This window comes from Stegostoma tigrinum, chromosome 6, assembly GCF_030684315.1.
Source record: "Stegostoma tigrinum isolate sSteTig4 chromosome 6, sSteTig4.hap1, whole genome shotgun sequence".
Taxonomy (NCBI): Eukaryota; Metazoa; Chordata; class Chondrichthyes; order Orectolobiformes; family Stegostomatidae; genus Stegostoma; species Stegostoma tigrinum.
Genome location: NC_081359.1, coordinates 6,298,303 through 6,370,391, shown reverse-complemented (window position 1 = coordinate 6,370,391; position 72,089 = coordinate 6,298,303).

Below are 72,089 nucleotides of genomic sequence, written 5' to 3'. Positions count from 1 at the left end.
AATTGCCTCTAACAAATCCAAATTCATTTTGATTAATCCTACAAATTTATGTAGTTCAGTAAAGACTTTAATCCTGTTCAGGCACAGATGTTGTGCCATTTATAAATGGAAAATTTTCAGTCGTCCAATTGATGGGCTTTGTAGCTGATTGAAATAACTTCTGATAATAATGGATTTGCTGCCATTTGTTCTAATGAAAAGTTCAATGTTAATATTCCATTCTTTGGCTCATTACTTGTGATAAAGTACCATATTAGTGGGACTCTTCAGTTATAATCTCTGTTTGGTGATTGCTTTATATAGTTAAAGGTTTAATTCAGTCTGAATCAGCATTATTCACTTGTGCCAGTGCCTTGAATGTAACAAAAGGCATCAGAGATACTAGAAGGATGGTTTATGTATGAAAATTGCGCAGAAGTGCAGTAGAGGGTGCTCTTCAGAAGCTGGTGACAAGGCAAATTTAGATTGAAAATGGGCTGCAGGGTTTTAATATTGAATAAGCTAACTTATCGGTTAAAACAGCACACAACATAATTTCATACATTAATCCATTGACCAAAACAGAGAAACAAAGCCAGTGTGTTTAACACTTACGTTTGACAAGGAGGAGCAGCTTAGAAGTACTTCCTCTGGGCAGTTTCCATCTCTACGTATTCACTTTAGTTGCAAGAAGAAATGTGCAGAGTATTTTTTAAATAGTGAGAGGTTGGAATATGTACACGTACGAAGGTACTTGGGTGTCCTTGTCAATAAGTCGCTGAAGGCTAACATGCACGTGCAGCAAGCTATAAGGAAGGCGAATGGAACGTTAGCCTCTTTCACAAGGTGATTTAAGCACAGGAATTGTGTCATGCTATTTCAATTGTATAGGGGTTTAATTAGACTGTACCTGGAGCATTGCATGCAGCTTTGGTCTCCTTGTGTCAGGAAATCTTCATGCGCTATGAAAAGAGATTGGGCAAGCTGGGCCTATACGCCTCAGAGTTTTGAAGAATGAGGGATAATTGAATTGAAACCTGTGAAACATATAAAGATGTATACAGGTAAGAAGTTTCCACTGATTAGGGAGTCTAGAGCCAGGAGGCACAATATAAATAGAAGAGGGCTGCAAATTAAGATCACGATTCGGAGGAATTTTACTCTGCGGATTGTGAACTTTGTAATTCTCTGCTCTCAAAGGCTCAGTCTTTGAATATATTTAAAGTAGAGGTTGATTTACAATTTTGATTTCCCATGGCATAAAGGATATTGGGGATAATGTGGGTAAAGGGCAATGAAAAGTTCAATCAGTCATATTATGATAGCTTTTTGAGTGCTGAAAAATGTAGGTGCCAAGAATCAGGATTTGGCTACTCAGGCCTATCGAACCTGCTATCCCATTTAATATGGCTAATTGAACTTTTCAATGCCTTTTACCCACATAAACATTACAGCCCTGTTCAATGTATCCTATTTGTATTAACATAATGTTTGTTCAGAATGTGTTGAAGTTGACCACTATAAATATGTGCTAATGAGATATTTTAACTGTAGAGTTATAATTTGATCTTTTTCACTAAGGGGACTGTGCTAATGTATTCCATTTGTCTGAGTAGAAACCAGCCCTTTGTTAGACACTTGTTCAAATTAATATAATCCTTTGAAACATTTGTATCATCTGGAAGAGTATTTTATGTTACACTGTATTGCAGCGAGTTACTCAAATGATTAGGACTGTTTAACAATTTGCTGGTATGTCATCTGTTGGAAATATAAGGTTTGTTAATGACATCATCAGGCAAATCTAAGGCAATATAAACTAGTCAGGCCTTCAAAAATAATAAAATCTCTCTCCTTGAATTCGCTATCACTTGTTGAAAATCTGAACTAACAAAAACAGATTATATTTTCTATTGACTGTTTCCAAAATCTTGATTTTGTGTAAATCAAACTCAATATTTTTAGCTTTGTTCACTTTACAGTTTAACAGATTGAATGCCATTCTATGATTCTGTGAATTTAGCTTAGTGCTGTCATAGTGTAAAATTCAACTCAACTATTCGATTCTTCAGTTAATTACTGTGCAGCGCATTACTGGAAAATTTCAGTCATAATCTCAGTTCACTGTCAGATCACAGATCCTATCTTTGATTCATCATGTTATCCAAATCTCTAACTATCATCAAAAGGCTTTGGGGTTTTATGATATGACTATCCTAATTTATATGTCCAACTCTCTGTACCTCTACAATCTCATTGACATACAAGAATATCAGCACTTCTGATTTTATCCTCCAATATACAGCCAATCCCTTTGACCTTTTTTTGGTAACATAGCCTTAAATGCTGCAATGTTTCTTTTTTCCCTCCTTCAAAAGACATTTCAGAACATATCTTATTGATTTTGCTCCTTGTATTGCCCCAAGACCTTCCATTTCTGTCATATAGGCTTTCTGAACATTGTTAGAAATGCTGAACTTTGTAAAATGATGATTTTTAACTGTCTCCTTTAATTAGATGCCAAATTATCGTAATTTGTATGGCCTGGCACAGTAGCTCAGTGGCTAGTGCTGCTGCCCTTATGCCACCAGAGACCTGAGTTCAATTCTAGCCACAGGTGACTGTCTGTATGGAATTTGCACATTCTCCTTGTGTCTATGCAGGTTTTCTTTAGTTACTCTGTAGCTTCCTCCTGCAGGTTAGGTGGATTGGTTGCAATAAATTGCCCATGGTGTAATGGATGGGAAGCAGCTGTTCTGTTCGGTAAAGGGTTAATAAGGAGGAGCATAATTTTAAGGTGATGAGCAGATGATTTAGAGGGGAACAGCTTGTTCAGTGGGCTATTTGATTGTAGCATGAAGTTCACATGATACAAAGGGAGAGTAATAAACACTTCCTCTCTCCTTTGTTACAAAGCTACTGTATTTGTAGTTTGCAGAATGTGAGAACGATGAGATGTGAATTTACTACAGGACAAATCAGCCTGCGTGATTGGCATTTCATCCATAAGCATCCGTGACCACCACCACTGAAGCTCAGTAGCAGAAGTGTGCATTAGCTATAAGATGTGCTGCAGCAATTCATCAAAGATCACCAGACAGCACCTTCCAAACCCACGACCACTTCCATCTAGGAGAGCAAGGGCAGCATGGGAACACTTTCAACTTCTCCGTGTGTCAACCCACAGCAGATGGATTACAGCGGCTCAAGGAGGCAGCTCAATGCCACCTTCTCAAGGGCAACTAGGGACAGATAATAAATGCTGGCCAGCCAGCAATGTCCACATCCCACAAATGAATAAATAATAAATAAAACACCAATCACCATTGAGAAAGTGGCGGTGAGGTGACTTATTAAACCATCATAATCCTTGGAGGTAGGTACAGTCATAGACTGGTTAATAATAGAGTCCCAAGATTTCAACACAGTGAGTGTGACGCATTGTCGACATAGTTCCATATCAGGATTGCATGTACCTTTTATGGTCCTTACAGGTGGTGATGTTCTTGTGTATCTGCTGTCCATGAATTTCAAGGTAGTTGAGTCATATATTTAGAAGGCGCTGTTGAAGGAACTATTTTGAGTTGCTGCAGTTCATCTTGCAGATGGCAGTGGTGAGTGGAGTTAATGTTTAAGGTGAGAAACAGGGTTCCAATCAAGCAGACTGCTTTGTCCTGGTTTCAAACTCCTTGATTGTTACTGGAGCTGAACCTATCCAGATAAGTAGACAGCATTCCATCGTAATCCTGATCCTAATTTTGCCTTAGGTAAATGGTGAACAGGTTTTGACAGGTCAAGAGGTGGGTTACTCTCCATAGAATTCCAAGCCTCTGTCTTGTTCCCATAGTGACAGTATTTTATGTCTGGTTTATACTGGTTAGCTTTGATCAATAGTATTCTCCTAAAATGTTAGTAGTGAGGAATGAGCAATAATATAGTCATTGAAGTAGATTATCTCTTGTTGGAGGAGGTCATTGCCTGACATGTGTGGGAAAACAAAGTTTATTTGCCACTTATCAGCCCATGCCTCCATGTTGTCTAAACCTTGCTGTTTATGGACAAAGATTGTTTCAATATCTGAGGAGTCGCAAATTGTGTTGAACATTATGCATTCATCAGTGACATTTTGTGGAAGGAACTTCATTGATAAAACAGCTGAAGACGGTCAGGACTAGGACAGTAACCTGATAAATCCATGTTCTGATTTTCTGTGACTGAGATGCTTGACATTGAACTACCATCAGCCTTTGTGCTAAGCATGACACCAAGCAGCAGAGAGTTCCCTTTCCTACTGCCCTGATTCCCATTGACTGTGGCTTTGCTAAAGCTCCTTGATGTACTGCTCAGTCGACTACTTCCTTGATGTTAAGGGCAGTCACTCTCCCTTGAGTTCAGCTTTTTAGGCATGTTTGAACCAAACTTAATCAGGAGCTTCGTGGTACTTGCTGATCCCAAGTAGCATCAGTGAGAGCAGGTGATTGATGAATATGTGCCACTTGTTAGCACTAGTAATGACGCCTTCATTGAATTTACTGAAAATCCATTGTTGACTAGGGGGACAGTAAATTACTAGATTGCACAGATCATATCTGGGTAATTTTTCACATTACCAGATGGATGCCAATGCTGTAGTTGGACTAGAACTCAATACAATTCGTAGCACAAGTCTTCAGTGCCACTATCAGAATGTCAAAAGGGCTCATAGCCTTTGCAGCATCTAGTGCCTTCAGCTGCTTCTTGATTTCATGCGAAGTGGAGTGCATTGAATTGGTTGAAGGCAATCTATGATGCTGAGAAACTCAGGAGAAAGTTGCTTCTCAAATTTGTTTGTTTTTGACAGAATAACAATTCCACTACTGGAGCACATCAAGACTCCCTTCAAGGTGTATATTTCAGCACCTTTGTAGCACAATGCCCTCCTGATTTCTGACTGTTAAGGACACATATTTTAACTTGTTTCTAAGCTTTTGTAAATCAGAGAAGGCATTCATTATTGCAATAATGATTTTCACACAACTATAAACTGCTCTTGAACTACAGTAATATAGCTTCATAGTTCTGGATTGGCTGCTGTGTTTCATCTCAAATGTATACTTTACTGTGAGATAACTTTCAAAGTTTACTAAGCTTGCAGCAATATATTTGGTTTTTAAAAGCAATGCTTAACCTTGGAGTTCGGGAGTAGAACTACCTAACCTCATAAATGCTGCATGATATGTGTATTAATGGCAGAATTTCAACTGGTAATCAATTTCGCCTTACTTGTCCTAATACATTATTGCCTGTGTTGATCATATTTTGTTGTTTGAGCATTATTTTCCCAGATCCTTGTTCAGGTGAGCTGGTTTCAACTGCTCTCTGCTGAAATGTTATTGGATTGAATTAGTCAATCAAATATTATTCAGTTGGTAACAAATGAATATTAAGCTAACAACTTTTATGTAAGAAACACTCCAAGGGCACAAAATAGGGCACATTAAAATGATTTTAACCATTGCAAAGAAATACTTTCAGAATAGAAAAATGAGACATTCTTGGGAATGAATTCATTGGAATGATCTTGGAATGTTTCATTAAAGTCAATTTAGCTTAATGTTCATTTCTTACTGAGTAATATTTGATTGACAAATTCACTGGCACACAAGGCTGTGGAGGTCAGATCATTGAGTGTATGGTGCTAGATAGGTTCTTGATTGTCAAGGGGATCAAGGATTATGGGGAGAAAGGAGGGGAATGGGGTTGAGAAACTTATCAGCCACGAATGGTAGACCAGAGTCGATGGGCTGAGTGGCCTAATTTCTGCTCCTATGTCTTATGGAATGAGTTGGGCAATGGAGATAAAGTATTAGGAGGGACCAGAGAAAGTGATTATTGTATCATAAGGCTTAGGTTGGGTACAGAAAAAGATGATTCTGAGTAAGAATAACTAATCAGATAAAAGTCAATTGCAATGGTTAAAATAGATCTGGCCCTGATAAATTGGTATCAAAGGACAGCAGGCAAAACTGTAAGTGAACTGCTTTAAATGGGCTGCCTTAAAGAAGAGGAAATCTATGTATCTTCTGACAAAGGCAAAAGCTAGGATAACAAACAAATCCAGACCTTATGATCAGCCAGAAGAGATAGAAACTAAGATAAAGCAGAAAAATTTTGTTTTCAATGAATATTGGGTGATTAATGCAATTGAGGACCAAGTTAAATGTGTAAGGTCCATTGTGAAATTCAAAATTTAACTAAGAAAAACAAAGAGAGAGTGTGTGACGAAACCTGCAGCTGACAGGAAGCAGAATCTAAATGACGTCTATATGCGTGTAAATAGTGGGACTGTGGTAAAAGGATGCTCAGGGTTTGTAAGAAATCAGAAAATAAATTTGTACATTGAAACAGGGTCCATGATTGAGCTAATATATTAATGCTTTGCTTCTGTTTTTCACAAGGAGGAGTTTAGTGCCCTGATTGTGGTGAAAGGGAGGGTAGTTTAGGCTCGAAGAGGTTAAAATAGACAAGAAGATGGTACTGGATAGACTATCTGTGCTTAATGTTGAATCAAATGAGATACATCCAAGGAAATTGAGATAGCTGAAAGTGGAAATTGCAGAAGCATCGGCTATGATTTTCTAACCTTCCTCAGATCCAGTTAATGCTGGAAGAACTGAAGAATAACAAGTGTCACTTCCTTTTTCCAGAAGTGGTGCAAAGATAAACCTAGGAACGACAGGCAAGTTAGTTTCAATTTGATGGTACAGAAGCTTTTGGAAACAATTGTTCTGTATAATTTTAATCGTGACTTGGAAAAATGTAGTTCAATAGAAAGAAATCCAGCACTGATTTGCTCAACGCATTATATGCAACTCATTTGCTTCAAATTGCCAAGGTAATAGAGAAGTTTGATGAGGGTAATTTTGTTGACACAATTTTACATGGACTCCTGAAAGTCATTCGTTAATTGTAGTATAAACTTGTCTTCTAAACAAAATTAGAGTTTGTGGAATAAAAAGGAAAGTGGCAACTTGGATACAAAATTGGCAAATTGTTGGAAACCACAGGAAACTAATTAGGATAATGACGTTTGGTTATTTCTTGAACTGGTAAAGATTTATAACAAATTTATAATGACCCCATGGGTCATTCTTAGGGTCCCTGCTCTTCCTAATACATGTTAATTATGAAGACCTCATGTACAAGGCATAATTTCAAAGTTTGAGAGCTTAAAATGTTGTGAACTATATTTTGAACAAACTTCAAAAGGACATAAACAGGGTGGTAGAATGGGCAGGCAGGGGCAAATGAAATTTAACACTGGCTGTCCACCAGACAGAAGTGCGTAGAGGGCAAAGTTCCTCAGTTGCACTGGAAATCAGTCCTTGAACTTGGTTCTGCTCTTCTCCCCGATAACATTTAACAGGAATTGATGTTTGGAGAAGGATGTACACTTATGGTGTTCTCATTGACTAATTAACCAAATTATATTGGAATAGCATTAATATAGACCTTAATTAGTGTTAGATTTCTGCAACAGTATAATCTTGTTTTAGGATTTACTAATATGTAATTTTTAACAACAAATAATACACACACAATGAATTTCCATATGGAATATTCTCATGCATCAAACGGTTAGAATCTGGAAGATGGAAGCAGGTTCAATTAAAGCATTTAAAAGGGATTTGGATTATTATCTGAAAAGGTAACAATTCAGGAGCTTGGTACCAGGTGAATTGTTCCTGGAGAGAGTGAACATAAGCACAACTGCCAAAGAGGTTTCCTTTTGTGCTGTAGCCATTTGATCATTCTTTTATTTTTGGAAGCAGGTGTTGAAATGTGGTTTTGGTCAGGAATATATGTGGAATATAAGTTGAACTGAAAGAGGGTAGAACCACCTGGACAAAAATAACTCTGTTTAAATTATGAGAGCTTTAGATAGAGTGGATCAAGGGCTGGTCAAATTGAGGGCAATTGGCAAAAGCATCTCAGGGCAGGCAGGGATCTTTCTTCCATGTGGTGAGTTGATCATATCTGAAATGCTCTGTCAGAAATCATGTCAGAAGCAGATTCAATTACATCTTTCAAAAAGAATTGGATAGGTGTTTGAGAGAGCAGCAACTCCAGGACTATTGATAGAGATGAGGTGATTGGGACCATTAAATGGATCTTTCGTAGAACTGGTACGATTGATGAATAGCTCCTTCTGTGCTGCATGATTCAATGGGATTCTCTCAAATCCAGCTTTCTGATAGTCAATAATAATCAGGCAAAAATCAGAAGGTTGAACCGACAATCAGTGGAAATAAAGAGGAGCTGAATGACCAGAGGAACAGGGAACTGAAAAATCATCAGTGGAAGGATTTACCAATCAAATAACTTTTCAAATACTGATTACTGGTGTGAGTTATGAGATCAGAATATCAAAGCTTGCAAACAGCACCATAGAGTCTTATATCTATCAAAACTGCTCTTTGAAATTGTTTGAATTACAGAAAAGAAATCTCAAGATTGACGTGTTTCCTTAATTTCTAGAATTCTGCATGTGGTTCCAGTGATATCAGGCACAGCTGGCCTGAACACAGTCACACCAGGAGTTCTTTTGGCTAAAATGGACAATAGCGAATAAGCTCTGGCTTTACATCTCTCCCAATTTTAGTTCCATTTGCTGCATCATGAAGAAGAACCAGCAAAACTAGAAGCCATTAATAAAATATTGTTAGAAAGAAGTTAAAGTAGGAAACTCAGAGGAAATTTATTTGCCTGGAGAATTGTAAGAATGTGGAGATGTGTATTTCAGTGTCCATCGCCAAAGGTGACTTTTTGATGCCGCTCCTAACTATGATCGCCTAGCCCTGAAGGATGTACCTGTCAGAATGGGCTAGCAGCAGGTTGGTGACTAAACCAACATAAAGGAAAACTTTAGGTGACCTCATCCTTGCCATCAACCTATGCAGATATAGTGGTATTGACAATGTTGTTAGGGGAGACCACAGCAGAGGTATTATTGAGATAAAGTCTTATAGTCACATGAGGACACTCTCCATTGTATTAAGTGGAATAGACTGGACATCCATCAAATGCTAATCTGTGTGCCACCAGCAGCAGAGGGATCACATTCCACCATCATCTGAAGCACATGGCCTTGCATTGCCCTCACTTTAAAATCAAGTCAGACGTTCAAGTCTGATTCAATGGGGAACGTAGGAGAACCCATTAAGAGGACCACCTAAAAGGTGTCAGCCTGGTGAAACTGCAAGGTGGGAGTCCATACATGCTAAAGACAGAATTAAGTGATCCTTCAACCAGTAAGTGAGAACAAATTTCTGCAGTCCTATCACATCCAGGTGTAAATGGTGATGAGTATTTAAAACAACTAACTGGAGGAGCACAGTCCATGAGCATCACTATCCTCAATGATACCACACCTAGCCTTCAATACATGGAAATCGTGAGGCTGAAGCCTGGGTTTTGAGTTGATGCTCCATTTTGGCATCATCTCGAAAATCTCAGCATCATAGATGCCAGTTCTCAGGCAATCCAATTCACTTCCTGTGATTAAAGGCATGATTGAGTGCATGAGAAACAGCACAGATCATGAACATTGATAATATCCTAGCTATCATCCTGAAGGCTTGTATTACAGAAGTAGCTAAGCTTCTAGCCAATTTGTTCCACTACAGCTACAGCACTGGCACCTACCTGGCAATGTGTAAAACTACTCATGTAGTTCCTTCCTGGGAAAAGAAGATCAACCCAATCTGGACAATCAATGCTTTCACCCATCAGCAAAGCAATAGATGTTGCCATTTCTCATGTTTTCCAGCATCAAGTACTCACTTATAGCTTCTCACTAATGTTCAGTTTTGGCTCTGGTATGACCATTCAGCTCTCAATTTCAAAACAAGCTGTAATGGAAATATGGACAAAAGAGTTGAATTCAGAGTTGAGCTTGCATTTGGCTTTGTGGTACATCTTACCCAGTGTGACATCAATGTCCTCCAGTAAAATCACACTGGACTCATATCAGCATAAAAGAAGATGCCTGTGATTACTGGAGGCCAGTCTTCTGGGTCTGAAAACATCGCTATGTGGGCTCCCAATGTCCTAGGCCTAACCATCTTCAACTGTTTCACTATTGATATTCTCTCTTCCATAATTTCAAAAGCGGTTTTTCTTTTTCAGTTCTTTCAATGCCACAGATTATAGGGCAGACATGATCCATCTACAGTAAAATATAGGCAAAATTCAGGCTGAAGCCTACAAGTGGAATGTCATATTGGCACCATGCAATTGCAAGCCAATGACCGTCTCTACTAGGGACCATCTCCTCTTGATGTTCAACTGCATTGCTATCACTGAACTCTACCATCAACATCCTGAGATTGACCTGAAACTGAGCTGGGCCAGTCACTAATGCTACAAGAGTAGATCAAAGCCTGCCAAAACATGTTTCATCTCAGTAGATATGGTCATCAGCATTCCCCTGTCCCTCATTGTAATTATCCTAGGCCAATGCAACAAATTTATTCTGAAATTGTGCTCACTGATGGGCTAGAAGATTAACTGGACTTTCTCCCTGTAGGTTTACAGTCCGCTCACATATAGTGAGTTACAATGTGTTGGTGCAAAGTTTGCATGACCTTCTACATCAGTGTCTAAACTGTTGGCAGTGAATGACAGATCAATTATTGCTGCAGTGGCCTGGTTTAGCTGATGTTCAGGGTGCAGTGACTGTCTGGATATGGTTCTTGAGTTTTGGAAAGCATAAATGCAGAAGGAGTGTGTTGAAGTGAGGGCAGGGATTTGTGTTTGAAATCAAGAGGTCCATGTTTCCATGCTTTTCTGTCTCTGTAGTCACGTCATTTTCAGCTTTCACTTCATGTCAGACAGCAGAATGAGAATCAGGCGAGTGTTGAGAAAAGATGATACTGTCATTCTGAATGTATTTGTTGATGCAAGATGCAAAAACCTGAATAACAACTCACTTATGATTTGAAGTACTGTTGCCTCTACAATTTACAGTCAATGCAGGAGTGCCAATGCCTCAGCAAATTCTCTGTTGCTCTTTATTGTTATGATCCACCTTTCCCTGCAAAAGGGAGGGAATAATTTCAGTGAGGGTGTTACAATGAGTTTGCTTGATGTGCCTCCCATAGTCGATCAGCTTGGGGCGTGTAGACTCAGCAAGAGGTGAATGAAAAGATCATAAGATAAAGGAACATATGATATCAGAGCTGAATTAAGCCATTCGGCCCATTGTGTCTGCTCCACTCCTTTATCATGGGTGATATGTTTTTCAACTTCATTCACCTGGCTTCCCCCAAAGCCGGCAGTATAGGCACCAATAGGACAATGAGGTGCAGTATCTGAGCATTAGTTATCAGCACTGATTTGCCAACATGAGACTACAAGTCGCAGGAAAAATGAGATGTGAGTAGAATGGTGCCTAGGAGCTGCCTTGCAAAGATCTATTTGCTTGAAAGCCCATGTGAGGGGAAAGATCACCATGCCTTAGTACACCTCGGTCTTCAGGGCCAGGATTGACTTCCATGCAACTTGGTCCTATTCTCTTCTCAGGGTTTACATTAGATTTACGGGGACATTATTCTTCCTTCCAGTCCACCTCTATCATTCATGCTGCAAGGTTACAGCAGTACAGCTAGAATCTCTGTCCCCAGTTCCAATTACTGGGATAGTGTAGGGTGATGGGCTTAGATTAGTCTACAGGTTGGCACAACATCGAGGGCCGAAGGTCCTGTTCTGTGCTGTATTGTTCTACACATTGTTTTTTCCCGCTCAACTAAAGCCTCTGTAAACAGTCAACAGCAGTTTGTGTTGTATGAGTGCAGTTCCTCTTTAAGAGGCCAGGTCAGCTGTGTATCATGTTTAACATGCACTTTGCTGACCCTTTGATAAGCCTGCAGGTGGTCAACATTTTCTGTGCTGGCTTGTTTGCTGAAATAATTTAGATAAGGATGCCGCATGAACTTTGCATTGCTTTCTTCTTCAATTGGTTAAGGTGTGCGACTTAATCATGCGTTGCAATTGCACAGCCTGTAAACAATACTTATCGAAATTCTGCCCCGACCAATTCAGGTCAAAGCTTCAGGAATTTTGGTTAAATCTGAGGAATGGATAAGTAAATATGACTAGATAGAAATTGATGGTTACTGACTGGAGCAGTAATGTTAGGATGACAGGAGTGGGGTGCTGCAGGACCTGCTGTTGAGAATATAAGAAACAGTAATTTTCAGAATGTTCTACAAATCTTATAGAACTAGCAGACACAGAATGGGGCCATATGACAAAAGTGTTCCTCTTCTTTCTCTGTAAGACACATAAACAGTCTGTAGCAGTCAGGGGCTGATGCAAAATAAAGATATTCACCAAGGAGAATGGTGCTTTCAGAGATTTCTGTAGCACTTTGTGGACCCTCTCATTTATACAAGTGTCTGGCAGGAGTTAACAAATGACACCGAGTGTTAAATAAACTAAAAACTAACCGCAGCCTAGGTGACAGGCAGAGAGAGGAGTTGATACACATCCGCTCCCCATCCTTTAACTATTGAGAACAAACTGTTGAACACTGATTGACATAGAATAAAACTGGCCCCAAGAAATAAAGCATATCAATATGTACTTTTGGTTAAGGGGCATTTTTGATAAAACAGCTGTCTTCGTCAAACAGAAGAGGGTTAGGGAAAAACAAAACAAACACATAAAGTGTTCTATTAACATTTTGACTAGACTTTAGAAGGCTGACACCATAAACTGTGGAAATTAACACTCATATTCTGTTGATCCATTTGTTCTCTGGGCCCAGTTAACAGTTCTTACCCGTGTTGGGCTATACACTGGTGTGAAAAACGGAAAGGTAGAATACAATTGTAATGATGATACATTGGGAAGTGTGGGTTTACGAAGAGTTCTGGGTGTCCTTGTACACCTATCAATGAAAATAAACAGATAAGAGCAGCAAGCAATTAGAAAGGCAAATGGTATATTGACCTTCGTCGCAAGAGGATTTAAGTTCAGAAGGAGGGATGACTTATTGCAGTTACACAAGATCCTGATATGACCACATCTGAAGTATTGCAAGCAGCTTTGGCCTCCCTGCGTAAGAAAAGATGTACTTGTCATGGAGGGAGTGCAATAGATGTTCACTGGGCTAATATCTGTGATGGCAGATCTGTGCAATGTTGAGAGATTGGTTCAACTAAGCCTATTTTCACTCAGATTCAGAAGGATGAGAGGTGATCTGATTGAAATGTATACAATTTTAATAGGGCCAGACATACTGGATGCGCATATTGAGAGACTTTATTTCATGGGGGCAGTTTTACTCTGTGTCAATATTTTTCTCAAAATTTAAAGGAAGATATATTCTGTGTTTGGTGAGTGTCAAACTAGGATCATTCCTCTCAAAACCCCTCTGGGCAACTAAACCCAATCCTGGAGATGACATAGACCAAGCATTATTGGTAAAGTACATTTTGCTGAGCGTATATTCTACCAATGCGATGGGTAATATTTATTTTCTGTAAAATTATCTCTCGCTATAAGAATTAATTCTACTCCTTGTTGTTGATGGTGATGGCAATTCTCCTGGTGATAATTTTATTGATAAAATTATATAGGATATCCAGGGAACTTGGTCCAATCAGTCCATGTTGGGGTTTCTGCCCTAATTGATTTGTACAAGATTTTCCACAGTGTCACAATGACATTTTCGGTAGGTATCACCAACAATCTGTCGTGGTCCATCTGTGTCAATGCTATAGTCAACAAAGTGTACCAATGCCTCTACTTCCTCAGAAGGCCAAGGAAATTTGGCATGTCCACAATGACTCTGACCAATTTTTATAGATACACAATAGAAAGCATCCTATCTGGATGCATCACAGCTTGGTAGGCCAAACAAGGCCACAAGAAATGCAGTCCAGTCCATCACGCAAACCAGCCTTCCATCCATTGACTCCGTCTACACTGCACGCTGCTATGTGAAAGCTGCCAGCATAATCAAAGGCAACCCCTGCCTCTTCCCCACCACCTGGGTTTACTCTCTTCCACCCGATTCCATTGGGAAGAAGAGACAAATGTTTGAAAACATGTTCCATCATTCAAGAGCAGCTCCTTCCTGACTGTTATCAGACTTTATCAACGGACCTCTGACCTGTTAGAGTTGATCTTTCTCTGTGCCATCTCTTTAGTTGTAACACTACATTCCACATTCTGTTCTATTACCCTGATGTACTTATGTATGGTATGATTCGTTTAGTTATCAGGAAGAACAATGTTTTTCACGGTATCTCACTACAAGTGACAAGAATGAATCAAATCAAAACTTGCAAATAGGATCTATTTAACTTCCATGTTGTGATTCATGACGGGAACTTCATTTCTAGGATCTCTCTAATCAATATTTTCAAAGACAAAAGGGGTGACTAGGACCCAGTGACAAATGATCAGACTTTTAGGATAAAGAGACCATTAACATTGCAGCCAGCTATTGAAACAGTTCCATGTTTTAGCAGATTAGGAAGTCTTCTTCCCATCATATTTCTCTGTGCTGCAAAACCTTTTCACCAACTTTTTTATTATGATCAATTGTCACTAAATTACTAAAATTCATTATCTTCCAAAGGCAGTTGTAAGGATAACCTTGCTCCACATTAATAATCAGTGTACTTATCCTATTCAGAATTTGAAATATGTTGTGCTCCTGACCTGGACTGATTTAATCACAGGAATGATAACCCACTTAGCCACAATCAGAGGCGATCAACATTGTAATCTGTTAATGCTTCACGTTGGTTTTGGTTTGCTGCTCTTGTTTTGTTGAAAAGATATTTTTCTTCATTATCACGCTTACCTTGTTAAATGGGGCCAATAGCTTGTGAAAAATAACATGATCATAAACATGTTTCTTTAGCCCTCTGTCAATGCTACTAAAGTGCCTTGTTAATATCCTAGGTGCAATATCTCACTCCATTTTGTAAAGAATTGAAATATAATAAATTTATTCAAGTCTTCAGGGGATGTTTAATGGATTTTTTTATGTTCTTGGTTTGTGCTCAGGAAGCCAATAATTAGTTTTATGCCTCGTGTTGTTTTTTCTTGGCTGCTTTCTGTTGTGAAATTCTGCAAATTGTATATGTCTCTCGTCAGCGATGAGGCCTAATGGGATAGAAGGGTAAAAACGCATAAGCTTGTTTATATTGCCAGTTTCTGCTTTTCTGCATCCAGTTCAACTATTCCTTCTCTCCGTCTCTTGTCACGATATTCAATCATTTCAGGAGTGGGGTCTGTTTAAAGAGTCATTGGGTTTGTTTGCACATAATTGATGCTATTATTTCTCATCCACTGGACTGCTGTTGGACTTACCGACTTACCTGAGCCTTTAATTTTATGTAAAATGTAACAAATATACCTTTAAAAATTCTTATATAATTTCAGGCACTCAATCAAGCTATGTTTATTTGTGTCACGCTGACAACATCTGTTGCATTTGCCAAAGTAATGAAACTGAGATGTGATTTTAGTGACATTTTGATTTTAGATTGCAATTAAATTATCAAATCCATTTAAAATAATGAGAATGACATATTATAAATAGACTTGATATTAGCACCGTTAAATATGCATGTTAAATATACATATATATTTCTTGTCAGATTCTGAGAATAAAGTCTGGTATGTATTTTAATTGAGAAGGAGAGACACCTGGGCAAATCAAACCTCCTTCTTCCATGTTTGATGTAGACTTCCATTCGAATCCTAAAGTAAAGGAGATAAATGATAATAACATCCACTTTAGTTGAGGTAAGTGACCTTACAATGCTTCTACCAGACTGTCTGTATCCATGGAAATAAGGCAGCAATATAACATCTAGTGTTAGACATTAAAATTGTTGCAATATTACAAGCAAGCCCAGACCTTGTACCTAAGGAACTTGTCACGACAAACTGCCTTCATCTTTATTTGTACTCCATTCCTAACATATTTAAAGCTCACTGGCAAATACGCAAAATGATTACCTGAAATGCATGTAAAAATGTAACTTTCTTTTTATTCTAAATAAATCACAAGTACAGACAGTCAATTTGCTTAGCATTAGCTGCTAAAGTGTCCTGATTGCCTTTTTTCCATCCACAGTGCTTATTTAAATGAATATAGCGACTCACTGAGTTACCTAATGTGGTATTTTACTTCTACGGTGACAGCATTTAACTGCTGCCTCTGTTAGCAAGTCCCTTGCATTAGTAACTGTAACCATAGAAACAAGCTCAAAATATAACCCTTTCATCCATTACATAAATCGACTGAAGCTTTTTTAAGGAAAATCAGAGACCAATGCTAACAGACGAAGAAACCTCTCTTTATTGTCATGTTGGAATTAAGAATCAATGCTCTGCAATCCTGTCAATAAAACCATACATATTTCAGTTAATTTGGACTGACTCAATACATGCTCATTATGTAAGCAATGGCTAGTTTGACACCTAAATGTGTGTGTGTGTGTGTGTGTGTGTGTGTGTGTGTGTGTGTGTGTGTGTGTGTGTGTGTGTGTGTGTGTGTCTAATGTGTGCACCCAGCCGTGCAGAACTTCAACTGAATGCAACCGCTCATCAATCTCATTTGATTAAATACAAATAATTGAACTGAAATGATTTGATGCTGGCTTCCAAACTGCAGCTCACAGGTGAACATAAGCCTGTGGTGAAGGCTTGTTCCTTTTCAATAATTAGATATCTACAATTCTCGTTTTGGCTTCTAAAGTAGCGTAGATGAGGTAAATCCCAGTTTCAGTTAGCAGTGACAGTTATAAGGATGGGTAAGTGATAGAAAATTTTGAAAGAGAATTCTTTTGCAATGGTAACAGAAAAATTGCACCATATATTGTAATAGCAAACCCCTTAATACATGAATGTTTGCAATTCCATTCTGTTCTAATTTAGTCTCCCATTAGCAGATCATGAACTGGAGAGAGTCCTACAGTTTGGCCTTGGGATTATTGGGCAATAGTGGGAAAAGTGGGACAGTATTCTTGCTCCTGACTGATATATAGAGACTCCTGGGAATGCACATATTGATACTGGCTGAGGATAGAATTAAAAGTGAACTGAGTAGTCTGCCAAGAGCTCACAATCTCTGTTTGTACATGGAGAATAGTCACTTGGCTGAGATTTAAGGAAAAGAGAGAAAAAGGGAAATTATGAATGCAAGTTAGATAGGAAGCTGCATTTATGTATTGCTACTCATGACCTTAAGGCATCATGAGTGCTTTGGATTAACTAAATATTTTTCTTAGAGAAACATCAAACGTATGTCCTGATCATGAAACACATAACAATCTTTCATCATCAGCTGGGTCAAAGTCCTGGAATTTGTTGGCGTTCTTTCACAGTCAGATGGTTTTTTTTGACAAGACGGCTCCCAATAATTCCCCAGGTTAATGGGGAAATGCAGTAAAAGTTAGCCTTTGGGGCTAGTTGAAGTTTTTTGAAGGTTCACTTTACCATGTTCTGTTTCATTAGGAGTTAGCTGCAGTATAGCATTAATATGAACTCGACATTATCAACACTGTGGCTATGAGTGGGCATAGTGCTCTTATGAAATTTCACTGTCCTAGGTTGCAGGTGTTGCATGAATCAGTGATTTATGATTTCTGAAGTGTAATGATTCGGATCATGGAATCAAACCAGAGTTGAGAGGCTCAGAGGTGCATGTAGGGACAGATTTGTTAGGATATTTGTTAGGCAAAGAGGTGTGAAATCACACAGATATAAAAGTAAGATCAAGCATATTTCACATGTGCTACTGGAGACACTGAGATTACAAAGGATAATGGTATGGGGCTGCAGACCTTACAGCTACTTGGAATGTTGGTCACTGCAGCAAATGCATCAAATTTCTCTATGTTGCAGTTGGATTGCCAGCAAGGAGATTTCTCAAATTTGGACCATAAATGATGATGACATTTATTACGGCATCAGAAGCAGTGGGAAAGGAGGTGAGATTGCAGGGGAAGAAGATAAATGACTTTGAAGGAAAGCACATGTGGAGAAAATCTTAATTAATAATAATTTTTGGTCTAAGATTATTGTTCTATTTTCTAGTGCATATCATGGATACAGAAAGCAGGAGGTAGAATGAAAATTGCTTCAGAAGTAATGAAGCCAAAGGAAATTTTAAATGACAATGAATACCTCATTAAAATTATTGGCACAGATTAAAGGGTAAAATATACAAGGCAGCATTTCCCATGCTAACCCTGATTATGTTTGGAAGGATTCCTGCATCATTTGTACATCCTGCTGGGAGTGTGGATTCTTTCTATAGGGAGCCACTTGGTTGATACCAACGATATCAATTTCAGACAAATTCCTGCATACGCTAATTTGTCAACAAGACTGGAGTGATCCGAAAATACAGCACAGTGAAAAAAGAAGCTATACACAACATATTTCAAACAATGTGCGTGAAGAGGCAAATACTTTCTTTAAAAAATTATTTTTCCTTGTTACCTTTCACTTTAGCTCTACAATAAAAGGTTTTTTCCCCCATGAAGAACCCCAATTCTCTTCCTTTGTGAGAATTGCTACATGTTTCAAACCTGACTCTAAGTAGACTGGGACATCATTGTTTCCAGCTTTGGTCAACTTGGATAAAAAAAAATCACAATTTATCAGCCCGAGTGTAATACTAATATTTACCTCACCATCTTTAATGTTTAATTGCTTCTCTCTTTCCTTACTGGTAAAATGCCTTTTGTTCTTCACTGCAATGACCAGACATTTCTCTCCATCTTTATACATTAGTGATCCAATTATTTGCTGTTAGCATTTTGTGTTTTGCCTCTCTTAATGCAGATTAATCCTGGAAGTTACATGAGAGCATGGGAACAAATGAGGCTGAGAATTGTATATGAGGCAGGAAGACCTGAATGAGGAGAGAGCAAAAGAGGCACAAAGCATCTAGAAAGAAAAAAAAGAGAAGACAACAGGAACACGACATGGAGAGGGAATGCCTCGGAGACCAGGAATGTGCCGTTTTCCATGAGAGTTATTAAAATTTATTCATAATAGGTGAGCATCACTGGCTGCACCAAAATTTATTGACATTGCTAATTGCATTTAAGGATAGTGATGGCTTGACTTCTTAACTCCAGTCGTTCGTGACTCTGGATGGGATGGGCGTTGGGGACCAGTGGTGTTTAGATACAGACACATTGCGTTTAGGATGGGGATTTCAGGGTGCCAACTCGGTGCCAGTAAAGGAACGACAATATGATTTCAAGTCAGCATGGTTGTGTGGGTGGTGGTGGCCTCGTGCATATGCTGCATTAGTCCTTCTTGGTGGTAGAATTTGTGTGTTTGGAAAGTAGCATTGAAGGAGCCTGTGTGAGTTGTTGCATTTTGTAAACTGTATGCACCGCTGCCATTGCCCATTGGTGGTGGATGGGTGCCAGTCAAGTCAAGCTGCCTGAGTGTAGTTAGAACTGAGTTCATCAGGCAAATAGAAATTATTCTGTCACATTCCCTGACTTGTGCCTTGTAGATTTTGGGAGTCAGGAGTTGAATTACTCCACACAGAATTCCTAGCCTCTGATCTTCTCTAGTAGCCATATACTTGGTGAGCTTACTTCAGGTTCAATTGTAACCCCCAGGATGTTAATAGGATGGATTTCAGTGATGGAAATGACTTTGAATATCAAGGAGGATTTTTACATTCTTGCTAGTTGGAGATGGTCTTTGCCATGTGTGATGGAATTGTTACTCATCTCTTATCAACCAAATCTTGGATGTTGTCCAGTTTCATCTGTATGCAGACATAGACTGCCTCAGTAGCTGAGGAGAAACAAATGGTGCTGAACATCAGCGAACATCCTACTTCTGACCTTCATGGTGGAGGGAAGGGCATTAAAACCACTGAAGATGGTTCGGCCTAGAACTCTGCCTTGAAGAAATCCTTTGGTGATGTCTTGTACTGAGATGATTGACCTCCAACTACAATTATCTTTATTGGATGAGGTATGACTCCAATCAGTAAAGAGTCCTCCATTGACTCCAGTTTTGTTTGGCCCCCAATGCCATTCTTGGTTAAAAGTGGCCATAGTATCAAGGTCAGTGACTTTCACCAATGCTGTGATACAGTTAGGAACTAAGTGTTGTACGATGGTGCACAGTTCTGAATGAGTTAATGCTGAAGAATGCCTTAAGAACTGCCAAATATGATGCCATAGTGTCATGCTGGGAAAACAGTTTAGAGTTTTGAAAGAGCACGACTTACCATCTGGGTCTACCACATAGTCGCTAATGTAGCTTGTGCATAATCGTTGGCATGCCATAAACTATATTTTGACAAAGAAGAGAGTGTGCTGTCATTAGAATACCCAGTGGTTTTTGCCTATCATCTCAAGCTGAGCAGAGGCCTACCAGGAAAGAGGCTTGGTGACAGCAATGTGCCAACTAGCTCATACAGCAAGGAGAGTGGTGCTAAGGATTTATTTTCTAACACAGTCTTTGGCCAAGGGAAAAATCTCATCTGTGCGCAGGTTATTGCTAAACCAGTGTTGCTTGATAGCCCTGTTGTTAACCCTTTCCACCACATGTGGGGGATCATGAGGACACTGTACGTTTGCTTTGATTTGTCCTGCTTTTCATGCACATTGCATACTGGGAATTTTTCCACACTTACAGGTAGATGCCAGCATTCTAAATGTGCTGGAATGTCTTGACTAGTGGTGTGCCTAATTCCGAAGCATGTATTCAGTACAATTGCTGGAATGTTGTCAGGACCCACAGCCTTTTCCATTAGCCAGTAGTTTCAGATTTTTCTTCATATCACAAAGATTGAAACAGAATCAGCTGAAGACTGGCATCTGGGATGACAAGGGCCTCAAAGAAGCTGAGATGGATCACCCACTTGGCAGTTCTTACTTGCAAGACCTCAATTTGACCTTCCATTGTAGCACTCTGACTTTGAGATGAAACTGCTTCGTGAATGCTCAGAATTCTCTAATTTGAAATGAGACCTTTAGAAGGTTTCGGTCATAAATGAATTGCCAAGTTGAATCTTCAATTTCTTGGTCAATTTCTGTGGAACCCCCTACGATGGGATTTCCACGGGGTTCCCTCACATGCTTCTCATCTATGTGGGAAATACAACTGCACTGGCCATTGAAACAATCAAATTTTAGTGAGTAGATAAACTACAAACATTAAACGATTCCTCAATGCTCTTGATCTGAAATGATTCCTAGTTATAAAATAAGATTGTTGTCTCTAAATTTTCCAAGCTATTGATCCTCATTTAGGCCTGTGTTGTGGAAAAATACAAACCTCAAGACCCTCCACTAATACCTCGTACTGATAACTTCAAATAAAAACTGGATAGGACATAGGCTTTCTCCTTTCTCTTTCAGGCAGGAAGAACCTGCTGCTTTATAGTCGGGGATAAATCTTAACATTTATATGAGTTCTTGGAGAAGTTGATGCCTATTTGCACTTCAAAAAAGAGCATTTTCCCTTTCACTTCTTGCACCATGTCAGTATTTAATTCTTTCCCATCAAACTGCAGTGCAGGCAACTGCCACATTTAGCTCTCCATATCCATAAATACCAAGGCAGATTGTAAAATAAAACTTAGCGGAAGGGACCAGCAGGTAGTTTATGGAATTCAGATAAAATAACTTTCATTTATGAAGCATATTTTATGACCTGGGGTGTCCCAGTGCGCTTGACAGTGCAAGAAGTAATTTTTAAAGTGTTGTCACTGATTTAATGTAAGGAATGGAACAGTCAGTGTGTGTACATCAAAGTCAGAAAGATAAGGACGTGTTTCCTTTAAGTTGGCGAATATTAGCCATCATGAAAATTCCTCTTGGTCTTCTTCAAATGGCTGCATGGGATCAGAGAGAGAAAGCATTCAGGTTTATTGCTTTATTTGAAAGACCACTCCACTATGGTACAAGTGTATTCTAGATTATACTTAGATTTTATATTTACATTTAAGATTTATTGTCACATGTACTCAAGTAGAGGAGAGCAGTGAAAAATGTACAATGTCGCTATACTTGGCACCATCTTAGGTACAAGTCGTAACAGAGAAACAAGTTAAAAGTAGAGCATTACTGTTGTTCTTCGTAAAAGTTGAATAATAAAGAAATAAAGTTAACAGTATAGCCCTTCTTTGTATTAAGTGGAAAAATAAAAGAATAAAAATAAAAGTTCAAATCTCAGGACTAGGATTTGAAACTTCAGTTTCTAAGAGCTAGCAGCACAGCAGTAGAGTCACCTCTGGTGTGCTGCGTTAACATGATCTTTGATTATGTAAAGAGGAGACGCAGGACTGGAAGCATAAAATAGTGGAAAGAAGCTGAAAGAACATCAAGAGCCTCAAAACATAATTCCTTGGAAAGAGGAGACTGTTTTAAAGTTTAGATTTGTGCTGGATTTTGTCTCAGCCTCAGCGTTATCAGCTTCTGTGCACACTAATTACGTATGCCTTACAACCAAGACCTTATTGCTTTAGCTCAATTATGACATTGGCAGTAATAGAGGCATGTGGCTATAACCATGAAGAATCTGGTTGTCTGAACTGAATGCTTCATACGAGCATGTAAGAATATAGAACACAGAACATAGAACATAGAAAAGTACAGCACAGCACAGGCCCTTTGGCCCACGATGTCGTGCCGTGGAATAATCCTAATCCAAAAATAAAATAACCTAACCTACATTTCCCTCAATTCACTGCTGTCTATGTACATGTCTGGCAGTCGCTTCAATGTCACTAATGACTCCACTTCCACGACTACCACAGGTAAACTATTCCATGCGCTCACAACTCTCTGGGTGAAGAACCTCCCTCTGACGTCTCCTCTATACCTTCCTCCTAACACCTTAGCTTCCCTAGTCTTCTGAAAAGAGATATGATGGACTCTTAAGTGAGACAAGATTAGATCATATGAGTACACAAAATAGGAACGAGATTAGATGACTTCCTCTTGAGCCTGCTGTGCTATTCAATAAAATCATGGCTGGTTAATTTCTGCACATTCCTGCCTACTCCGATAACCTTTCAATTTCTTGTTTGTGAAGAATATGCTTCTATGTATTCTTCCCTCCAAAATGAAGTATTTCATGTTTTACTTCATTTGACAAATCATTATCCATTCACTTAATCTATCTAAAACAATTTGTAGCTTTCTTATTTGCTCGTCACAATTTATTTTTCTTCCTATCTCTGTGTCGTCAGCAAAGTTAGCAACCATACCTTTAGTTCCTTCACCCAAACCATTCAAACAAATTGTAAGAGGTTGAGGCCTCAGTGCTGATCCCTTTGACACACCACTTGCTATATCTTGTCAATCCGAAAAAGGCTTTTTTATGCATATTGTCTTGTTTCCTGTTGCTAGCCAATCTTCTCTCAATGTCAACATGTGATGCCCAACACCATGGGCTTTTATTTACTGCAAAAACCTTTAATTTGGCATTTTATCAAATGGTTTCTGGAGCCAAGAATGAAGTCCATCAGGAAGCAAGGATTTTTCAGTCAGCAGCTCCAGGTATTTACTTACTCCTATTTCCCTGTTGATCGTAATTTTCTTGAGCACAAGATGAATTGAACCAATATGTACCATTCGCAAGTTTTATTAGTATTTCCTTTATGGCTGGTTCTAGTGAATCCCTTTTGGTTCTGACTTTGCTACTGTCTTGCTGCTGTATTAAAGGTAAAATTATAAAATCAGTCTGGGTGGTTTATTTGACAATCTATGGGGTAATTCTAATGATGCAAAATAAGAAACAGCAAGTTTACAGACGCTTTTACATCTCTGATTTTGATTTCCATTTAGGATTGATGGTCACATGATTCCTCATCCAGTATTCCCATTTATGGGCATTCCATCAAGTAGCATGGGATAATTATTAGAAGCAAAGAAGTGGATGTTCTTATCACCCATTTGTTCAAACCGGAGCCATAAGATGAATGCTCCCACAGCATTGTTGAACGCAATGGAGCTTTTTGTTGTCGATTGAATGAACAACCTTTCTGGGTTTATTTCTTGATTAATTGAATTGAAAAACAGAAGGGCTACAGTAATTTTAAATTGAAATTTAGTTAGACCAGATTTGGAGTACAGTGCGTATCACAACGGGTATAGAAACATTTGAAAAAGTGCAAAAACAGTTTCTTTTTGAGGATTGACGAGAAGATTGTGTGGTGACCTGATTAAAAACAAAACCTCTTCTACAAAAGAGCCTTTCCTGATAGCTGCAGCATCTCTGTTCTGCTGTTATTTTTCCAGGTATTTCATGCAGCTAGGTAGAAATAGAGAAGATGATATTCCTTGTGCAGAGTCCAAACAGGCAGCCATGACTATGAAAATTGATGGTAATAATTCAGTAAGGAATTCAGGAAAAAATGTTCATCCAGAGCCTGATAAGTATATGTAACTCAGTAACATAAGGAATTGTTGAGATGATTAGTTTAGACTCAATTCAGGAGAAGCCAGCTGAATATGAGGTATAAATAAATTGAAAGTCAAAATTGATAGGATGAGACGAAATAAGGTGTGTGGCATATAACCCCACCTTAGGCTTGTGGGCCAGATGATTTATCCCTGTACTGTAGATGTTAAGTAACACTGTACAATATACTTTGACGTCCAGTTTACTGTCTAAACTGTAAAGTTGAAAATCAGTTCTAATGCGCCTGGCCCTTGGAAACACTGTGATATCCTGCATCTCCAAACTGTAGAGATTATTACAAAGGAGAATAATAAATGTTAACCTGCAGTGCGCAGAAGAAACAGTGCTAATACTCGGTTAGAAGTTTATCCACATTCACTTAATTTTCCTCAATGTAACTAAAACTCAAGCAGTCATAACCACAGCCAATCTGAAAACAAATAATTGCCCCCACAGACTCATGTATATCTGAGACTATAGTCCTGTCTATAACACTTTACAATCGGATGTGTTCTTATTGCGTTAAGATCTCACCTTATTTTGGCAGTCTATCACTGGTCAAGCACATACTGTTTCTTAAAGTAAATAACAACAGCTGGACATACTTGTCTGCACCCTTTGTTTATTATATTAGCCTACATAGAAAACATAGACAGTCCAGCAAACCTAACAACATAGTTGGAGGAAATGTTGCCAAGACTAGGACCAGAACCAGGGTTGGAATAGAAAGCAGATCAAATACTTTATAACAGAGGCAGTCAGATGCATAACATTGACGGAGATCCAGTAAAAGAAAACAAAGAAGAATTTATATTATATGATCAAATGTGAGGCTGGATGAACACAGCAGGCCCAGCAGCATCTCAGGAGCACAAAAGCTGACGTTTCGGGCCTAGACCCTTCATCAGAGAGGGGGATGGGGTGAGGGTTCTGGAATGAATAGGGACAGAGGGGGAGGCGGACCGAAGATGGAGAGTAAAGAAGATAGGTGGAGAGAGTATAGGTGGGGGAGGTAGGGAGGGGATAGGTCAGTCCAGGGAAGACGGACAGGTCAAGGAGGTGGGATGAGGTTAGTAGGTAGATGGAGGTGTGGCTTGGGGTGGGAGGAAGGGATGGGTGAGAGGAAGAACAGGTTAGGGAGGCAGAGACAGGCTGGGCTGGTTTTGGGATGCAGTGGGGGAAGGGAGATTTTGAAGATGGCTTGATGGTGACAGGCACTAGTGAGGATTGAAATTACACCGACAGCATGAAATTAGCAAAATGGAGCAATGAAACTATAAAAAGTAAGGACAAGATTAGTATATTACAGTGATGACAAACGAAGACATAAGCTATTTGGAAGAATGAAGATGGAACATAAGACATAGAATCATGTAAACAAATAAAATTCAACGCAAAATATTTATTCAGTATAACAAAAACAATGTACTTTATTCATTATCTATGATCAAACAATTAGAGTGCAAGAAAATACTCTTGTTAAGATTCACAAGTTAAAAGGCATTGTTCATGATATGACCACTGAAATAATGACTAGAATCATGAAATATGTATTTCAGAATCACAGTGTGAGAAAATTAAATTAAATTCAATGCCGACTAATGCTCAGGTACATTAACCAGCAGGGTGGTGTAAACACAGGAAAATTGTTTCATCATTGTATGGTGATTGAAATTGGTTTGGGACAAGATGCAGAATGGACAATACAGGACCAATAACTTGTTTTGCTAATGTCAATGGAAAAGGTGAGGTGTAAAACAAGCTGTCAATTTGTTATGAGTGATAATGGGAGCTGCAGATGCTGGAGAAACCAAGATAACAAAGTGTGGAGCTGGACGAACACAGCAGGCCCAACAACATCTCAGGAGCACAAAAGCTGACGTTTCGGGCCTAGACCCTTCTGCACTATTGTGAAAGATAAATTTCACCATTGTGTACTCTTTGCCTTTTTCTTTTACAAATCTATCGTAATGAATTTTTGTGGTGTTACTCATATTTGCTTGGGAGTCAGCATTATGCCATTCACATTAAATCCAACTCCAGTGACGTCATCAAGTAATCTAGATTCACATGTTAAAAGGGAGAGGAGGGGTTGTATTGACAGCAGGCTTGTTGTGTGTAAGCATTTAAAGTGGGTGTGCATTTAAATAAATTATCCACACGCACCAAAAGAAAATGGGTATCTTCCCCTTGACAACCACATCCTGCTGACTACTGATTTTTGAATTTATTCCTTGTTGTTGTTGTATGGTTTTAAACATCAAGAATATTCATGAATCAAGGACAGAAAGACCAAATTGTATCAGTGATAATGGGAACTGCAGATGCTGGAGAATCCAAGATAACAAAGTGTGGAGCTGGATGAACACAGCAGGCCAAGTAGCATCTCAGGAGCACAAAAGCTGACGTTTTGGGCCTAGACCCTTCATCAGAGCCTCTGATGAAGGGTCGAGGCCTGAAACGTCAGCTTTTGTGCTCCTGAGATGCTGCTGGGCCTGCTGTGTTCATCCAGCTTCACACTTTGTTATCTCAGAAAGACCAAATGCCATTTGCAGCCCATGAGAACATTAGAAATAGGTTCTATATACTGATATGCTTAATTGCAGACAGTATTTTGTGCTAATTAAAACAAAACCTATGGGAGATTTTGAAGTAAGCTTAATTCACATTACTTAAAACTGTGTTACCAAAAAGACCAGAAAATATGAGATGGTGATCAGCTATACATTATTTTCAAAACAATAAAGCAAACTGGAAAGCCATAGAAAAAAAATGTCAGTTAAGACTTGAAGTACTGCAGAAGTTAGGTTTATACTGGAAATACAGAGAGAAAGAAATCACTACAGAAACAGTGAATACTTGATTTGAGAGCCTGTTGAATCAGAGAAGTTATTTCAAATTGGTTTATCAAAGCACGGAAGACAAAACAACAAAGCTTGAACTGCAGCTGAAAGCAATACACAGCGGAATATTTATAAAGTAAAAGAAACACAGTGATTCCAACACTGAATCTCTGCATACCGTAACCTTATTGTACCAAATCTATTATAAATCCACTATGATAAATCAATACCTTTTCCAAAGATAGAGAATATCAGAAAGCTGACTACCAAATTCGCCAACCTGAACTGAAACACGATGAATTTCCTATCCGAATTGAGACTGGCTTGAACAGTGAACTGAGCCAAGGTTTCTAGTTATAGCTGTTCCAGGACCCAAAAAGCAGGCAGCAAAAATAGACATTTAAAATGAGGGCTTGCACAGAATCAAAGCACTAGGCCTACCTCATGAAAGCTGAAGAGATCCTCTTAAACAGGTACAAATGCAGGAAAATCATATTTTTCTTCAGAAAACTTCAGAATTCACCATCTAGAGCTGGTGTCTTACAGGCTGGAAACAATTTGTCATTTTGTCAATCAATGTCATAACAGGGTGAGGACATGAGATTTTACAGAGTGTGCGCTGTCTGATTGAATGATTATGATATGGTAGGCATCACAGACACATAGTTGCATGGAGCTCAGGGCTGGCAGTTAAACATCCAAGGATTCACAACATATCGAAAAGACAAGGAGGTGGGCAGAGGGGGTGGGGTGGCCTTGTTGGTTAAGAATGGAATTAAATCTACGGCACTAAATGACATAGGGTCAGAAGGTTTGGAGTCTGTGTGGGTGGAATTGAGGAACCACAAAGGCAAAAAAACTATAATGGGAGTTATGTACAGACATCCTAACAGTGATCAGGACCAGGGGCGCAAGATGCACCGAGAAATAAATAGGGCATGTCAGAAAGGCAAGGTCACGGTGATCATGGGGGACTTTAATATGCAGGTGGACTGGGTGAATAATGTTGCTGGTGGATCCAAAGAAAGAGAATTCATGGAATGTTTGTAGGATGGCTTTTTGGAACAGCTTGTGATGGAGCCCAGAAGGGAACAGGCTATTCTGGACTTAGTGCTAAGTAATGAGCCAGACTTTATAAAAGACCTTAAAGTAAGGGAACACTTAGGAGACAGCGACCATATGGTAGATTTCAGTCTGCAGTTTGAAAGAGAGAAGGCAAAATCGGATGCAATGGTGTTACAGTTAAATAAAGGAAATTACAGGGGCATGAGAGAGGAATTGACGAAAATTGACTGGAAGCAGAGCCTAGTGGGGAAGACAGTACAGCAACAATGGCAGGAGTTTATAGGTGTAATTGAGGACACAGGACAGAGGTTCATCCCAAAGAAAAGAAAGATTATCCAGGGTGGGATTAGACAGTCATGGCTGACAAAGGAAGTCAGGAAATATATCAAAGAAAAAGAGACAGCCTATAAAGTGGCCAAGAGCACTGGGAAATCAGAAAATTGGGAAGGCTACAAAAACAAACAGAGGATAACAAAGAGAGAAATAAGGAAGGAGAAGATCATATGTGAAGGTAGGCTAGCTAGTAATATTAGAAATGATAGTAAAAGCTTCTTTCAATACGTAAGAAACAAATGAGAAGTAAAAGTAGATATTGGGCCGCTCCAAATTGATGCTGAAAGGCTAGTGATGGGAGATAAGGAAATAGCTGAAGAACTTAATAAATACTTTGCGTCAGCCTTCACAGTGGAAGACATGAGTAGTGTGCCAACAATTAGGGAGAGTCAGGGGGCAGAGTTGCGTATGGTAGGCATTACAAAAGAGAAAGTGCTAGAAAAGCTAAAGGGTCTAAAAATTGATAAATCTCCTGGCCCCGATGGGCTACATCCTAGAGTTCTGAGGGAGGTGGCTGAGGAAACAGTGGAGGCTTTGGGCGTGATCTTTCAAAAGTCACTGGAGTCAGGGAAAGTCCCAGATGATTGGAAGATTGCTGTTGTAACTCCCTTGGTCAAGAAAGTATCAAGGCAAAAGATGGAAAATTATAGGCCAATTAGCCTAACCTCGGTAGTTGGAAAAATTCTAGAATCCATTGTCAAGGATGAGATTTCTAAATTCCTGGAAGTGCAACGTCAGATTAAAACAAGTCAGCATGGTTTTAGTAAGGGGAGGTCGTGCCTGACAAACCTGTTAGAATTCTTTGAAGAGGTAACAAGTATGTTAGACCAGGGAAACCCAGTAGATGTTATCTATCTAGACTTTCAAAAGGCCTTTGATATATTGCCTCACGGGAGGCTGCTGAGCAAGGTGAGGGCCCATGGTGTTCGAGGTGAGCTACTGGCTTGGATTGAGGATTGGCTGTGTGACAGAAGGCAGAGAGTTGGGATAAAAGGCTCTTTTTCGGAATGGCAACCGGTGACGAGCGGTGTCCCGCAGGGTTCAGTGTTGGGGCCACAACTGTTCACCTTATATATTAATGATCTGGATGAAGGGACTGGGGGCATTCTGGTGAAGTTTGCCGATGATACGAAGATAGGTGGGCAGGCAGGTAGTGCTGAGGAGGTGGGGAAGCCGCAGAAAGATTTAGACAGTTTAGGAGAGTGGTCCAGGAAATGGCTGATAAAATTCAATGTGAGTAAATGTGAGGTTTTGCACTTTGGTAAAAAGAATACAGGCATGGACTATTTTCTAAATGGTGAGAAAATTCACAAATCAGAAGTGCAAAGGGATCTGGGAGTGTTGGTCCAGGATTCTCTGAAGGTTAACTTGCAGGTAGAGTCCATATTTAAGACAGCGAATGTAATGTTGTCGTTTATCTCAAGAGGGTTGGAATATAAAGGCAGCAATGTGCTTCTGAGGCTTTATAAGGCTCTAGTTAGGCCCCATTTAGAATACTGTGTCCAATTTTGGGCCCCACACCTCAGGAAGGACATAATAGCCCTGGAGCGTGTCCAGCGGAGATTCGCACGGATGACCCCTGGAATGGTAGGTTTATCGTATGATGAACAGCTAAAGATCCTGGGATTGTACTCATTAGAGTTTAGAAGGTTGAGGGGAGATCTAATAGAAACTTACAAGATAATGTATGGTTTAGAAGGGGTGGATGCTAGGAGGTTGTTTCCATTAGGCGGGGAGACTAGGGCCCGTGGGCACAGCCTTAAAATTAGACGGGGGGTAAATTTAAAACTGAAATGAGATGACATTTCTTCAGCCAGAGAGTGGTGGGCCTGTGGAATTCATTGCCGCAGAGTGCCGTGGAGGCCAGGAAGTTGAATGCCTTCATGGCAGGGATCGACAAATTCTTGATCTCAAAAGGAATCAAGGGCTATGGGGAGAGTGCGGGTAAGTATTGTTGAAATGCCCATCAGCCATGATTTAAATGGCGGAGTGGACTTGATGGGCCGAATGGCCTTACTTCCACTCCTATGTCTTATGGTCTTATGGTCTTATGATTGCCTAATGGAGCTGTTTAAGACTCAATGCCTGTCAAAATATTCCAAAATTACATCTTGTAGAAAAAATGTGATGACAGTGACCTAATGCTTAAAGAATGCAGACAACCTGAAGCTACTGTCGCTGGAGAAGGGTGGCGCGATGGCTCAGTGATTAGCACTGCTGCCTCACAGCACCAGGGGTCCAGGTTCAATTTCACTCTCGGACAACTGTGGAGTTCACACATTCTCCCCCGTGTGTGTGTGAGTTTCCTCCGGGTGCTCTGGTTTCCTCCTACAAAGATGTCCAAAGATGTTCAGGCTAGACGGATTGGCCATACTAAATTGCCCATAGGGTCCTGGGATGTGTGGATTAGGTGGGGTTAGGGAATGGTTCTGGGTATGATGCTCTGAAGATGTGGGCTTGTTGGGCTGAAGGGCCTGTTTCCACACTGTAGGACTTCCTATGGATAGATAAGAATACCTGTAAGTAGCTGTGGTGTTGCATGCATCACAAAACTGTTCTGCACTCCAAGATCTTTGCAGCTCATGCATTGAGAAAGGACATTGGACTAGAGTTTGCAAGAAAGCTAGTTCCAGGAATGCAAACAGAGGCTACAATAGGATGTATCCAAAAAAGAAGCATATGCGGCAGATTGAAAGTAACAATAGACAGTGCACCAGAGACCTGTATAAACATTGGTGTGTATGTAAGGTTAGCAGCAATGTTGAGCAGAGGATGGCTTCAGAGTGGATGAACCTTACATCGGAAGATGAACATGCTTTCCACCTTTTGAAGGTGATACATTTTGTGGATGATGCCAAACACTTAGAAATCTTTGACAACATTAACATCGTATGCTCAAAGAAAATTGACATGCTTAAGATCAAAATCGACTCAGGACTTAGTACAAACATCTTACCTATTAGAATCCGGAAAAATATGTCCCTGGATCATTGGAATTCAATGATACAACCTACAACAGCAAAACTAGAAATTCTGCATGAAAATTCTGCATGATAGTCACAAGTGAGGGTCAGCAATGGGCTCATGTTTGTACCCCTCTGCACTCACCACCCCCCCATCTCAACATGTTCCAACCCTGCCATGCTGTGGAGTTCTTCATCTACCACCTCTGCCTCCATGCCTTCTTCTTCAATAAAGACTCCCAACCACCCTCTGGAAACCCTTTCACCCACATCCAACCTTCCTCCTCCTTTTGGACACCCCCTCACAGCGTCTTGTCTGCCCTGGTCCTCTTCATTGCTAACTGCCAAGATGACATCGACCACCTCAATTTCTCCACCACCGCACCCCCCTCCCCCCCCCCGCCACAACTCTGAGGCCAAATGCCAACTCTCCAACACCAGGCCCTACTTCCTCTTGACAATCGTGCCATCATGGCCCATCAGGACACTGGTTCCCACACTGTCCATGACCTCATCACTTCTGGTGACCTCCCCACCATCGCTTCCAGCCTTATAGTCCTCTAGCTCTGCACTGCCTGGTTCTACCTGCCCCCACACGATCCACCAGCTACACTACCTAGGCCAACCCATCATCTGCGCATGCTCCAGCCCCACTAAACTCATCTCTTCCTACTTCGACTCCATTCTCTCCCCCTTGGTCCAGGCACTCCCCACCTACATCCAAGACACAAATCACACCCTCTACCTCTTTGGAAACTTGCAGTTCCCTGAACCCCAGCCCTTCATCTTTATTATGGATGTTCAATCCCTATACATGTCCATTCCCCACAGGATGGCCTGCAGGCCCTCAGCTTTTTGCTCTCCAACAGACTCATGCAGTACCCCTCTCCTCACCAATATCCTCCTCTGCCTCGCTAAGTTAGTCCTCACCCTCAATAACTTTTGTATCAATTCTCCCACTTTCTCCAAATTCAGGGCATTGTCATGAGCACTCGCTTGGGCCCCAGCTGCCTGGTTGTTAGTTATGTTGAACAGCCCCTCTTCAGGATGTGCACAGGTACTGTTCCCCAACTCCTCCTCCATTACATTGATGACTGCATCGGTGCTGCATCCTGCACCCAGACTGCACAGGAGCAGTTCATCGACTTCACTAACAGCCTCCACTCCGCCCTCAAATTCACTTGGCCAATCTCAGACACCTCCCTCCCCTTTCTCGACCTCTCCATTTCTACCTCTGGCAACAGCTAACAGACCGACATTTGCTATAATCCCACAGACTCCCAGAGCTATTCAGACTGCACCTCCTCCCAGCCTGTATCCTGGAAAAACTCCATCCCATTTTTCCAATTCCTCCGTCTCAGTCACATCTCTCTGATAAGGAGCCGTTCCATTCCCAAGAATCCTGGATGTCCTCCTATTTCAAATGTCACTCTTTGCCCCTCTTTGTCATCTAGACAGTCTTCCATTCTCCACTCCACAGCTCTGAACCTTTGCCCCAGACATAATAGACATAGGGACCACTTGTCCTCACTTCCCGTCCCACCAGCTTCCGCATCCAACATATCATCCTCAAAGACTTCTGCCAAACTCACCGCCCAGAACATCTTCTATTTACCATCCCTCTCTGCCTTCTGCAAGGACCATTCACTTCACCACTCCTTGGTTCACGCCACACTTCCCACCAACCACTCCAACTCCACCCTGTACCTACCCTTGTAACTGTAAAAGACACAACACCTGCCCACACACTATCTCCCTCACCTCCATTCAAGGTCCCAAATAGTTCTTCCAGGTGAGACAGAGCTTCACCTGCATCTCCTCCAACCTAGTCTAGTACATCTGGTTCTTCCAATGTGGCCTTCTCTACGTCAATGAGATCAAACATAGCCTAGGTGATCAGTTGGTTGAGCATCTTTGGCTGGTCTATAATAGCCAGCCTAACCTCCTGGTCATTGCCCATTTAACGACCCCACCACCTTCCCCAGTCTCCCTCCGACATGTCCGCCCTCGGCCTTCTCCAGTATCACAGCGAATCAGATCTCAAATTGGAGAAACAGCACCTTATCTTCTGTCTGAGCACTCTATGGCCCAGAGGGCCTAACACTGAGGTCTATAACTTCAAATAACATTCCCACCCATCCCGTGACTCCCTTTCCAGCCCCACCCCTCCCTTCCATTCTGCCTACTGACCCTTCCTTCCAGCTACCAACCAGATTCATCCTTCCCATCGACCAACCAGGCCATATCTAAGACCAGTGCCTACTTTTCACCACCATTCTGCTACTGCCCTGTCTCCCTCTTTATCTGCAGCACCCCCTACACCCACATCCAGTCCTGAAGAAGAGTTATCCCTGAAACGTTGACTGGTCCTTTCCTCCAGATGCTGCCTAGCTTGCTGTGTTCTTCCAGTCTCCTGTTTATCTATCCTTGTAAAGTCTAAAGGCTGAATTTTGCCAGAAACCAGCCGTGTCACTTGTGTTAAGTTTCATGGAAGGTTTCCCTCTATGACACTAAAAGACATTTATCATGCTATTACTCATCTCGTTGAATAGATACCATGCTCTGCTGCACCCTACATGTAGAAACACAAAAACATACCTATGATGCCAGTCCAACTCCACCATTTTCTATAGCTGGAAGTAGCCTTCACTGCTGGGGTACCATGACATCCTTGGGCCTGACAATATGGAAGGAAATGAAGTTCACTGTTGGCATCATGAGTCAGAGGTTAAGTCTGGTAATCATGGCATTTCCCACAACTCCTAAAATTTCTTCCTACCTGACATTCCCTGGACAGCCCATCGCCAATGATCACCAAATGTGCCCACGCATCACACAAAGGTGCAACTGCCACTCTGGCCATTAACACCAGCTCCGACTCCACACCCCTGCCACCTAGAGTTTAGTCCTGCCTATCACTGTGGTGGTTGTTGGTGATAACTTCACCTCGCAAAGATTCCCATGTCCTGGAGCATACTAACCCAGCCCTCAGCACTAAGATCGCCCTCTCCTCTACCACAGCAGTTACCCTGCCAGCCCACCTTGATGCCCACTGTGCAGAACCCCTCCATCTACTGTTGCTGGCACCTCACTACCAACATAGCAGCAAGCTGGAAGCAACCAGAAGTTGCAGTTTGAGCTGTTGAGTAAACTTGCACGACACTTTGAAGTAAACTGAATCTATTCTTCTGAAGTAGAAGCAAAACACTGTTGATACTGCAAGTCTAAAACAAGCACAAACAATGCTGGAGAAACTCTGCAGGTTTGGCAACGTCTATGGAGGGAGAGGTATGGACAAAGAGAGGATCTTTCTGAAGAAGAATCGTACTGGACTCAAACAATTTTCTCTGTTTCTCTCTCCACAGATGATTCCAGATGGACTCAGTTTCGCCTGCATTTTCTATGTTAGTTCCAGTTTTCTGAATCAGTCATACCTAAAGTCACAAGCACTTCAGGTCATATGACTGTGACCTTAATGCAAATTTTTGTTTGATCCATAGGCAAGATATCAGTTATTTACTCTACCAGCACCACCCACATTATTCCTGTGAAACTTTTTATTGCAGATCAGTCCTTACTCTAGGAAAAGCCACCTCTCCCGGCTGGATTTTCTCTAACCACAAAACACTGCATAACAATGTTGCCGACTCTCAATTCCTATCTTCAAATACATTTCATCTCCAGTTGGAAGACAGCCACAAAGGTGTTCAGCAAACCTTAAAAAGTCATTGAAAGTAATTAATCACCCAGATAATCCTCTCAGCACAAAATGTCATAAGGAAATTAACAAAAGTAGGCAGTGAGGCAAGCATTTTTTAACATAGTGATTTGTTATGATCTTGTGTGTGTGTGTGTTTGTGTGTGTGTGTGTGTGTGTGTGTGTGTGTGTGTGTGTGTGTGTGTGTGTGTGTGTGTGTGTGTGTGTGTGCGCGTGTGTGTGTGCGCATGAGCCCAGAGCTTGAAAACAAAACAAAACATTAGAGGCCAGGATAACAAAGTGTGGAGCTGGATGAACACAGCAGGCCAAGCAGCATCTCAGGAGCACAAAAGCTGATGTTTCGGGCCTAGACCCTTCATCAGAGAGGGGGAAGGGGAGAGGGAACTGGAAAAAATAGGGAGAGAGGGAGAGGCAGACCGAAGATGGAGAGAAAAGAAGATAGGTGGAGAGGACAGTATAGGTGCGGAGGTACGGAGGGGATAGGTCAGTCCAGGGAAGACGGACAGGTCAGGGGGGTGGGATGAGGTTGGGTAGGTAGGAAACGGAGGTGCGGCCTGAGGTGGGAGGAAGGGATGGGTGAGAGGAAGAACAGGTTAGGGAGGCAGAGACAGGCTAGGCTGGTTTTGGGATGCAGTGGGGGGAGGGGATGAGCTGGGCTGGTTGTGTGATGCAGTGGGGGGAGGGGACGAACTGGACTGGTTTTGGGATGCGGTGGGGGAAGGGGAGATTTTGAAGCTGGTGAAGTCCACATTGATACCATTGGGCTGCAGGGTTCCCAAGCGGAATATGAGTTGCTGTGCCTGCAACCTTCGGGTCGCATCCTTGTGGCACTGCAGGGGGCCCATGATGGACATGTCATCTGAGGAATGGGAGGGGGAGTTAAAATGGTTCGCAACTGGGAGTTGCAGTTGTTTATTGCGAACCGAGCGGAGGTGTTCTGCAAAGCGGCCCCCAAGCCTCCGCTTGGTTTCTCCAATGTAGAGGAAGCCACACCGGGTACAATGGATACAGTATACCACGTTGACAGATGTACAGGTGAGCTTCTGCTTAATGTGGAAAGTCATCTTGGGGCCTGGGATGGGGGTGAGGGAGGAGGTGTGGGGGCAAGTGTAGCATTTCCTGCGGTTGCAGGGGAAGGTGCCGGGTGTGGTGGGGTTGGAGGGCAGTGTGGAGCGAACAAGGGAGTCACAGAGAGAGTGGCCTCTCCAGAAAGCAGACAGGGGTGGGGATGGAAAAATGTCTTGGGTGGTGGGGTCGGATTGTAGATGGCGGAAGTGTTGGAGGATAATGCATTGTATCCGAAGGTTGGTAGGGTGGTGTGTGAGAATGAGGGGGATCCGGCGGTTGTGACGGGGGCGGGGTGTGAGGGATGTGTTGTGGGAAATGCAGGAGACGCAGTAAAGGGCGTTCTCGACCACTGCGGGGGGAAAGTTGCAGTCCTTGAAGAACTTGGACATCTGGGATATGTGGGAGTGGAATGCCTCATCCTGGGAGCAGATGCGGCGGAGGCGGAGGGCCTATGAGTTTGAGACTAGCTGACAGGGAGAATTGTTTCATGTCCAAAACATGGGAGTTGCTGGATGGCATTGTGATCCAAGGCAAACACATCTGCAGTAAGCCTCTGAAGCTGCAGGAACTTGACTGGGGAGTTTGAGCAGTAGGCTAAACTGCAGACATGGTGATACAGTGGGGAAGGGGAAATTATTCGGGTATTTTGATCCAGAAGGTGTGCATATTCCTTAAGATAGAGTTTTCGCTTTGGTCAGGTAACAGGGATAGGTGGGTATGAATGTAAGTAAGACAATTAAGAAGACAGAGGGACAAACTGACATTTGGCAAATTAATGTAAAGGCATTAACGTGTGGCTCAAAAATTGGTGTTGGGAGATGTGAGTTCGGGTTTATGGGACACTGACACCAGATATGGGCAAAGCCAGATCTGTACCATTGCGATAACCTCCACCAGACCTGGACCTGTGTTCGAGCAAACCACCCAACTAAGAAAGCAGAAAGGTATAGACTAAATGGGGAGGGCAAGAGATTGCATTTTGGAAGATCTAGCACATCAATGAGTCGAGAAAAATCCAGAGTACTTGGGCAATGGTAAACAGATCAAGGCAGGAAGGGGTGGGGATTACAAATCTCAGAGTAAATTAACAAATAAGGTGAATGATTATAAAAATAATGAAACACCAAAACTGGAAACCCTGTACCTAATGCAACAAAACCTGTGAACTGATAATGCAAATAGAAATAAATTTGTTCAATCACAAAGCCATTACAGAGACATAGTTGCAGGATGACAAAGACTGGGGCCTGAATACTGAAGGTTACAAAACATTTCGGAAGGACAGGGAGCTAGAAAAAAATGGAGGAGTGACCCTGTTAATTCATGATGGTACTAGCACAATAGAGATTGTGTTCAGGATCACAGTTACCTAATACAGGATGTCGACAATTTGTAACAATTTTCTAATGGTTTATTGTGTTAATTAAGAAGCAGCAGTTTAGATGTGATATGTTCATTAATTAAACAAAGAAAAGTATGTAATTGTGATAATTAGGGATGGTTCATTGGTACCAGGAGGCAAACAGACTGTTGGTGCAGAATGTGTTGATCTTATTAATGTTGCGAAGGCAGTTTTCTAGCCGAGGTGAAAGGGAACTCTTTCCTGGGTCTTCCATCTTCGCTTCTTTTAGTCTGTCTTCCATCTAGAGAAGACAGTTCTCTGAAAACTGACTGATGAGGGCTACCCGATGAGGACTACTGCCTGGTGAGGACCATCTTTAGCACTTGTTGACATAGCCTATTTCTAGGGGCTGGTAACTTGCACCTGTCAATAAATGGCCTGAATTCTTTTGACCATTGGACAGCTGCTCATAATGTTAAATGACCATTATCCCCTGACCTACCTCCATCTGGGAGTTAGTCATCATTCCTTCCAAAAAACAAACCCTCCTTATTTTGAAACGATTGACACTAAGGTGGAGTGGTACCCAACTAAACCTTTATTGCTGTAACATAGTTAAAACTGGTCTTATGCTACACCGGAAATACTGAACATCAAATAACAAGTGAACACAAGTTTAAAGGGGACCCTAATGTCCAACCGAAGTTCAGGAAACCAGGGTGAAACATTTGGTTAGAAATAAAGGAAGAAGTTACTTGTTGGAATGGTGTATGTGTTCACAAACAGCAACCATTATCGCAGGATAAATTACGTCTGAAATAATGAGAGATTTTCAGAAAGATACTGTGATAAACTTGAGGATTTTCAGCTACATATAGTCAGTAAGCCTAAGATAGGCAAAGATATCATTGATTGTGAGGAGTTTGTAAAAAGATAGGAGCAGCCCCTTGATTTACTTCAATCCCTTACTTCAAAGCGTTTCTCTGCAATATCCCCATATCCTTTCAGATAAATGGTGTTTAAAAATCTTTTAATTTTTACTTTAAACACCGCCATTAAAATTCTGTCATATAACTGTAACTCATTCCCAAAAGATTCTTTCACAATAATGTTTTTAATTAGCACCTTTATTTACATAATATTAGACCGAACATAATGTATTCACTGGTCAGTTCGTCAATATATTGCTGTAGAAAATGATTTCAAACTTTCCAAGAACTCATGCGTGACAAAATAAATGAATATTTATTAAATAGTGATCCTAACATGATGAATTTCAAAGTAAGAAGTCACACGATGTCAGGTTATAGTCCAAAGGCTTTCGAAGCGCTGCTCATTTGTCAGCCATTTCACTGATGAAGGAGCAGCATTCCGAAAGCTTGTGATTCTAGTCCAACACCGGTAACTCCGTGTCACAGTCAATGTAGCATTTGAAAGTGAAAAGTGTGAATCAGCTACCAGAGTTTGAGATTTAGATAAGGCTGATTTGAATGAGAACTGACAAACATTCTGGGACATAAACTAGGAAAATTTTCTAATGGGTAAAAAATTGAAGAATATTGAAGGGTGTTGAAAGAAACATTTAGCACATTGCAAAACTCGTTTATACACTTGAGAGGGAAAAGATCCACTTCATTAAAAAAGCAGCCACAGACAACTAATGAGACAACATAAAACTAAAAGAAATGGCTCACAATAATGTCATTGGTACCAGTGTGGACCATGGCCTCTCCATCCAGCCTTCCTCAGAAGAACACCCTGCAGACACCCCATGACACCCTTGACCCTGGCACCAGGGAGCCAACAAGCCATGCTGGAATAACATTTAACAAAGTGTAGAGCTGGATGAACACAGCAGGCCAAGCAGCATCTCAGGAGCACAAAAGCTGACGTTTCGGGCCTAGACCCTTCATCAGAGAGGGGGATGGGGAGAGGGTTCTGGAATAAATAGGGAGAGGGGAGAGGCGGACTGAAGATGGAGAGAAAAGAAGATAGGTGGCGAGAAGAGTATAGGTGGGGAGGTGGGGAGGGGATAGGTAAGTCCAGAGAAGACGGACAGGTCAAGGAGGTGGGATGAGGTTAGTAGGTAGGAAATGGAGGTGCGGCTTGAGATGGGATGAATGGATGGGTGAGAGGAAGAACAGGTTAGGGAGGCAGAGATAGGCTGGACTGGTTTTTGGGATGCAGTGGGGGGAGGGGACGAACTAGGCTGGTTGTGGGATGCGGTGGGGGAAGGGGAGATTTTGAAGCTGGGGAAGTCCACATTGATACCATTGGGCTGCAGCGTTCCCAGGCGGAATATGAGTTGCTGTTCCTGCAACCTTCGGGTGGCATCATTGTGGCACTGCAGGAGGCCTATGATGGACATGTCATCTGAGGAATGGGAGGGGGAGTTAAAATGGTTCGCAACAGGGAGGTGCAGTTGTTTATTGCGAACCGAGCGGAGGTGTTCTGCAAAGCGGTCCCCACGCCTCCGCTTGGTTTCCCCAATGTAGAGGAAGCCACACCGGGTACAATGGATGCAGTATACCACATTGACAGATGTGCAGGTGAACCTCTGCTTAATGTGGAATGTCATCTTGGGGCCTGGGATGTGGGTGAGGGAGGAGTTGTGGGGGCAAGTGTAGCACTTCCTGCGGTTGCAGGGGAAGGTGCCGGGTGTGGTGGGGTTGGAGGGCAGTGTGGAGCGAACAAGGAAGTCCCGGAGAGAGTGGTCTCTCCGGAAAGCAGACAAGGGTGGGGATGGAAAAATATCTTGGGTGGTGGGGTCGGATTGTAGATGGCGGAAGTGTCGGAGGATGATGCGTTATCCGGAGGTTGGTGGGGTGGTGTGTGAGAAAGAGGGGGATCCTCTTTGGACGGTTGTGGCGGGGGCGGGGTGTGAGGGATGTGTTGCAGGAAATGCGGGAGATGCGGTCAAGGGCATTCTCGACCACTGCGGGGGGAAGGTTGCGGTCCTTGAAGAACTTGGACATCTGGAATGTGAGGGAGTGGAATGCCTCATCGTGGGAGCAGATGCGGCGGAGGCGGAGGAATTGGGAATAGGGGATGAAATTTTTGCAGGAGGGTGGGTGAGAGGAGGTGTATTCTCGGTAGCCGTGGGAGTCGATAGGCTTGAAATGGACATCCGTAACTAGCTGGTTGCCTGAGATGGAAGATGGAGATGAAGAGGTTGAGGGAGGGGAGGAGGCCTGGCGGTGGTGTCCAGGAGGAGGACTTGTGTTGGAGGTGGGTCAAGTGGTCAGTGGAGAGAGGGTTAGACTCCCCTTTGAAGAAGTAAGCGTGGACGCGAAGGCGGCGGAAAAACTGCTCTATGTCCAAACGTGACTGGTATTCTTTGATGTGATCCATCTCAGGCAACCAGCTTGTAACTGATGTGCATTTCAAGGCCACCGACTCCCACGGCTACCTAGAATACACCTCATCCCACCCACCCTCCTGCAAAAATTCCATCCCCTATTCCCAAATCCTCCGCCTCCGCCGCATCTGCTCCCACGATGAGGCATTCCACTCCCACAAATCCCAGATGTCCAAGTTCTTCAAGGACCGCAACTTTCCCCCCACAGTGGTCGGGAACGCCCTTGACCACGTCTCCCGCATTTCCCACAACACATCCCTCACACCCCGCCCCCGCCACAACCGCCCAAAGAGGATCCCCCTCATTCTCACACGCCACCCCGCCCCCGCCACAACCGCCCAAAGAGGATCCCCCTCATTCTCACACGCCACCCCACCAACCTCCGGATACAACGCATCATCCTCCGACACTTCCGCCATCTAAAATCCAACCCTACCACCCAAGATATTTTTCCATCCCCACCCTTGTCTGCTTTCCGGAGAGACCACTCTCTCCGTGACTCCCTTGTTCACTCCACACTGCCCTCCAACCCCACCACACCCGGCACCTTCCCCTGCAGCCGCAGGAAATGCTACACCTGTCCCCACACCTCCTCCCTCACCCCCATCCCAGACCCCAAGATGACATTCCACATTAAGCAGAGGTTCACCTGCACATCTGCCAATGTGGTATACTGCATCCACTGTACCCGGTGTGGCTTCCTCTATATTGGGGAAACCAAGCGGAGGCTTGGGGACCGCTTTGCAGAACACCTCCGCTCAGTTTGCAACAAACAACTGCACCTCCCAGTCGCAAACCATTTCCACTCCCCCACCCATTCTCTAGATGACATGTCCATCATGGGCCTCCTGCAGTGCCACAATGATGCCACCCGAAGGTTGCAGGAACAGCAACTCATATTCCGCCTGGGAACCTTGCAGCCATATGGTATCAATGTGGACTTCACCAGTTTCAAAATCTCCCCTTCCCCTACTGCATCCCTAAACCAGTCCAGTTCGTCCCCTCCCCCCACTGCACCACACAACCAGCCCAGCTCTTCCCCCCCACCCACTGCATCCCAAAACCAGTCCAACCTGTCTCTGCCTCCCTAACCGGTTCTTCCTCTCACCCATCCCTTCCTCCCACCCCAAGCCACACCCCCATCTACCTACTAACCTCATCCCACCTCCTTGACCTGTCCGTCTTCCCTGGACCGACCTATCCCCTCCCTACCTCCCCACCTACACTCTCTCCACCTATCTTCTTTATTCTCCATCTTCGGTCCGCCTCCCCCTCTCTCCCTATTTATTCCAATTCCCTCTCCCCATCCCCCTCTCTGATGAAGGGTCTAGGCCCGAAACGTCAGCTTTTGTGCTCCTGAGATGCTGCTTGGCCTGCTGTGTTCATCCAGCCTCACATTTCATTATCTTGGAATTCTCCAGCATCTGCAGTTCCCATTATCTCAGTTAGTGATCAGCTTGTTCTCTAACAACATAGTAAGCAACAATCCCACACTGTGCCAGTCAGCAATCTCCCCCATTTACCAAACCAACACTTTTTCACTCTAAATCTCTAAATTTCACTGTTCATCTAAAACATTCCTCAATGCAAATGTGGTAGCACCGAGGAAGGCAATGCTTAGGGTTGTTCCACAAGTTCCAAGCAATAGTTTGTTGCTACTCACTTTCCCACCTGATAGCGGAGCAAGCTATCACTTTGTCTAACAGAAAAAGAAAATAAATATGACCAGCTGTCAAATTCAGAAGGACCTTTGGATCTCTCACTTCAGTGCCATTCTTGTAGTCCTTTCATTGTTCTCAAAACATTATAAGTATTGAGGCCAGATAGTATAATAGTAACAAAGTCATGGTAAATCTAATAAATGACTGATTCAGCCTCTGCTAGACTATTGTAACAATTTTTGGACCACACCATATAAATGATGTCACAGCCTTGGAGCATTTATGTATGAGAAATACTGCAATAGTACCAGGGATAAGGGATATTAGTAATGCGGAAAGTCTGGAGAATGTTGGATTCAGGGGGTATTGATTGACTTCCATTATTTATTCTGTATTGTATTTTCTTCTGGACTATCTCTCTGTCTTTTAAAGACATGTTCAATATGTGAGGTTTTGTTGGAACATTTAAGAAGAAACAACTTCCACTGACAAGTGGGTCAATTAGGCAAATGACATAGCTTAAGATAATTGACAAAAAAAAACTAAAATGAAGGTGAAGAGTTTTTTGACAGAAAGCTGGCTTCGTAATCTGGAAAGGTGATGGAAACAGATTCATTCATAAATTGTAAAAAGGGACTCAGTTATATATTTGATAGACAGAAACCCATAGGTCAGTAGGAAAAGAAGAGGGGAGTGGAACCAATTTCAAAGAGCCACAATGGGCTGAATGAACTCCTTATGACCTTTCTCCATCTGTTTCAGTGATTCTATGACCACCATTACGATCGGGCAGGATCCAATTTCATAATACAAGGAATTATGCAGCTTGAATTCTTTTTAAAAAGGATTTCAAATGTTCAGTATTTTCCAGCAAACAGAAACCATGCTTCAATGAGCAGCACCAACTCAAGATTAGTAGCAATTTGTCAAATGTCAACAAATATTATATTTCCCAAATCAGAAACTACACATAAACATTTCTTGGAGAACAGGTTTATTTTAAATGAAAGCCTAAAAATCTTTAACAACCAATCAATGTAATTCGTGTTTACATAGACCTTGTTAAAACAAGATTTTTGAAGCGACATTTTACAAACAATTTTACTTCCAGATATTTTGCAGCTAGGAATTTCTTGTAAAATTGAAAGATAATATTTTTATTTTACAAACTTAGCACATAAATCCATTATTAATGCAAGTTTCAATGTGAGGTTATATCCAACATATTGAGTAACTGGACAAAATCAATGAGTAGATTTATATTTTCAGCATTTACTGAGGTGCTAAATCCCAGCGGTGAAAAGATAAATTGATAATTTACATGGAAATCTACACTTAATAGCCAGCAGCAGTATGGAATATTAGAGATTAAATGCAGCACTGAAATCAAAGTAATAACTCACTTCTAAAATAAACAGATGACAGTGAGTTCCAGGTGTTTCTCCAATTCAGTAAAAGATCCTCATAACTCACTTGTGAATGAAGCACTTATGAATTATGTGCCTTTCGTATTTATCAAGACATACTGTTAGCTCATTGTCACAGACACATCCTCCATTTATGTATCATCAAGTAGACCTAGGAATGGCTGACCCAATGTTATTTGAAGCCTGGTAATAATCCATAATGCAGACAAGACTTTAATCAAATCGTCTGACATCAATGAATATTGCTTCTTTTCTATAAACCAGAAATCATTGTTACCAATGCTGAGACAGACTGACACTTTCAATAGCAAAAATAGAACATGTGCTAATGTCCAATAGTGAGTTATATATTTCCATAAGCACTTATTCCAATGAAATAGCAGATGCAACTAAACCAGAGAGCAAGTGCATTGATTGACTTCCATTATTTATTCTGTATTGTATTTTCTTATGGACTATCTCTCTGTCTTTTAAAGACACTTGGAAAAAATGTATCGTCCGTGGATGAATGTAAAGGAATAACCAGGCCCTTTGGGGGGAATTCCACCAAAACGACAGGAAATGTCAGAATAGGTAAATAAAATATCTAGAGGTGGCACCTCCTGTTAATGAACTCAATCAGTTAAAATTGGAACAGGTAAGGTTGGAACTGAAACACCAAGAAAGAAAATGAGAAAAATAATTTCAGGAAAAGGGGAGAAAGGCAGGTTAGATAAAAAGAAAGAAGCCGGAAAAGGAAGGAAAAAGCAAGCTTCAGGAAAGGAAAAGAGTTTAAGTAGAAACAGCTTGAGCTGTAACGAGAGAATCCCACTGAAGGCAGCATTGACGATGGAGCAATATTTAAATCAGGCTTAAGGGCTGAAGTATTCAGGTTCACTAACCTGATTGCGACATTTGATGACGAAGAGGTGGAAACTTTTTTCTTCTCTTTCTGGGTGCTTAGCATAACTGTTAGGGTAGCTAATATAACAATGAATTTCACGAAAGCTCACAAGATTCTCTCCCTCTTGGGCTATGGAGAATGTTACTCATGATCAGGCAGCGAAAGAAGTTATTTAAAACATGTACCAGTTTGCAACCCAGAGCCAGCAAACAGCCTGACGAGTCAGACCCATATTTGAACACTGTAAGCAGCTCATCTCTGACCAATGGAAACAAGAGCTTAAAGCCAATGCCAACTATGGAGGCCTGTGCAGGATATTCACCTTGAGGTGTTCACAAACTGAATACCTTTCCCAATCCAGATATATGCTGGGGAACAGCAGATATCGAGGCCCAGTCGGGATGCCATTCCGTCTGCTGACGATGTGTTAATATACAGACCATAAACTCAGACAGGTGGGGTCCGGAAACTTTCACAGAGCAGGCAGAAGCAAGGTTGAAGTAGATGCACCTGAGACAAGGTGGAGAGAAAAGTGAAGTCAAGGAGAGAAAATAGGAACTGCAGATGCTGGAGAATCCAAGATAATAAAGTGTGAAGCTGGATGAACACAGCAGGACAAGCAGCATCTCAGAAGCACAAAAGCTGACGTTTTGGGCCTAGACCCTTCATCAGAGAGGGGGATGGGGTGAGGGTTCTGGAATAAATAGGGAGAGAGGGGGAGGCGGACCGAAGATGGAGAGAAAAGAAGATAGGTGGAGAGGAGAGTATAGGTGGGGAGGTAGGGAGGGGACAGGTCAGTCCAGGGAAGACGGACAGGTCAAGGAGGTGGGATGAGGTTAGTAGGTAGAAAATGGAGGTGCGGCTTGGGATGGGAGGAAGGGATGGGTGAGAGGAAGAACAGGTTAGGGAGGGAGAGGCAGGCTGGACTGGTTTTGGGATGCAGTGGGTGGAGGGGAAGAGCTGGGCTGGTTGTGTGATGCCATGGGGGGAGGGGAAGAACTGGGCTGGTTTAGGGATGCAGTAGGGGAAGGGGAGATTTTGAAGCTGGTGAAGTCCACATTGATACCATTGGGCTGCAGGGCTCCCAAGCGGAATATGAGTTGCTGTTCCTGCAACCTTCAGGTGGCATCATTGTGGCACTGCAGGAGGCCCATGATGGACATGTCATCTAAAGAGGGGGTGGCCATGGGCACCCGCATGGGCCCCAGCTATGCCTGCTTCTTTGTAGGTTACGTGGAACAGTCCCTCTTCCGCACCTACACAGGCCCCAAACCCTACCTCTTCCTCCGTTACTTGATGACTGTATCGGCGCCGCCTCTTGATCCCCAGAGGAGCTCGAACAGTTCATCCACTTCACCAACACTTTCCACCCCAACCTTCGGTTCACCTGGCCCATCTCCAGCACATCCCTCACCTTCCTGGAACTCTCAGCCTCCATTTCAGGCAACCAGCTTGTAACTGATGTCCATTTCAAGCCCACCGACTCCCACAGCTACCTAGAATACACCTCCTCCCACCCACCCTCCTGCAAAAATTCCATCCCCTATTCCCAATTCCTCCGCCTCCGCCGCATCTGCTCCCACAATGAGGCATTCCACTCCCACAAATCCCAGATGTCCAAGTTCTTCAAGGACCGCAACTTTCCCCCCACAGTGGTCGAGAACGCCCTGGACCGCGTCTCCTGCATTTCCCACAACACATCCCTCACACCCCGCCCCCGCTACAACCGCCGATCCCCCTCGTTCTCACACACCACCCCACCAACCTCCGGATACAATATATCATCCTCCGACACTTCCACCATCTAGAATCCGACCCCACCACCCAAGATATTTTTACATCACCACCCTTGTCTGCTTTCCGGAGAGACCACTCTCTCCGGGACTCCCTTGTTCGCTCCACACTGCCCTCCAACTCCACCACACCCAGCACCTACCCCTGCAAACACAGGAAATGCTACACTTGCCCCCACACCTCCTCCCTCACCCCTATCCCAGGCCCCAAGATGACTTTCCATATTAAGCAGAGGTTCACCTGCACATCTGCCAATGTGGTATGCTGCATCCACTGTACCCGGTGTGGCTTCCTCTACATTGGGGAAACCAAGCGGAGGCTTGGGGACCGCTTTGCAGAACACCTCCGCTCGGTTCGCAATAAACAACTGCACCTCCCAGTCGCAAACCATTTCCACTCCCCCTCCCATTCTTTAGATGACATGTCCATCATGGGCCCCCTGCAGTGCCACAATGATGCCACCCGAAGGTTGCAGGAACAGCAACTCATATTCCGCTTGGGAACCCTGCAGCCCAATGGTATCAACGTGGACTTCACCCGCTTCAAAATCTCCCCTTCTCCCACCGCATCCCAAAACCAGCCCAGTTCGTCCCCTCCCCCCACTGCACCACACAACCAGCCCAGCTCTTCCCCTCCACCCACTGCATCCCAAAACCAGCCCAGCCTTGTCTCTGCCTCCCTAAACTGTTCTTCCTCTCACCCATCCCTTCCTCCCACCTCAGGCCACACCTCCATTTCCTACCTACTAGCCTCATCCTAAGATAATAAAATGTGAGGCTGGATGAACACAGCAGGCCAAGCAGCATCTCAGGAGCACAAAAGCTGACGTTTCGGGCCTAGACCCTTCATCAGAGAGGGGAATGGGGAGAGGGAACTGGAATAAATAGGGAGAGAGGGGGAGGCGGACCGAAGATGGAGAGTAAAGAAGATAGGTGGAGAGAGTATAGGTGGGGAGGTAGGGAGGTGATAGGTCAGTCCAGGGAAGATGGACAGGTCAAGGAGGTGGGATGAGGTTAGTAGGTAGATGGGGGTGCGGCTTGGGGTGGGAGGAAGGGATGGGTGAGAGGAAGAATCGGTTAGGGAGGCAGAGACAGGTTGGACTGGTTTTGGGATGCAGTGGGTGGGGGGGAAGAGCTGGGCTGGTTGTGTAGTGCAGTGGGGGGAGGGGACGAACTGGGCTGGTTTAGGGATGCAGTTGGGGAAGGGGAGGTTTTGAAACTGGTGAAGTCCACATTGATACCATTAGGCTGCAAGGTTCCCAAGCGGAATATGAGTTGCTGTTCCTGCAACCTTCAGGTGGCATCACTGTGGCACTGCAGGAGGCCCACGATGGACATGTCACCTAAAGAATGGGAGGGGGAGTGGAAATGGTTTGCGACTGGGAGGTGCAGTTGTTTGTTGCGAACTGAGCGGAGGTGTTCTGCAAAGCGGTCTCCAAGCCTCCGCTTGGTTTCCCCAATGTAGAGGAAGCCACACCGGGTACAGTGGATGCAGTATACCACATTGGCAGATGTGCAGGTGAACCTCTGCTTAATGTGGATTGTCATCTTGGGGCCTGGGATAGGGGTGAGGGAGGAGGTGTGGGGGCAAGTGTAGCATTTCCTGCGGTTGCAGGGGAAGGTGTCGGGTGTGGTGGGGTGAACAAGGGAGTCACGGAGAGAGTGGTCTCTCCGGAAAGCAGACAGGGGTGGGGATGGAAGAACGTCTTGGGTGGTGGGGTCGGATTGTAAATGGCGGAAGTGTCGGAGGATGATGCGTTGTATGCGGAGGTTAGTAGGGTGGTGTGTGAGAATGAGGGGGACCCTCTTTGGGCGGTTGTGGCCGGGGCGGGGTGTGAGGGATGTGTTGACACATCCCTCACACCCCGCCCCCACCACAACCGCCCAAAGAGGATCCCCCTCGTTCTCACCCACCACCCTACTAACCTCCGGATACAACGCATCATCCTCCGACACATCCGCCATTTACAATCCGACCCCACCACTCAAGACATTTTTCCAACCCCACCCCTGTCTGCTTTCCGGAGAGACCACTCTCTCCGTGACTCCCTTGTTTGCTCCACACTGCCCTCCAACCCCACCTCACCCCACACCTTCCCCTGCAACCGCAGGAAATGCTACACTTGCCCCCACACCTCCTCCCTCACCCCTATCGCAGGCCCCAAGATGACATTCCACATTAAGCAGAGGTTCACCTGCACATCTGCCAATGTGGTATACTGCATCCACTGTACCCGGTGTGGCTACCTCTACATTGGGGAAACCAAGCTGAGGCTTGGGGACCGCTTTGCAGAACACCTCCGATCAGTTTGCAACAAACAACTGCACCTCCCAGTCGCAAACCATTTCCACTCCTCCTCCCATTCTTTAGATGACATGTCCATCATGGGCCTCCTGCAGTGCCACAATGATGCCACCCGAAGGTTGCAGGAACAACAAGTCATATTCCGCTTGGGAACCCTGCAGCCATATGGTATCAATGTGGACTTCACCAGTTTCAAAATCTCCCCTTCCCCAACTGCATCCCTAAACCAGCCCAGTTCGTCCCCTCCCCCCACTGCACCACACAACCAGCCCAGCTCTTCCCCCCCACCCACTGCATCCCAAAACCAGTCCAACCTTTCTCTGCCTCCCTAACCGGTTCTTCCTCTCACCCATCCCTTCCTCCCACCCCAAGCCGCTCCCCCATCTACCTACTAACCTCATCCCACCTCCTTGACCTGTCCGTCTTCCCTGGACTGACCTATCCCCTCCCTACCTCCCCACCTATACTCTCTCCACCTATCTTCTTTACTCTCCATCTTCGGTCCGCCTCCCCCTCTCTCCCTATTTATTCCAGTTCCCTCTCCCCATCCCCCTCTCTGATGAAGGGTCTAGGCCCGAAACGTCAGCTTTTGTGCTCCTGAGATGCTGCTTGGCCTGCTGTGTTCATCCAGCTTCACACTTTATTATCAAGGAGAGAAAGTAGAGCGGTCACTGGCATTTATAAGAAGGGATCTGATTGGATGACTGATGGGAAATTGCCTCAACAGCTACCATTGCAGGAAGTCTGGACAGTGAAAGGAAAATTGATAGTGCAGGCAACCCACAGAATCTTGAACTGTCAGTCAGTATCTTCTGCGTTCTTACTGTCAACCAGGAAAGCTGTCAGAAGCCTGTGAACAGAGAAAGAGTGATCATTGATTGTTTTAAGCAGACAGCCAAAGAAACCAGCCCTCTCCATAATACTGTGTACTTGCAGAATTAGCAAGCAGGGTAAGTGAATCATTTTCCATCTGAAAGCAAATATAAATTCCATTATCCTGATAAAAGGATTCATAGGAAAAAGTGTTGAGTTGCCACTGGTTAAAACAAATTTTAAGAGTGATAGTAGACCTGGTAACAGAGATGGTATCCCCAAGCTTGCAAATGTGTTGGATAAATATTTAATTGGGAAACAATTTGGCTGGAAGCAAGATGCCTTCCCCAAATGGCAAGAAGTAGTCCAAAAATACTGGACAGACTGGAAAAAGCTAGTGGTGAACTGCAGAAAGTTTGAGACCTTAAAGCGATTTGGAACCTCCACAGGCAGCAAAGCCAATGAAATATTTACTGGATCGAGAAGGGTCACCTGCCTGGATGGGTGCAGCTCCAATAACATTGAAAAAAAACTTGACACCATCCAGTAAAACACAGCCCGCTTGACTGGCTCCACATCCACAAACATTCACTCTCTCCGTTACTGACACTCAGTAACAACAGCATGTGCTTTCTATAAGACCCACCGCAAAAAATTCACCGAAGCTCCTGGCACATTTTTCAAACTCACACTCACTTCAAACTAGAAGGACAAGAACAACAGATACACGGGAACACCGCCAATTGCAAGTTCAACTTCAAGCCACTCACTATCCTGACTTGGAAACATATTTCCATTCCTTCTGTGTCACTGGGTCAAAATCCTGGAATTCTCTCCCTAAATGCATTCTGGGTCTATCTGCAGCATGTGGATTGCAGTGACTGAAGAAAGAAGCTCACTACCACCTTCTCAAGGGCACCTGGGGACGGTCAATAAATGCTGACCAGCTATTGATGACCACATCCCATGGCTGAATGGAAAGACAGGAGGTGAGTTGCTCAGTACAGAATTCACCATTTCCCACCTGGTGACAACAATTCTAAAATGAATGATGAAAGAGTGAGGAAGAAAAAGAAAATCCTTTTGAAAACATTCATTCATAGAATCCCTACAGTGTAAAAACAGGCCATTCAGCCCATTGAGTCCACACTGACGTTCTGAAGAGCATCCCACCCTGACCCACCCTATCTCTGTAACCTTGCCTTTCCCATGGCTAATCCACTTAACCTATGCATCCTGGGACACTCTGGGAGGAAACTGGAGCACCCTGAGGAAACCCACACTGACACGGGGAGAATGTGCAAACTCCACACAGATTCCAAGGGTGGAATTGAACATGGGTCCCTGGCACTGAGAGACCATGTCACCCCTGACAAAAATAACTTCTATTGCTGATGAAACCTTGTTTAGGGCTGTGTTATGAAAGCAATACAATATGTTATTTATTTGTTTAGAATGTATAAAAGCTTTAAGAAGAGCAAAAATTGCTTGGCTGATTTATTCATTGAACTCCCACAGGTATTGCTGACAGTCCTTCAAGGCTCAGGAAATTAATTAATTAATTAATGTGAATATTCCTTTTGGAATAAATTTAATGCTATTCATAACTCTGCTAATTAAGCCAAATCAAATGTTATACTCTAATAGAAAGCCGGATTAATTATAATTCACAGCATGGTAAATCATAACCTGTACAGAACATATGTCATTCAAGAACTTAGGTTAATTATAGTAAGTTAATTCAGAAGCTATCAGTTTGGGTTATTACAGCTAATCTTCTATATTTTTAATCTCTCTTCCACTACTAATGAAAAATAATGAAAACGTTGTGAGCTGAAAACTTTCATTGCTCTTAAAGTGTAGAGTATATGGTGCAAAAATGATTTGAAGAATCAAGAACTTAAAGTTGCTGGGAAAGGTTTAAAAGTATAAGTTATTCTTTTTGGAAAGGACAGAATTTCAAACAGAAATGAGAGTGTGTTACAAATGTCGATAACTCATCAGACACGAGCATGGAGAACACCATCAGTGTTGTCCAACTGCAGCCCTAATTCCCAATTGGTTCCCACTGAAAAGGATCCACTCCAAAGTTGACTTTACAGTTTTACTGAAGAAGGCTCCTGACCCGAAATGTCAGCTTGCCTGCTCCTCTGATGCTGCCTGAGCTGCAGTGTTCATCCAGCTTCACGCTGTATTATCTCAGGCCCCAGCATCGGCAGTTCCTACTGTCTTTGACTTTACAACCTTTACCTAACTGATCCACCTTTCATTCTTGTGGCTAGATTTGGTATTGATGACGTTACAAACTGTTCTAATATTTACATGGCACCACTTTGTCAAAATGTTTCAAAGTAATTCACACAATGAATCCTGTGAGGGATTGATGCAACACAATTCCTATACTGTAAAGGGGCTTTCTGTCAGGAAAAATTTGGAAGATTCAAACTGAACGAAAAAAAAATCTGCAGTTTAAAATATAAAAACACTGCAACTTTCAAGTAAAGAGTAGAATCTTGAGTGAAAGTTATCATTTAAAGATGAAACACATTTGGGATTATAGAAATAGTATAGTTGTTTCATGGAGTTAAACTGGACTGAAGAACATGGTTACACGATAGGGAGGTGAAGCTGATAAATTAAGACAATACTTTTTTAAACTAATTATTGTTCAGTAACCCTTGGACATCTACTTCACTAAATGTTTTTGTAAAACATTTTGTAACAAATTTTAACACCAAAATTTATAATTCTGTAATTCCTATTGTATAATGAAAAGTTGAAGTATTTTGTGAGAGAAGTCATAGACGCTAAATAGCTGAAAAAATGTTGAGAGTGTTCAAAAAAGCATGAAAAATGTGTTTTGCATTGCTTTAAAAGTGATGAGAAAGCTAATAGTCCAAAACAATTTAGGAAGGGGATCTTGAAAAAAGAAATAATTAATGCTCTTTCCAGATGTAGAAAATAGACGTAGAGGGGAACTGCGAGTGAAAGAGTGATATGGAGCGAAACGCAATGAAAGGATTGGAAATTGAAGGTTTGAAATAGGCAAGGGTTACTGAACAAAAATTAGGGAAAAAAGTCTTTTTCTACTTTATCAGCTTCACCTCCTTTTGTAACCATATTCTTCATTCCAATTTAATTCCACAAAACAATAACATTGTTTCAACAACTCAAATATATTTATATATAAATGGATTTTCGCAAGATAGCCAGTGAATAATGACCGAAGCATAAAATATTCAAAGGCAATAATGTTTAATATTCACCTCTGGGGGAAATATAAATCTGGATGTCAAAGTGTTATGTCAATGGTTAATGGATTCTGAGAAAAGGTCAAGTGGCCCAAAAAGTTAACTCTGATTTCTCTCCACAGATGCTGCCAGACCTGTTGAGCTTTTGCAGCAATTTCTGTTTTGGTTGTTGATTATGTTAATGGTGCTCTTACACCTAGGGATGGAATTGGATTTGGTTTCTAATTTATTTAAGATGGGGACAAGTTTGATATGGCTCCACAGTTGCTAACTGAATTTCTGCTGAAAATATTTTAAGTTCACCCAGAACATCAGCCTATATTTTCTGCCGACCAGACAGTCATTGTTCCAGTGTATTTGAGAGGCGCACATGGTAGATCCCCTTGGTAGCAGACCCACAAAGAATTGTCTGGGAAATTGATTTTGCTGCTGCGCAAATCCTCTACACCTGGAATTCTCTGAAGGTCTCCATTTAAACTGGAGACTTTAGACACTTCCATTGAAACTGAGTGAAATAGTTACTCAGGAAAACTTAGCTGACGAAAATCGTGCTCTATCTCTGAGTAACTATTTAACAGACTGCATGCATACCTCATACCCCCAAATCCCCTAGACCACTTACACCCGTAAACACTGAGCCAACACCTTCCAGGACACATCCTCCGAGAACTCCACCCCTGCAACCAGATCTCACCTCCCCCCGCTTCAATCCTGCTCCATCAGTTATCTGGTCCCCCTTACCACCTTGCATCCTGGTGTCTTATCCACTTGGCACATTAACCTCTTTCTGCTTGGCATTCTACTCACCTAGCAAGCCACTAAGCTGCCCACCTTAGTCACCTGGTATCCAGACATCCTATCCATCTTGCATCAGACATTCCCCCCTAACCCATCCAGCACCCCAACATCACATGTACCTTTATATAATGCCCTTTGATAGCAGCTGTCAAAGTGACTGTTTGTCATGACCTCTAAATGTCAAAATATAGCAGCTGACTATTATGAAAAGGGGGAATAGTTTACCTTCCCCCAGCAGTTCTGTGCTACAAAAGGACTATTGGAATGGAAGCCTGGCTCTGCATTTGTGTAAGCGTCTCCTCTCAGAAGTATAGGACTCTTCTTACTTTTAAAGAAGAGAATGTGTAGAGCAGCAATCTGCCTAAGATTGCCAGTCTTCAGAAAATGAAGTTCAATGCGTCCAAAACAGAGTGAAGCACCATTTAATTAATGCTGGAATCTGGGCTGATAGTAAATCATGGAATTATTAAGGTATAAAAGGAACCCATTCAGGCCATCATACTTGCATTGGTTAGGTATGATAAGTGTGCGTATTGACAGACTTTTGTCGTAAATTGACCATAAGCTTAAAAATATAAAATAAATACTGCAGAGTGCAGAAAACCTTCTATGGATAAGTGACCTGGGAAAGATATGTCTGTAATTTTTCAAAAAACAATTGAACAATGAAATCTTCAGTGCTGAAGAGAAGTTATTTTGTGTTGGAATATTAGCCTTCCTCTAAAGATGCTATAAAATCCATTGTATTTCTCCAGAAATTTTGGTTGTTATTTAACAAAATCTTCAGTTGAGGCCTACTGGTCAACAGACCATTAAGCCACACTAAAAGTAAACATCAACTATTCATCGAATCTGGATTAAGTCTTTCGGTTAACAATGCTGCAATGAATCATTCAGGTGCTGGGATGTGTATTCTCTGATAGCATTACTGGTGCATTGCTTGGAGTGTTTTGAATGAAGATAAGGCTAATGGGAAGAAAATGCTGATTATTGAAGATGAATCAATTAATGAGGCCCTTGAGCTCCTCGGATCAGTTACACCGGTGAAAAATGGAATTTTCATTACCTTCCAGGTCAATCCTGGAGTGATTAAATAATCTGGCTACAAAAAGGGGACAATTAGTGCCAATTGATGTGATTTGAACAAAATCCTGCAGTAAAGACTGAGGTTGGTTATTGGCCAAATGCAGTCTAGCCTTTCAATTTAATAATGACAACAATAGTTGATTTACCAAGGAGACACCTCAAGGTGTTGGAGCATTAGCACCAATGCTGCCTGAGCCTGATCCTGTGAATATGTTGGGATTAATGATGTACCAACACTAGCATCCTCAACCAGGCCAATATCCCCAGTATCGAGGCACTGAACACACTTGATTGGCTGCGATGAGTTGGGCACGTTGTCTGCATGATTGATATGAGACTCCCCAGGCAGATGCTCTACTCTCAGTTTTGAAACAGCAGGCAAACCCCAGGTGGATAGAGGAAGTGCTTCAGTGATACTCTCAAGGCCTCACTGGCAAAGTGGGGCATTCTCACAGACACCTGGAAATCACCGGCTCAACGCCATCCAAAGTGAAAGAAGAGTATCTGGGACGGTTTTGAGCATCTCAAGACTTGCCATCAAGAAAATAAAAACAGAAGTGAAGCAAAAACGGCGGAAGGAGTGCACTGACACACCAAAGCCCCACTCACTACCTGTTCTAAGTGTAACAGAGCCTGCGGTAGCTGTAGACCCAATAATAGACTCACTGTGAGAGTAGAGGAGAGTCATTCACATTTGCAACGGACCACCAATGAAGATGATGATTTACCAATTGTGACTATGACGATAGGAATCTGGTTTGCATAGGTTTAGGAAAACAATTTGATCGTGCACAAAATGCAGTTGTTGAGCAGATTATAGATGAAGGGCTAATGTTATGAGAGTAGCAAGTAAAAAAACGAGGGAGAGGGGTAGGTCACAAAATGCTTGAGGCATTATGAAATATAAAATTAGAAGGGTTAGAGGGGGACAAAGGGATAGGGATAATGAAAAAAGTTTCAAAGTGGCTGGAGTAGATCCATCAGCAATTCTGACCTTAGAACTGTTGAAACATGTTGTGAAAGTGACAGGGAATGGACCTTGGTATGGTGGGGATGTTGCATAAGGACTGGTGTCAACAAAAACCAAATGAAAGAAGTAGCAACATTTATCAAGATGTTGATAAGAGACGGAAGAGTGATTAATGCTGATGTAAAATAAGGATAGCTGGGTCAATGTTGTGATGCTTTGAAAACTTGGTATCTTCGTGGACCTTGAAACAAATCAGCACGCAAATACAGTGTGCTGTTATAGCCATTGTACAATGTGTTCTCATTCATTTATTTGAATCATAACAGTTACAAATGCAGTCCTTCATGAAAATCTCAGATCTGAGCAAAATGTTCACACAGTAGTTAAGGAGACAGTATAAAATATTAGGCATTCACCTGTATTGTTCATGAAAATGAACAGGTTGATGAGAAAAATAGCATTGAATGTCAAGTAAAAAATGAAAGACCTGTGGATGCTGTAAATCAAGAACAAAAACAAAGTTGCTGGAAAAGCTCAGCAGTTCTGGCAACATCTGTAAAGTTAACGTTTCGGGTCCAGTGACCCTTCCTCCATTCTGAAACATTAACTCTTGTTTTTTTTCACAGGTGCATTGAATGTCAAGTGTTTGTGTCAACTAAAATAGATATAAAGAAGATTAATTCAAATCTGCTGAGAAATTTACAAGTCTCCCTATGCGGATGTGTTGATATTTACACAACATGCATGAGCAGCTTAGAAATGCAAACTTTCAGAGATTCATGTCCTCTGCCATTTCCTTGTTACCCATTAACAATTCACAAACTCACTCTCTAGAGATCTAACACGAGCTTTAGTTGTTCTTTTCCTGTTTAACTACCTGCAGCGACTCTTACAGTCTCTTTTTGTGTCACTAATTAGGTATCTCTCATATTCTAATTTCTTCCTCTTTATCCCCTTTCAATCATTCTTTTGTGGTTTTTAAAACCTGGTGAATCTTCAGATGTACTCTAACCTTTGTAGAATTGTAGTCTTCTTTTCAATGCAATTCTCAGCTTAATTTCCTTATTTAACCCTGGGTGATGCATCCTTCTTGATGCATCTTTTGGATATAGCCTTGCTGAGAGTTGTTAAATATCTCCTTAAATGCCTGTCACAGCATCGTTGCTGTCTTATCTTTTAACCTAGTTTCACTTTATATTTTACCCGGGTCTGCCTTCAGACTATTATGTTAACCTTGCTTGCATTTAAGTTGTGGTCTGAGAACCAAGCTTCACTCAAAATTGAATGTAAAATTCAGTAACGTTATGATTGCTGTCAAGTAGAAGTTATGGATTTAATCGTGTATCTGTGTGCGTTACCAAATGTGAAAGAGCCTGCTGCCTGGCTAGCAATAAAAGTTGCTGACCTAAAGTACTGCATTTGTCGCACTCACGAATAATCATTGTATCTTATAATTTCAACTAAGGTGTTGGAGTAGATTTGTAACTGGGGTTGTGGATGTTGCAGTTGATTGGCTCACTGAGCTGGTTTGTTGTTCCGCAGACATTTCTTTGTAAGGGTACACAAGCATCAACTGGCTACTAAAAGACATGACTGATACTCACTCATCTCCATCCAAATGGATAAGGGGAACCACCAATTCAATTGGGTCAACACCAAAATCCTGGGACAAGCTAAGCAGAGACAGGCACGGGAACTCCTAGAAGCCTGGCACTCCACGAAGAAAGCCGTCAACAAACACATTGAGCTCGACCCCATATACACACCATTGTGAAGGAAAACCTGAAGTGAGGTAACCCAACTCAACGGACTCCAGAGTTAAAAAAACCAGGTGGGAAAACACAACAGCGCTTCTTCGGAGGCTGCACTGATGATGTTACTCAGTAGGGTAATGAAATGTCTGTGGAACAACCAACCAGCTCGGCAAGCCAACCAACTGCAATAATTTCAACTTTATTTGTTTTAGATTTTCTATTTGGGCGTGAGAATGGTAGAGTCCAGTATTTCACCCACAATAAAAATTCATTCTAAACATTTTGCATATTAATGGATCATTTAACTAGTCTTGAACGTTTCCTTGTCTTGTTTAGGTATTTAAATTGGGAGCAGCGGGATGTTGGGATGTCTTAGGTATCAGTCGCTATGCCACATCGTCAGTGATCTTGTACAGGTCCTGAGTAGCAGCTGCCATGTATCATTGCAAGTGACTTCAGGTACCTGCCACTCTGGGCACGGTCACTTACTCCCCAGTGAAAACAAAAATCTGTATTCTAATATTTAAACAGCTCAGTAAGGAATTGAGGCAGTAGGAGAGTCACTGAGGGAAGTGGAGTCACTGGGAGTCAACCATTGTACTTCTAATACCTGAGGAGTAGTCAAGAACCCCCCTTTTGCCGGGCAAACTGCCTGTTTGAGGGGGGTGGAGATTGGGGGGAGAGAGGGTTTGTGCATACGAAGGAAGAAGCAGGACAGGTAGGCTGCTATGGAACTGGGGGAGTACACTGGCAGAGTAAGAGGATAGGAATGGGGAGTCTTTGATGGGTTGAGGGAGAAAGTGGGAGGCTTCAAAGGCAGTGCAAAGGCAGTGAAGAGGTTGAAAGAGGGTGGAGGAGGCTGCAAAGAAGAGAGAACATTTCCACATGTTTCATTAGACAAACACTCACCTGATAAGTAGGTGGGAAGCTCAAAATCATTCTGGTAAAGAATTACTTGCAAATGAATATGAAATCTCTGTGTATTTTGAGGACCACTACATGGGAACACGCAATGAATGCTGTTGTAATAAAAGCTGTGCTAAATGCCGATACCCGGACCATAGAGTTGCTCTCTCGTCAGAGGGAGATGACAGGTGGCGTTGGTGGTTGAAACGGAGGGTCACAGCACCCCAAGTGAAGAGAGAGGTTGAGAAGGAGACCATATTCAAACTACCTTTTGATGGCCACAAATTTGATAATTCCATACTTTTCCCTACATTGAACTCTACAGTTGTCTCCATATTGTGTCCCTTTGCACAATACTTGAACTGCAGCCCTTATTTTGCTTATCCAAGTCGGTATATTGCCATTCTCCTTGAGAAATTGAAGTCCTTGGGAAAGGCTATTTATCATATGCTGTCAGCCCACAGTTGTTTTAATAGAGAGCCTTTCTTCGCCTCAGCAAATGTGCGTCTCATTGCCTGATGGGCCCTCTTCAGTTGATGTTGGCAGCGCAACACCAGATCAGGGATTTCATCCATGGCAGGCTACAGAAGAGTCAGCTGTCTTTTAGTGGAGGTCCATACCAGCTGGTGCCAGTGCTGCCCAGCCAAGGTGGTAGACCTCACTATAGATTTTTTGGAATGACAATACTGTATCGTATCATGAAGTTAGAAGCTCTACTCAATTCTGTACAGTTTAGTATGAGTGAACATGTCAACCCTCTGGACCAGATGTCTACCATTACAAGCAACCAGGCTTGATTCCTAAAGACAAACAATTATCCTTTTACTAGACAGCCGCTTCCCATTTTAAAGAGTGACTTGGAAGCCAGATTAACAGACATACAATAATTTACTGGGGGAGATTTTCTCTGGGAGAGAATAAGACACGTGTCCAAGCATATCCTCAGAGGGAAGAGGGAAATAAAGTTCAGTAAGAAATAAAAATGAGAATAAGACAAAACAAAAGCTTAACTAATTTAGCAGAAGCCATCATGCATGATGGAACAGAAAAATTGAGTTCAGGTCTTCAGGTCTGTGTAGCTCCATGGGTTATATATTCAGTAATGGAATTCATTATACTCAGAGGACAAAGAAGCAATATCATGTACAGTGATAAAATATTACTTTGTGCACACATTCTGTAGAGCAGAGCAGTGTTTTAAATTTCAGAAATACCAAGACTTACTCCCAGTGGGAAGAATGACAAAGATGTAAGGGATGTGAAACCATATGTGTCCTCAAATACTCACGACCCTTGAGTGGAATCAGACAGCAGGTATCAATTGTGTGCAGAGTACAGACTAACAAAGGAGTTTGAACAGCTATTTCCTTTCTAGCCTGCACTCAATTATAAATCATAGCCCTAGCCATTCCATCCAGTTTGAGAATATTAGATATCAGAAGAAGTAACCTGCGAACAATAAAGAAACAATCAAAAGGAAAAGCTGTGGTCTCACAGCATAAGTTCAGCACTGTAACATCACAAAAAAACATTTCAGCACAGCTACATCCAATCATACATTCTTCCACATTAACTCAGCAGATTTCAGGCACTAATCCTCTAAGCATTGGGCTGAGATTTAAAAATATAAGTATATTTCAAAGGTAGGGAGTTACAAACAATTTTGTCCTTCTGTATCAGGCTTCAACTATAATGCATTATAGAATACCCCCATTTATCATGTTTCCATGTCAGCAGAGTTGAAGCTATATTCACAAAATGTATAATTCACCACTGGAAAATCAGTGAGTCCACCATTCTTGTTGTAAATGATCTGAAATAGGAGTGATAAATATGCTAGAATTCTGAAAAAAAAGTATTTAGCTATCACACGTTTAGAACACACTGTGCTTTGGCTGAAAATAATTACCACAATAAGGTGCTGTTTGCTTTGCAACCTTCTGCACCATTGCAGAAGAGAGAATAACATTTCGCCATGAAGATGTGGGACTAGATTTATGTAGGATATCTGGTTGGCATGGGCGAGTTGGATCGAAGTGCATGTTCCTGTGCTGTATATCTCTGTGACTCTATGTCTCTCTGGATCTTCATAAAAGCATAAACTGATTTAATCCGCAGCATAATGGAGAAGCGATTCAATCCGTAATTCCTGTGCAATTCAACTATTTATTGAACTCATTGTGGAACAATTTTGAATCTACCTCCACCATTCTTTCAGACAATGCATTCCAGATTTACAGCTGTTCACTGTATAAGACATATTTTTCTCCTGCCATATTTTGTTCTTTGTACCAGTTACCTTAAATCTGTGTCCACTGGTATGGAACTCGAAAAGTTTCTGCTGATTTACCCCAACAAAATTGTTCATGATTTTGAACTCCTCCAGTATATTCCCTAGATCCTTACTGTTCTAAGGAGAACAACACTGGCTCCTTCAATTCCTCAACAGACAGGGAATTCCTCACTTCTGGTGCCACTCTAATGTGTCACCCTGTAACTCGATTTAAGGCTTTGATATCCTTCCCAAATACAGCACTGAGAATTCAATACAATACTCCTACCTGGGCTCAATTGATTATTGATAAATATTTTGGTCAAATTACTTGCTTTTCTAATCTATGAGCAGAATCTTGATGTCTGCAGCAGACATTAGCAGAGGAAACCAACTGCCTCTTGTTGTCTGAAAGCCAGCTCGATGTTCTTACAATGGAACCGCTCATTGGTCACCACTGGGTTTTCAGTCAAGGCTGGGGCCTGAGTCGAAGAGGTTCCATCTCCTTAGGGAAGATGCCCAATCATAGGCCACCCTTTCTAGATCTCAGCAGCACTAAATAGGGGGCCATGGTTGCTGCCAGGATAAGACCGCCCTTGACACTCAGGAGGATGAGGAATCCATGGAACAGGTGCCTGCTGTTGGTGAGTTGGGGTCCTGTAAGGTTGAGGTTGAGATGACAATCATGCTAAAGTGGCCTATATGCATCCATTTGTATGAACTAGCATGACATTCATGTCAAATCTCATCTCAATTGATGTGCACTTTCGCATTCTCCCACACACCTGATAGGAACTAAATATTGATAATTCTGGACCTGAAAGTCAGTGCTGGTGCCTGGAAACTCCAGCTTCCCCACTTTGCCCTGCAAGTATCCATCTTTGACAGCAGTCATCAACATCTTAAGACATGCTGCATGGACAGCTAGTGCCTGAACTCCCCCAATCCCATCCACAGACATTGGACAGGTAATAGTCTCACTCCATCATCACAGTACATTCTGACCCTTTTACTATCCAGTTCTGCACCCTAATGTGGCACTCTGGGATGTACCAATACCTATCATTACAATGCTGCTCCTAGGACACTTTGTACAAATGGACAGGTACCCAGCACGAACATCAGAACAGGGAGCACCTCAGGTGTTTGTACCTACTTTATTAGTGCCCACTCACTTTGTACCTACTTCGATGCTCACAGCATCCCTGCTTTGCCTTTCTGTGCTTTGTGCATTCAACCAGAGCTTAAAAGTTCACAGTACTTCTTTCTTGTCTTGGTGTTTAGTGCAGACATAAAACCAGACAGTTTCTCAACATTGTCAGCAGACAACGGTCAAGGGGGTGGACAGCTTGCGGTACATCATTGTACCATATCAATCTCACACTTGCATATGTACCTACAGGCAAGCATATTTCATTGCATCAATCAAATGACCATGTCTCCAAGCTCAAGGGCAGTTGTGTTCAGTCAAGTCAGGAAAAACAGCCTTTAGTCAAGGGGTTCCAGCATTGTAAGTTATTAACCACTCTCTATCCATGGGTTTGGACACAGTCCTTCATGCACTTGGAGCAGTCAGGTCAAGAATCTGTACCTCCAAAATTCCAGCGAGTGAGCCATGGTCCAGTGAGTCCAGTCTGGGATTGCAGGTAAGTCAGGGGAGCTGTGCATGGGACAGTCAGAGGTCTTTGAGCCTTCAGTCCAGGTCAACTGTCCAAGATCGTCAAGGGGGAGAGTCATAGTCAGTCCTGGAGGGGAAGGGGGTGGGTCACAGTCAGTCCTGGGGGTGAAGTGGGTGGGTCACAGTCAATCCTGGGAGTGAAGTGGGTGGGTCACAGTCAGTCATGGGGGGGTAACGGTGTGGGTCACAGTCAGTCCTTGGGGGGAAGAGAGTAGGTCACAGTCAGTCCTTGGGGTGGATCACAGTCAGTCCTAGGGTGAAGGGAGTGGGTCACAGTCAGTCCTGGGGGTGAAGTGGGTGGGTCACAGTCAGTGCTGGGAGTGAAAGGGTTGAGTCACAGTCAGTCCTAGGGTGAAGGGAGTGGGTCACAGTCAGTCCTAGGGTGAAGGGAGTGGGTCACAGTCAGTCCTAGGGTGAAGGGAGTGGGTCACAGTCAGTCCTGGGAGTGAAAGGGTTGAGTCACTGTCAGTCCTGGGGGGGAAGGGGGTGGGTCACAGTCAGTCCTGGGGGTGAAGTGGGTGGGTCACAGTCAGTCCTGGGGGTGAAGTGGGTGGGTCACAGTCAGTCCTGGGGGTGAAGGGAGTGGGTCACAGTCAGTCCTGGGAGGGAAGGGGGTGGGTCACAGTGAGTTCTGGGGGTCAGCTCAATCAGGAGAGTATATTAAGGGACCACTGCTGTAGTAAAGACTTTGAGGAGCTCAGTTCTGGGGACCCGAGGGCACATGCTGGGATCCAGAGCAAAAGTGGAAAACACGACATATAAGGGCAGGGGGAGAAAAAAGGGCATGGGTTACTGTGGAGGTGAGGGGTCATTGGCAGGCACACCGCCTTGGCTTAGACAGGGTGTCAGTGAGGCCCAAAGCTTGGCATAACTAAGCTGTAAGCTACACTGGGCACGGAGTTGGTGGCGGGGGGGGGGGGGGGGGGGGGGGGGCGCATTAAGAATAACAATCCCCTAGAGAAGATTCTCAGATGGATTAAGGCTACTGAAACCTGAGTATCTTTGTTCCTAAACAGCAAGAGATTTATGAATATACTCTTGTTTTTGCAACAAAGTGCCAGCCATGACACCTATATGTCCTGATACCCCCTCCACTGTGTACCCTGTGAAGGGCACTTCCTGACTGGCAGTGCTTAATGTTGTAAACAACTGGCTTTAAAAATAACACCTGTCCCAGGAATTTTGAGATGTCCTCGCGGTAACTCTGGTGAGAGTTAAAAGAAGATAAGTGGAATAGTGTAGAGGAGTGCTGCATAGGTGATGAGGCAAGTTTCAAAAAATAGCATGCAAAATCTCACCAGTGCTAGAAATCCTCCAAGAAACTCACCAAAATTGATACTTAGCCAATTTCTGGTAAAATTCAGCCCACAGGCTCAATTTACAGGAAGATAAAACAAAGCACTCCATCAGTCTTCCACCACAGTGCCATTATGTTAGCTCAATGGTTAACGCTGCTGCCTCACAGCGCCAGGGATCTGGACTTGATTCCAGCCTCAGGTGGCTGTGTGGAGTTTGCACATCCTCTCCATGTCTGCCTGAGTTTCTTCCAGCAACTCTGGTTTCCTCCCACATTCATAAAGATGCGCCAGTTAGCTGGGTTGGCCATGCTAAATTGCCTGTAGTGCCAAGGATGTGCAGTTTAGGTGGATTAGACATGGGAAATGTAGAGTTACAGTGTTAGGGTAGGGGGAATGGGTCTGGTTGGGATGCCCTTCTGAGAGCCAGTGTGGACTCGACAGGCCAAATAGTCTGCTCCCACACTGTAAGGATTCTAAAGTATCAAAAGATTTTGTGTTCAAATCTCTGAAATACAAATTGTACACAGGGAGAATGAGCTCCACTTTGTGATAATATTCAAATGTTGACACCTGAGGTATTTCTGCCTATTACACATTAGACTTGGTGGTGTCCTCTTCACCAAATGAATTCATAAATGACTTTACTATAGGATCAGTAAAGCACAGTCAAACAGAAAATGTAATTTTCTGTGCTGTTGTGTATTAAGTGTGCATTTGCAGGAGACATCCTCACAAGAATTGGAAATTAAGCTAGATCAGATATGCATGACATTACGCTGGAATAACTTTAATTAAATGTTCTAATTTAAACTAGTAGGAGATAATTCTTTTCCTGCGTGTGTGGTAAACAGGAAAGTGATAGGCTGATCATGCACAGTTAAAGCCCAAAGGAGTCAGCATGGGATCCCAAATAATTTTTGTGGTTCACTTCCATTATTGGAACAGTGAAGCCAGAGCACAAGGCTGTTGTTTAAAGTAGGTATGTTCACAGTTCAGAAAAAATAGGTTTGGTTTTTGACTGCTATTTCCCACCAATAATGAAGGTAGTTAAAATAAGGCAAACTGTTTACTCTTCTTGATCATGTGACCTTTTCATGATGTACTGACATTAGTCTACTATTTGAACATAAAATAGTCTCTTCTTTCTTGCAACTGTCATTAAGATATACAGCTAACTTTTCCCAACTGCAACTGAGAATCCTTTTAAATATCATAGGGGATGGTTAGCTATTGGCTTTTGCAGACCTTGGTTGTTAGGATTTAAGATTGTCTGAAAGTTCTGAAGAAAATCAAAGAAACTTGACAAAAATTAGCAATGTGCTTAAACTGCCATCTAATTTTGGCCACAAATACAATGATATTAGTGACAACAGAAGGTAACGATGAATTTAGGATTCAACCTCCATTTAGAATGACGACAGCTCACTTACTGGGCTGTATTTTCTAAAAGAAAATCAAGGGGCTGTGTATGTAACATGTGTTACTTTACCAGAGGCAGCCAAATAACTGGTCGCCACCAGGATCGAGGGTGGTAGCCAACTCCCCAGAGTTGCTGGCCCAATCAGAGAACCGGTAATGGCTAGGAATAACCATTATTAAAGCTGCATCACAAAGAAGAGGGGAAAAAAAATCAGAGATAAGCAAATTTTGTTTGAGAAAACTGGGAATGGGCAGACTCTGGAAATCAGAGGGGTGAATGGTTATTCTAGCACTGTGGTCTTCAGAATTTGGGATAGCTTTGCCATTGGTGAGGTTTGAAGCTTCTCCTCAGACGAGTAAACAAATAACGAAAAGGGTTCCTATATCCAGAGCCTCAATCTGATGGTTAATTGATTCATTAAATAAATACACTAACCCTAACTGGATGTTCAGTGATGTCACTGAAGTTCCTGACAATGGCAATCTGTTCATGGTTGTGGGAAGATATTAGGTATCCCCCTCCTAATATATTCCCATGCCATATCGCAAGCGGTTCCTGTTTTCTTGCAGATCCCCAGACAGCTGGGAAAATTCAGTCCACTCCTTTATTGCAGATGGCTGACTTATATGCAGGCATGTTGCAATGACAGAAAGCAAAAGACCCACTGGCTCTGTCGAACCTGAACGTTACACTGCTGTTCCTTAGGCATAATATATAAAATCCATAAATCAACCAAATTCATGCGACTTGGGAAGCAAATGTAAACAAAAACAAATAAAGTTCCAGCCAATTAGGGGACAATCTGGAAAATTAGTGATTGGTTCCTTTAGGTGATCAAACTTGGTCCAGTGGATCACTCTGAATCTGATTAATTTTCACATTTATACCATTTATGAAGTGATCCCTGTTTCAGCCAGAAACAGATCTCGGGCTTAACTGAGGGAATTTACTGAGTCAACAGTGACCATATGAGCTGGCAGCCTTTTCCAGAGGCGTTCTATTCTCTGGAAGAACTACGCCTTACATCTGGCCTTACATATGTTGAGATTGTGAAGTATTTATGGAGATATTCATCACATCTTTCCCTAACACATAACATCTACTCCAACTCACCCTTTATGCACTGAATTGGAGATATACAATATTTGAACCAAGAATAAAATGATACTTTCAGGAAGAGAAACACAGTATTACATATTTGCTTCAAAGAAAAATAAATCGAAGGTGAAGCTTGCTTTTTATCAGTTTTATGAGTTGCACCGGAAAGACGTGAGTGAACACAGACTATAGAGTGTGTTATCGCTGGAACATGGAAAAGCCTAGAACTATAAACATTCCAATATTTGAAAGAATCTTGAGATATCCAAAATAGCTATTAAAGCCAAAAAGATATCTAAGAAAAAGTCAAAGAGTCAGAAAGGTCATTTAGCTCATTGAATCTCATTCCTTCAGCCTGGAATTCGAGCCCAGGATCAAGAATAATCTATTTCGCCCTTCGGGCCTGTTGTAACATTCAAGAAGATCATGATTGATCTGTCATCTAACTCCATAAAAACCAAGCTAAGTCCATACCTTTGCCTTTGTTCCGTATGCCTTAATACTTACGGATTACATAAATCTGTACACTAACAATTGATTCTGCATCATTTTCCATTTGTGAAAGAGAGCTCCAAATTCTGCTCACCTTTGTGGATAGACCTCTTTCCTCTTATAACTCTTGAAAAGGCCTGACTTTGGTTTTTTTTTTCACTGTGTCTTCCAATCAAATCAGCTCAGATCACATTGGGCTGCAGTTATACACTTGCAGTTGTATATAATGGACAAAATTAAACATTACTCAGTAGAGTCTCCAAAAACATGATATTAAACATCTTTTCGTCTTTGTTCTTCCTGCCACTACCCTCATTCTACTCGTTTAAAAACTCTTAATTTCTATGTTTCTTCAGTTTGGATGAAAGGGCATTTTGAGCTGAAAATTAACTGTTTTTCACTTCAGTGACATTGCTTGACCTGCTCAGTGTGTTCAGATTTCCTTTTTGTATTGTTACTCTACCAGAAGTTTGTTTGTTTTCTTATATCCTGAAGGGGAAAATAAAACAGAAATGTATCTTTTGCCTAAATTATGTATTACAGCTTATTACTGGTAGTAGTGTGAGCTGAGTGACTCTGAACAAGGCTTTTGGAAAGGTGATGACCTAATGGGTGTTGTCTCTAGACTATTGCCCTAGAGACACCAGTAATGTTCTGGGGGCCATAGTGGATGGTGGAATTTGAATTCAATATAAATCTGGAGTTAAGATTCTAATGACCATAAAACCATTGCATATTTTGTTAGGATAAAAACCATCTGGTTCACTAATGCCCTTACCTAGTCTGGCCTAAAGTAACTATAGACCCACAACAATATGGCTGCCTTTTAACTGCCCTCTGGGCAATTAGGAATAAATGCTGGGCATGTAGTGACACCCACATCCTGCTAATGTACAAAGAGTGTCAAAACGAAGTTGTCTGAATCAAGAGACAGAAATATTTACAAATGTAAGAATGTGGGGAATGTTTGAACTGATGATAAAAGGTTCCGTAGGTATTTGAAAAGAAACAGATTAGTGAATACAAATACAGTCCCTTGCATTCAGAAACATGGTAAGTTATAATAGAGAACAAAGAGATGGCAGACCAATTAAATACATGATTTTGTTCTGCCTTCACAAATAACATCCCAAAAATATTTGAGAACACGGAGTCTTGTGAGAGGGAGGAAAGGAAATCAGCATTCAAAAGAAAATGGTGTTGGGGATACCGATCGGATAAAAAGCTGATAAATCCCCACAGTATTTAAAGAAGCAGCACGAGAAATTGTGGATGTATTGGTGATTCTCTTTTAATGTTCTGTAAAATATTTTCCTGTTGAATGGAAGATATCTAATGCAATTCCCCTATTTAAAAAAAAGAAAGAAAACAAGATTAGAGACAGATTAGCCTGACATTGGTTGTGGGGAAAATGCTACAGCCCATTATAAAATATTTAATAGCAGAATATTTAGAAAATAGTGACAACATTGGACACAGTCAAAATGAATTTATGAAAATGGAATCAGTCTTGACAAATCTGTTGGAATTTTATGACACTCTACCTTGTAGAAATGATAAGGGGGGGCTTAAATTAAGATTATCTTGAAATTTCAAAAAGCTTTCCATTAGGTCCTGCATGACAGATTATCATGTAAAGTTAAAGCACATGGGATTAGGGGTTGAAATAGAAAAGTGGATGGCAAACAGGAAACAAAGAGTAGGAATAAACAGGTCTTTCTTCAAATGCCAACCAATTATTAGATATAGTAATGAGATAAGTGCTTGAACCCCAGCTATTCAAATGAGAAAACTATCCCTAAGTTTGCAGATGACACAAGACAGGGTTAGGAGGGTAAACTGTGCTCAGGATGTAGAATTGATTTAGGCAAGTCAGGCAATTGGGGATATGTATGTCAGATAAGGTATAATGTGGGTAAATGTGCAGTTATCCACTTCAGTAGCAAAAATAGAGAGACGCAGATTATTATCTGAATGGTGACAGATTGGGAAAGCAGGAGATACAATGACACTTGGATATCGTTGCACACATGCCGCTAAAAATAAGCACACAGGTTAGCAGGCAGTAAAGAAGGCAAATGGTATATTGCATCTTAGTAAGAGGATGAGAGTACAGGAGCAGGGTTGTCTTTCTGCAATTCTACAGACCTCAGTGAGACCATATCTGGAGCTTTAGAAACAAATAAACCAAAAATATGAGTAGGAGTAGGCCATTTGACCATTTAAGCCTGTTCCAATCATTGGAACATAAAGATATAGGAAACAAATTAGCCCATTTGGTCCATCCAGTCTGCTCAACCATGTGATCGTGACTGATATGTTTCTCAACCCCATTCTCCTGTCCTCTCCCAGTAACACTTGATGTCTTATAAATCAAGAACCTACATTTGTCTTGAATAAACTCAAATGACATGGCCTCCGCAGACTTCTGTGGCAACGGGTTCCACAGATTAACCACCCTCAGGCTGAAGAAATTTGTCCTCACCGCAGTTCCAGAGAATCAACACTTCATCATAGGCTGTGCCGTCAGGTCCTGGTCTCACCTACGAGCGGAAACATTTTCTCCACGCCCACACCTCACATGACAAGCTCTTCATTTCCGGGATCCTTCCTGCCATCCTCCTCTGGATCTCCCCCAATGTCAGCACATCATTCCTTAGATATGGGGCCCAGAACTGCTCACTATATTCCAAATGTTGATCATGGCTGATCATCTAACTCAGTCTCCTGTTTCTGCTATCTCCCTATACCCTTTCAGCTCCTTAGCCCTAAGAACTATATCTAAATCCATCTTAAAAACATTCAATATTTTGTCTAAAGCTGCATCCTGTGGCAAAGAATTCCATAGGCTCACCATTCCCTGGATGAAGGAATTTCCCTTCATGCCTTCTTAGTTCTTTCTCTTCTTGGTCCTTCTTAGTCCTACCCTGTATCCTTAGGAATCAGTCTGGGAAATCTTTGTTGCCCTCCATCTATAGCTAGAAAATCTTTCTTCAACTATGGTGACCAAAACTACATAATATGGGATTCCTAGGTTGCAGATCTGACCTATGAAGAGTTGGTTAGAACTGTATTCGAGAGAGTTTAGAAGAATGAGGTAGGGTCTCATGGGATCCCATAAAATTGGATGGGTCAGATGAACAGCCATGATCATATTAAATGGAAAAGTAGGTTTGAAGGACAACATGTCCTACTCCTGCTCTTATTTCCTATGTTCCTGTGTTTGTACATACACCCTTTCCTTTCTGCTGACTAGATCTCATCTAGCAAATTGTCTCCTTTATCAAGCTAGGGCGGGTGGAAATTGTCCTTTTCTCACACTTAATCCAACTAAACTTGAGAGGATAACCAAGCGTAGGCAGACTCGAGGCCCCTCCAATTTTGTTTACACAGAGAGGAATATTCATTTGGGAAACAGAGGAAGCAAACTGTTATGGGTCAAATTATTTCACATATTTGCACACTCTACTTGCGAATTAACACAAAATTAGGGGGAAATCAACGCCCAATCTGTTCACCCGTGACTCAGAACTAATCTTTTATTTCATGATTGACTTTTCTGGTGAGATTTAACAGTACATTTTCATTAATTAATTCCCTGTCATTAATTAATAGCAGCAGCATTTTTTAGTGATTTATCTGCATTAGTAATAAGTGCAGCTCCAATGATCATTTCCAGGCTATGCATCAATTATTTACCAATGAGGTCATGTATCTGTATTCTGCTCCAGGTTCCAGATACAGACAGACTATTGATCCTTATTTTCTTCATACACGTTTCAAATGAGGAATTATATCTGCATGAAACATTTACTTAGTAATACCAAAAAGGAAAATTATGAAGCACTCTGTTGCATTTCATTGATGTTTTTACCAGCAGGGGACACTCTCCACTGTTTTCCAGAAAGCTTCTCAAAACCAAGACAGAAATTTGTTACATTTGAAAAGCTAAGAGGGCAAATCCCACTGGAAATACAGAACTGATTCCAATCTGTTCCCCATCCTACTCACCAGACATTGCTAACGTTTAGATTTTAACACCGATTATCTCTGGGAACTTGCACAAAATAGGTGTTAATGATAGATTTGTCTTCATAGCTCATTTAATCGAACAGCCTGTTATTGAGTTGGTAATGGATTCCAATTACTGACACAATGTAAAATGAGATTCTATTACTCCTTTGTGAAGCTTCATTTTTCAATCAAATAGCATGATATTTTTGGTTTATTGACTGTATTGATTGTAAAAGGCTTTCTAAGCCCATCACACCCACTTTGTAACAAAAACGGAATCTTGTGGGAAATGTTAGTCATAGGCTGCAAAATTAGAAGAGGAGTGAGGCTCTTTATGTCAAAGTTGTGTCTGTTTCACAGATGCCTGATGCTTGCTCCATTAGGTGCCATTCAGGCTGGTGGTGAAGGTGATAGAAAATAGGCTGATTGTGAGGTCAATCAAAATACCTTGGTTAAGAGATAACTAGGTGTAGAGCTGGATGAACACAGTGGGCCAAGCAGCATCAGAGGAGCAGCAAGGTTGACGTTTCGGGCCTAGACCCTTCTTCAGAAATGGGGGAGGAGACGGGTGTTCTAAAATAAATAGGGAGAGAGGGGGAGGCAAATAAAAGGTGGATGAAGGAGAAGATAGGTGGAGAGGAGACAGACAGGTCAAAGAGGTGGGGATGGAGCCAGTAAAGGCGAATGTAGGTGGGGAGTTAGGGAGGGGATAGCTCGGTCCAGGGAGGACAGACAGGTATCAATATGGGCTTCACAAGCTCCAAAATCTCCCCTCCCCCGACCACATCCCAAAACAACCCAGCTTGTCCCCGCCTCCCTAACCATTCCTCCCACCTCTAGCCCCACCCCCATCTCCTACCCACTAACCTCATCCCACCTCCTTGAACTTGTCCGTACTCCCTGGATCGACCTATCCCCTCCCTAACTCCCCACCTACATTCACCTTCACTGGCTCCAACCACATCTCTTTGACCTGTCTGTCTCCTCTTCACCTACCTTCTCCTCTATCCATCTTCCACCCGCTTCCCCGTCTCTCTCT